The sequence below is a fragment of the Ictidomys tridecemlineatus genome, chromosome 12, assembly GCF_052094955.1.
Source record: "Ictidomys tridecemlineatus isolate mIctTri1 chromosome 12, mIctTri1.hap1, whole genome shotgun sequence".
NCBI classification, from domain to species: Eukaryota; Metazoa; Chordata; class Mammalia; order Rodentia; family Sciuridae; genus Ictidomys; species Ictidomys tridecemlineatus.
This window is the reverse complement of record NC_135488.1, coordinates 98,016,344-98,087,643: the sequence shown is the minus strand read 5'-3', so window position 1 is coordinate 98,087,643 and position 71,300 is coordinate 98,016,344. Positions and strand designations below refer to the sequence as shown.

At 46.1% G+C, this 71,300-nt stretch overlaps 1 protein-coding gene across 3 annotated transcripts; it reads left to right on the top strand.

The window, feature by feature from the left end:
- The first annotated feature begins 25,430 nt into the window (after window positions 1-25,430).
- Window positions 25,431-50,876, top strand: Lbh (LBH regulator of Wnt signaling pathway). Of its 3 annotated transcripts, none has more exons than XM_005322482.5 (3): window positions 25,431-25,681; window positions 28,263-28,365; window positions 48,237-50,876. In XM_005322482.5, the coding sequence occupies exons 1-3, from the start codon at window positions 25,656-25,658 to the stop codon at window positions 48,429-48,431; spliced, it is 324 nt and encodes a 107-aa protein (XP_005322539.1). In that variant the 5' UTR covers window positions 25,431-25,655; the 3' UTR covers window positions 48,432-50,876. The 3 variants fall into 3 exon arrangements, with proteins under 3 accessions (XP_005322539.1, XP_077885574.1, XP_077885573.1); XM_078029448.1 differs by lacking the exon at window positions 25,431-25,681 and adding an exon at window positions 26,496-26,679; XM_078029447.1 differs by lacking the exon at window positions 25,431-25,681 and adding an exon at window positions 27,882-28,123.
- Window positions 50,877-71,300: the final 20,424 nt, after the last annotated feature.

Sequence of the window (71,300 nt, the reverse complement as noted above, 5' to 3'; positions counted from 1 at the left end):
TCTACTGCTGAGCCATAACCCCAGCCCCATTGATAGTCTTTTTAAAAATTATGTTCAGCTCAATCATTATGCTATTATGCTGAATCTTCTGCCATTCCACAAATGGGCAAGTCTCTGAAAACCTTTGTGAAAATTATTTTTTCTTTCTAAAACTCCTACGTATCTCCTTTAAAAAAAATCAAATTCTACATATTTTGTGCACATGGGCTCAACTTTTAAAATGCATTATATAATAACAAAAATAACACAACGGATCCCCCAGTGTCCTAAGGACTGTCCCCACTAGCCCAACTTCCTGAAGGTTCTACCATGTCCCAACAATGCCATCCCGGGGACAAAACCTTTAACATAGAGACTTTTTGAGGTCATTCAACATCCAAACCATTGCAATGCTTTCAAATAATGAGCTCTTTGTGGGCATTTAACCATGAAAACTGACTATCAGAGAGTCTATCAGACTTAATTGACCTGAGGCAGGATTAAGACATTCATATATTTTTAAAAAGCTCCCCTAGATGCTTCTAGTGTATTTCCAGGCTTGAGAACCACTAGACTAAGTGATGTCAAGTTTCCAACTTTAAACCCTTCGAGTGATGTGCTGTTCATTTAAATTCAACACATATTTTCGAGCACCTGCCACATGCCAGACACTGAGAACTGAGAGAGATGAGTGGATCAGTCCTAGTCCCAATCTCCAAAATACACGCAGTCTAGCAGAGGAGATATTTTAAAGGGACTCATTATATCCTGAGGCTCCACGAAGAGTGAAATGTTGCCTCTTAGATCCAAATAACAAAGGAGAATGGAGTTAGGGAAGCTGCCTGTACCCCCATCATTGCTCTCCCTTCCAGAAGGAATACAACAGGGATTAAAGATGGATATAATGATCTACAGATGCAGATGCTTGGCTCTTGTATTTGAGTCCTGGAAAGATTGGGCAGGGCTGTGGGTGGCCGAGGTGTGTGGCCTTCCAGACTGGGTGATTTTTTAACACAGGAACGCACAACCTGCTCCACCAGTGGAAGGGGCTTAGCACAAGATGATTCTCAGCAGCTTCTATGCCCAGATTGCAGGTAACCAAGTTATCCTTCTTCTCCTACCCTCCTCTGAATACTTCTCCAGCCACCAGCCTTGGGCACCCTTCTTTCCAGATGCCCTCAGCTGGTCCTCTTACTCTTCCAAGTCTTTACCCACCCAGGGTTACCTGCCCCCAAGTTATCTCTCCCAGTTGCAGTTCTGACCTTGTGCTGCAGGTGTCAATCAGCTAGGCTGGACCTCATGCCCAGCAGGAATTACTGGTAGAGAGTGTCAGGGGCAGGGTGGGTGGGTGGTGCACGGGAAGATGGGAATCTCTCACTCCAGAAGAGACTCCAGTGTGAGGGAATTTGTGAATGAGATATCTTAATGAAGGCAAAACCAGATCCTAATCTAAATTAATCCACTGAGGAATAAACTAAAAGGATTTGGTTAGAGAATAGCACAAGCCTCAAGCCTGGACCACATACCTGGTCCTCAGAGGGTGCCCGTGAGTGGCATTCCTTCCTGCAAGGGGGAGTGTGAAATTGGAAGAGCTGACCAAAGAGGGAATGGACGGCTTCCTAAGAAGGCGAATTTTCCATCAGAGGCCTTTTGTGAGGATATGGGGTCAGCTGGATGGCAGGAGTATTCTAGCAATGCATAGGATGCTGGCTACCTTTAATGAGCTTTTAAGGGACCTCTTAAAGCCACCCTGTGGCTTGCCTTTAACATAAAGGCAAAATCATGATTATTAACAAGTGTTAACTGGGACTCTTTTTGGTCCCAGATCTATGATATTTCTCAACCCTCATATCCACCCCAAGAGGAAGATATTATTATACCTATTTTACAATTTTAAAAACTAAAGCTCAATGAAAAGATTTGCCCAGTATTGCACAACAGACAAGTGGTTTGGAGACCAGGTTTCATGAATTTTTAGTCTGATGCTCATATTAGGATATCATAATTTGTATTCTGTTCAGACACCGTGAGAGCTGAAAAAAGAATCCTCTGATGACTAACACTCAAGAAAGAAAATGATCTTAAGGAAGAAAGGAATTTGGTGGGATTTGATGGCTGGGTTAGCAGTCAGGGCAATGCCCATGAGTCACCAGCAGGGGGCAGAAGCCTGCCGCTCTAGACGCTTGATCCTTTGGAGCTCTTAAGAGGTCTGGGTCGCAGGGCAGAAAGACCTTTTCTCTGAGAGCAAACCGGAAGAAAGGACCGAAAGAGCCAGAGTCGCTGCTCTGGTGAGGGTCAGTCAGGCTTCATGTGAGAACAGGGGTGCCGGACGAATAGGCTTCCTCTCTGTAGCCTGCACCCAAAAGCCAGGCAGTGGGCAGGGGGTTGCTTCCAAGGCCTAGAGGAAGAAGGGGAAACTGGAATATGCACAGGATTTGAACAGGAAGAACTCAAGCCTTGAGGCCATCTGCCATCTTTGAGCTGGAGACCCCTTTCCCTCTCTGGGCCTGCTTCTGCCTCCTGGAGAGAAGATATCTCCTGGCCGTGGAAGTGTTGGAATAATCAGGGTAAAACCCCTGCAGGCTCACATGTGCATACAGGTTAGTTGAGTTGGGTGCAGCAAGCTGCTCCCTGCAGCATCTCTTATTGACATAGGAGCTGGTGACAAAGCTGGGGGAGGGGTGCAGGGCTGGTACTGAGGCCTGGGTGTGGGGAGAGGAGGAAGAGATTGTCACTGCCCCCATCTGGTTGGGGGTCATCCGGACCTCAGTATAACATCCCAGTGTGGTCCATTTCAAATGAGCTTCCTGTCCTCTGGGGTCCTGTGTCCTCAGAGGAGAGCACCAAACCCTCCTGTGTAGAAGCTGAGAGGATTGAGGCTCGGGGACATAAGTAGGCTCCCTCAGCCTCAGGTTGGTGGGCAGAATCCCCTCCCAGGCAGGCCAGCTCCGAACTGAAAAGGCCTCTGTGAGGCTGAGTATGAGACAGGTGCCTCAGAACCCCCAACCCAGGGTGACCCCAACCCTGCATTCACCACAGGGACCAGTATTTTCCAAGTCTACACATCATATTCATGATTTTATTCATCTACTTCCTGAGAAGCAGATAGGATAGAGACTGATTTAACCCCATTTTTCTAAGATAAACTCTCAGGAAGCTTAACTGATTTGCCAGTTAACCCAGTGGTTACAAAAACAAAACAAAACAAAACTCAGAACCTGGTCTTATGGTTTTAATATATCCACCAACATATATCTTCCATCTCTTCTCATCTTCTTCCCCCCCAAACTTCTGGTATAGAAATGTAATTCTTATATTCTTATATTATCATTGTAATACATGATCATTATCAAGTTGTGCACAGACCTTTTCTTGCTTAATTTCATTTCTCTTTCATACCCAATCTGAATTCCCACTCCCCTACACCTCCCCTTGACCCCTTAAATGAACACCGCCTCTAATTTTTAAAATGTTTTCATAATGTGTTTTATATCTACGCAATAGTTTTGTGCTATCTCCTGTCTCTTATTTCCTCCTTCAAGTGTTTTGTTGTTGTTGTTTTGTTAATCATGGTAACAAATACATAATGTTCGAATTACTATCTTAACTGTGAAAGGAGGGCACCAGGAGTTGTTGAGTTAGACTTTCTGTGATGAAGATCAGAGTTCTAGAGATCTGTCGTGCCATGGACATGCATATTGTTAGCACTAGTGTATTAGACACTTTAAATGTTTAGGGTAAATTTATGTTATGTGTTTTTTTTTACTGCAATAAGAAAACCCTTTTAAAGGAAGATACTGTTAAGTACATTCACATGGTTGTGCAATCCATTTCCAGAACATTCTCATCTTGCAAATGTGAAGAATTCAATACTAAATAAATAATTCCCCTTTCCCTCCCCTGGTAACCACCATTTTACTTTCTTCAATATGAAGTTGATGATTCAGCTTCCTCCTATAGGTGGAGTCATACAGTATCTGTCTCTTTGTGACTGGCTTCCTTCACTTAGCACAGTGTCCTCAAGGTTCATTCATGTGGAAACATGTGACAGGATGTGCTTTCTTTCTAAGGCTGAGTAATATTTTGTTGTATGAACACTGCATACCTCCTTTTGTTTACCCATTCATTGGTGGATGGACATTTAGGTTGCTTCCCCACCTGTCCACAGTGAATTAAACTGCTATGAATCAAGGAGTGCAAATCTCTCTTCAAAACCCTGCTTTCGATTTTTTTGGCTGTATACCCAGAAGTGGGATTGCTTGGTCAATGGTAGTTCTATTTTTTAATTATTTTGGGAAGCCTCCATACTGCTTCCGATAGCAATTACAACATTTTACAGACTCAGCCACAGTGTGCAAGGGTTCAAATTTCTTTGCACGCTTACTAATATTGATTACTTTCTGGTAATATATACATATATATCCTAATGGGTGTGAGGTGCTATCTCAATATATGTACGTGTGTGTGTGTGTGTGTGTGTGTGTGTAAACACCTTAATTGGTGTAAAGTGATCATCTCATTGTGATTTTGATTTGCATTTCTCTGATGATCAGTGATGCTGAGTGTCTTTTCCTTTACTCATTTGCCATCTGTATATCATCGTTGGAGATAAACGTTTCACCATTTTTAAGTGAGGCTATTTGATTTTTTTGTCACTGAATTATAGGAGTTCCCTATATATTCTAGATATTAACCCCTTAATCAGATATATGATTTGTGAATGTTTTCTCCTGTTCCAATGTGACTTCACTGTCAGTTATGTCCTTTGATGCACTAAATTTTTTTTTGTTTGATATAGTCCCATTTCCCACTTTACATTTTACATTTTTGCTTTTGTGGCCCATGCTTTTAGTGTAATATCCAAAAAGTCATTGTCAAGTAAGTGTCATGAAGTTGTTTTGTTTGTTTGCTTGCTTGCTTGTTTGTGGATACTGGAGTGTTTTTTGTTTTGTTTTGTTTTTGTAGTGGGAAATTGAACCCAGGGGTCCTTTACCACTGAGCTACGTTCCCAGCCCTTTTAACTTTTTATTTTGAGACAGGGTCTCATTTAGATGCCAAGGCTGACCTCAAACTTGAGATCCTCCTGCCTCATCCCCTTCAAATCACTGGAATTACAGATGTGCACCTCTGTGTCTGGCTACATGAAGTTTTTAAGAACTTCTAGAACTTTTATAGTTTGAGCTCTAATGGATATATGTCCACTTTGAGTTAATCTTTGTATGTGGAATAAGATCCAGATTTATTCTTTTGCATGTGAATATCCAGTTATTCCAGTACCATTTTTTAAAAGACTGTCCTTTCAGTCCTTATTGTGTGTCTTTATGTTAGCTCCATACTGCTTCAATGACTCTAGGTTTGCAATGTGTTTTAAAATCAGGAAAGTATGAAATTCTCCATCTTTGCTCCTCTGTATCAAGATTTTTATTGAGGGCCTGTTGAGATTTCATATTAATTTTAGTGTGAGTTTTTCTAAGTGTGCAAAAAATGCCATTGGGATTTCAACAGTTTGAATATGAAGATCATGTAAGGAAGTATGACATCTTAACCATATTAAGACTTACAATGTGAACACAGGATGTCTTTCCATTTATTTGTGTCTATTACATTTTCTTTCAGCAATGTTTTATAGTTTTCAGTGTAAAAAGTCTTGTATTTTATCTTTCCTGATGGTATTGTAAATGGAATTATTAATTTCGTTTTTAGATTGCTCATTATTACTGTATTGAAACAACTGATTTTGTGTATTGATTGTTGTGTCTTAGAACTTTGATAAATATTAGTTCTTTCTATTTTTACTGTTTCGGTGTGCCACCTCTATCATAAGTTAAGTTTTCACATACATAAATGAGTTTGGCTTTGAGTTCTTTATTTTGTTTTGTACTAGTTGCTTGTTCCCATGCCAAATACCATATATATTTTTTATTACCATGGCTTCGTGGTAAGGATAACTCTCACTTTTCTTCCTACAAACACAGTATCTCTTCCACTTTTTCCAAATCTTCCTTCAATGTACTTTGATTTTTTTCTCCTTAAAAAATATATTTTTATATAAAAATGACCACAAAATGCTTCATAGTTTGTTTTTGTTTTATATTTGCTACTCTGAAAGAAATGTATGTTTTAATGTATTTTCTGTTTTAATATACATCCCATTGCTGATATAGAAGAAATACATTCATCTTTGTATATAATCTGTATCCAGCAAACTTGCTGAATTTTTTTATTATGTTGAGTTTTTTTTTTTAAGAGAGAGTGAGACAGGGGGGAGAGAGAGAGAGAGAGAGAGAGAGAGAGAGAGAGAGAATTTTTTAATATTTATTTATTTTTTTAGTTTTCGGCAGACACAACATCTTTGTTGGTATGTGGTGCTGAGGATCGAACCCGGGCCGCACGCATACCAGGCAAGCGCGCTACCGCTTGAGCCACATCCCCAGCCCCTTATGTTGAGTTTTAAACGTGTACAATCAGTTTTTTCACTATACTTGCTGTCTTATTTATTTTTCTGTTTCTTTTGCTTTGGCTACACCTATAGTACTTTCCTGAACTGCAACACTGATAGCGAGCACCTTTGATAGCAGGAATAAATATGAAGTTTCTCCATCTATTACATTTGCTACAGATGTTTAATAAATAACCTCATCCAGTTGGGAAAATGTGTATTTATTCTAGCTTTGTGGAGACTTAAAATTCAAAGTTGCTTAGATTTATAAAATGCTTTTTAAGAAAGTTTCCTGATATAATCATGAATTCTTTCCTTCTTCAGACCATATTAAAAAGTTAAAACATTATAATTCTTAATTGAATGCTTGATGACTCAGTTTGCTATTTATTCTTTTTTCAATTTTGGAATTTTATATTTTTCCAGAATTGTGTCAACTTTAGTAAGCTTCAAAATTACAATTATTTGTAATGTTGATAGTCTAAAATATTTTGTTGTGTCTGTGGCTATGTAGTGCATGGTTTTATCTTTTCTTTTTCTCCTCTGTCAATCTCATCAGGCATTTGTATATTTTATTAACTTTTTAAAATTAGCATGTTTAATGTCTTCTTGTTATTACACTGTATTTCTCTGATTTCTAACTTTATGTTTATATTTTCCTTCTTTTTTTTTCTTTAGGTTTATTGTAGAGTATTCTCTTTCTCTTCCGCCTCCTCCTTCTTTTTCTTCTTTTTAGATTTCTAAACTGAAAAATTAACTACAACCAGAGAGGTTTTAGATAAGTCATTTGAAACCTTATAGGTTGATACTATTTTTATTTTACTTTTATTTAAATGATAGTTTGGCTGGATATAAAATTACAGGTTCAAAGTCCTTTTCTGTCAACACTTTAAAATATTACTTCATTGTTTCCTTGGATCCAATTTTTTATCAAAGAGTTTGTGTCATTCTTATTTTTTTTCTTTTTAGTTGATCTAGTTTTTCATTTTTTGAGTAATTTAATTTTTATGATCTATTTCTACTGTGCATACACTGATTAAAAAAAAAACACCCCACAATATCACAGTACATTATAGCGAACTTGCTTTAGGAATATCTTCCTTTATACCAGGTTCATAGGACGTTGGCATGTAAGTATGTGACAAAACTCTCAAAGCATTTCATTAATTATGTATTAACAAGAATGCTTCCAAGTACTATTGATTTCACAAAGGCAGGTCACCTTTTGAGTTTTAAATACATACTAGTTTTAAATTTTTTAAAAAAAATGTATTTTACAGTGGAAAGTTCTTGAGGCAATAGTTATTAGTTCATTTACATATGTACTTGCTTGGAGATGTTTTGTCATAACAATCCAAAACTTCAAATTAATATGCCTAAGGACACATTTCAACAAGTTTAGCAGTCCCCAGTTTTTCGTCATTTGTTGCTGTCTCCATTTTCTCCTTTGCTGGTTCTCCTGGTTCCTCCTTTGTGCTTTCTAGAGGTGTGCTCATCTTTCTGGCCATCTAATTCCAAGGTCCCCTCCCCTTCTGGTGGAAGCCCGGCTTTCCCAGCATTCTGTGGGGCATCCTCACCACCCTCCTCCTGGGTGTTTGACTACTTTATTGTCTTATTCAGCTCTGGCAGGGTGGGGTGGGGGTGGTGGAGGTTTCTTCTCAGTCCTGTAGGTCTCTGGGGTGGGGCATAGTTTGATTTCCATATTTTGAATTCCTTTGGAGGCTCCTCAGGCACCTGGGCAAAGTGCCTCTCCCAGTCTATCTGCTTGTTGAGTGGATTGTAGAGAAAGGCTGGGCCAACCATGCTCTGGAACCTCTCGTCAGGTTCCCTGTTCCCAGAGTGGCCCAGATGGAGGCCGAGAGACTTCTGTGACCCTCCTCACTGGGCTGCTGTTCCCCTAAGCCAAGGAATCGCTCAGAGTATCCTTCTCCTTTAGGATGGTTGCCTGGGTCTAATTTGTTTTTATAAATGTTTTGAGAATTTTCCCTTTGTCATTTCTGTTCTTAAATTTCACTGCAGAATATCTAGATGTCAGTTCCTTTCTACATCTCTCTTGCTTAACCCTAAGAATCCTTTCAATCTGAAGTTTTGTATTTTCTTGATTTTTTATAAATGTCCAGGCATTATATTTTCAAATAATTCTCCCCCCCATTTTTTGTTTCTGGTACTTGCTTGAGTGTCTCCCTCCACCACACTGAAAAGCAGGGGTAGGGTCCTGTGTCTCTCGGTATCAGTGGCCACCACTGTGTGCTGAATCAATGAACCCAGAGAATGGAGGACTGGAGGTGGCCACAGGGCTGGGGCAGGAGGTACCTTGGGTACAGGGCAAGCACCCAGCTCATGACTACTGTGTGTCCACACCCAAGTGCATGACTTCTACCAGGGTGGCAGCCCCTTTAGCAGACCTCTCCCTGTGGGAATGAGCCCCTGGGGCAGGCAGCCCAGCCCAGCCCAGCCCAGCCCAGCCCAGCCTTACCCTTGAGCGAACACCTGAGGAGTGCCTGCCTTGGCCTCCACCAGCTCTCCATCTGGCCCCATGTTCCAATCTGACAGTTATGGTAATCCTCATGTAAGGCCATCTGACTCCTTGTCTTCCTCTCGGACCCTCAGTTTTCTCTTCCAGAACTTGGGAGAAGATTGTACAGCCCTGTCTATCTCCCAGGAGATAAGGAGAAGCAAATGAGAACTCTATGTGCTCTATAAATGTGAAGTGCTACCCACAGGAGATGCTGCTCTCAGCAGGGTTATGCCACAGTGTGCACAGGAACCCCTGCCCTGGAGTCTGAAGGTCCAAGGGAAATTTCGCATGGCAATGTGGAGTCCTTGATTTAATCCTACTTCTTAGAGGGGACAAGATTCCCCTATAAATCTGTGACTATTGTTATCATTGAAAAAGACCTTCTAGGGGTTCCAAGCAATTGTAACCAGGTGGAAAAGCAACTCTATGGTGGTGATTCAATCCATTCTTTAGACCTCTCCTCCCACACCCTCACCCATATGGGTGAATTTATCACGCCATTTTACTGAATTTACCCACGCCATCCCCCATCAGTCCCTCCTCTAGTTTCACTGGGTCTCCATCTGGGCTTCCCTGCTAGTGAGAGGGTCCCATCAAGAGCCTTTCTCTTCCTCTCTGCCCTGTGCTACATTAGTACCTTTAACCCTTAGCCAAAGCCTAAGCCAAGGAATTCAACACAAGGGACTCCTGGGTGACATGGGCTTACTCCTTGGAAGATATACATATTTCTTTTCTTTTCTTTCTTTCTTTTTTTTTTTTTTTTTTTTTTGGTGGTGCTGGGGATTGAACCCAGGGCTTTATGTCTGCAAGGCAAGCACTCTACCAACTGAGCTATACCCCCAGCCCTACATATTTCTTTTCAATAGGGGCATCCAAAGTCTCAACTCAAAGTCTTACCACTGGCAGAAATATCAGGTCTCCTGCTGGCCTGGTGGTGGGGATCAGGGAGGGATATGGACCAAGCTCCAACCCTTAGGAGTAATGTAGACTCTTAGGACATTCGGCCTGGTTCCCAAGGCCCAGGCTTCACCTGGGTGAGTCTCTCCTGGACCTCGGCTGGCTGTCAGCTCTTGAAAAGCTCCCACTCTGAACAGCCACTCCCCACATCTCTGAGCCTTTGTCGATTCATGCTATTTTCATCTCTTCAGTTTTATTTTTGAAGTAGGTATGATGGTCTTTCAATATTCCTACCTCTCTGATCTTCTCATAAAAATCTTTTCTATAGAGGCTTTATGTTAAGAGGCTTCAAGCACAAAGTGGAAAATTGGATTGGATTATCTTGAGTCCCATTCAACCCTGAGCTCATTGATTCTGTTCTTATTTGCAACAAGCTTAACAAGAAACTAGAACTATCGGGGATCACTAATGATTAAACTTTCAGCGGCTCAGGTGGTGGTGCTGTTCTACCAGCCAGCGAGTAGTGAGTTTGCTGACATTATCCAGTTTGAACATTGAAAGCTGCCATCTTTTTCAGTGTGCCTTAGATATCCGATCTCAGTACTGACAAGGACACACGGCACACAGCCTACAACTCGTCGGGCATTGTCCCAAGTACTTTACACACATGAACACATCCATTTCTCGCAATATTACAAGATAGTTAATATTTTCACGCCTATGTTATAGTGGGGAAACTGAGCCACGGAGAGGTTACATAATTTGCTCAAGATCAGAGCTGGAATTCAAACCCAGCAGGCTACACACTGGGTGTGTTAACCACTCTGCAGACAATGTTCCAAAGTTCAGGAGAGGCTGTTGTGCTCCTCCATATGTAATCATACCTTCTTATTACTCACAGGAGACTACCAGACCTTCTCTCTTCCCCTCCTATCATTCCAGTGTGTGTCTGGGTTTTATTTTTTGCTCACCAAGAAAAGCTTTAAGAATGAGTAGACTTTTAAAAGAGATGGATGGTAACATAAGGAAAGACACTGAAACTACAAGAAATAGGGAGTAATTTTGAGTAAAGAGGGTTGCCAAGGGGAGAGGAGAAGGGAAGTCTAGCAGAGGACTTGGACATCCTAAGTACATGTCACATAAAAAATAAAAAGAAATCATAAAATGGAAGACTCGAATTCGTATTCGTTTCTTCCCAAATTCACCTACAGAATTTCAACTGAAGCCCAGAGTTCTTTGTTGGTTTTTTTTTCTTTTTTTTTTTTTGAACTAGACAATCTGATCATAAAATTCCCTCGGAAGACCAGAGGGCCAAAAATAACTGAGAAAGAATCTTGAAAAAGTACAAGGTGGAAGAACTTGCCCGGCCAGATGTCAAGATTTGTTATCAAAATATTTAGTAAAGAAGACAATATGGTTTGTCCTCGGGATAAATGAATGGAGGGGAATAGAGAGCCCAGCCACACCCACGTTCAGAAACAGTACAGAGCAGAGACAGTGTTACAAATCAGGGCAGAAAGAGTGGTGTTTGATAAGCAGCTTTTATCCATATGGAAAACACTAAAGTAGAATTCTATGTTAGATCAATCCCAGGTGGAAGAAATAACTAAGCGGAAAAATAGCAAAACTTCAAAACACAAGATGAAAATCAAGAAAAAAACATCATGACCCTAAGATAAAGAAAGGTCTCACTAAAACAAACAAAAACCACTCACCCCCATCCATCCACCCACCGTCTCTCACATACAGAAAATAAGAGCCATAAAAATCTGATAATTTTCGCCAGGCGCATGCCTGTAATCCCAGGGGCTCAGGAGGCTGAGGCGGGAGGATTGTGAGTTCAAAGCCAGCCTCAGCCAAAGTGAGGTGCTAAGCAACTCAGTGAGACCCTGTCTACATAAAATACAAAATGTGGGCTGGGGTTGTAGCTCAGTGGTAGAGCACTTGCTTAGCATGTGTGAAGCAGTGGGTCTGATTCTCAGCACCACATGTAAATAAATAAATAAATAAATGTCCATTCACTATATATATAAATAAATATAATATAAAATAGGGCTGGGGATGTGGCTCAGTTGCCAAGTGACCTTGAGTTCAATCCCTAGTACCAAAAAAAAAAAAAAATCTGATAATTTTGGCTATGTTAAATTCAACTTCTACACAACCAGAACCTTTCTAATGAAGTGGAAAAAAAATCATCCTGCCTGGGAGAAAATATTTGCAATGAGTATAACATGTAAATCTCAAATTAATAAGAAAAAGATAATCTTTTGTGATATGAAATAAGCAAAAGAATACAAACTATAAATTCACAGAAGAAAAGTCCCAGAAGTTAAATCAAATATAAAAAGATGTGCACTCAACTCTCACTATTAATCAAAGAAATACAAATCAAAATAACAATGAGATACCATTTACACCCACCAGATGAGCAAAAAATGTATGTCAGACGGTGGCAGTTGTTGGGAAAGAGCTATTAAACCATGGAGCCTCATTCACCACCGGGGGGATGGAGAGGCAATCCAAGTCTTCCGGAGAGTACTTGGCAGTAACTAGTGAGGTTGAAAGTGATGGTGGCCAGAAATCCCACTCCTACGCATATAGTCAAGAGGACATGTATGAAGATGCTCACTACAACTCGGGAAACAACCTAAATATCCATCAACAGGAGGATGGAGAACTAAATTGTGTTATGATTATACAGTGGATGCAACAGCATGTGTCAGCAGAGATAAAAATCTCACAACTGTAATACTAAGGAAGAAACACACATTGCAGATTATACTGCCATGTATATGATTGTATACTATGCAATATACAGTATTATAAAAGGTCCTCAAATTTATATGTAAAGTTTGAAAGCCTGCATAAAAATACTTTATGTTTGTGAATACATACAAATGTCGTAAAAAGATAAAAACATGAATGAGAATGATTAACACTGAATGCAAAACAGTGCTTAGTTCTGGGAGATGCGGGAAGACAATGGAGGAGGAGTACAGAGAAGAACTCAGTTATAACTCAAATATTTACTTTCTTTGAAGTGAAAAGACATGAGGCAAATAAGGCATGAAACAAATAAGGCAGTGTGTTAATATTTGCTAAAGCTGATGTGGCCATCATTAATGCTACCCACCAAATATTTCTGGCTGTCTGCCAGAGGATTGCATAGGCAGAAGATTGCATTTCCCCATCCACTTTGAAGTTAGAGGTGGCCTGGAGACTTCCTTTGTCCCATGAAATCTGAAGGGAAGTGACTTGCATTTCTGATCTCAGAAACAAGTGCATGAAAGCTCTGGCCAACATGGAAGCCCAGAGACAAAGCTTCTCTCCTCCCTAGTTCCTAAAGAAGCATGACATGACCAGGCATCCCACAAAGGACAGGAGGATGCATGAGTAAGGAGCCTCTGTTGCTTTCAGCCATTGAGATTTGGGGGTTGATGTTACTGCAGCACAACTAGGTCTACCCTGACAGCTACTCCCATCCACTGTGGGAGCCAGAATCCGGATTAGAAAGCCTTAGCTCTGCTTCAGAGAAATGTAAACAAGAATTACCACAAATGCAACTGTTGCCAGCTCTTTGTGTAGCTTTTGGAAAGATCATTTTACCCTTTCTTTCCAGTACTCGGTGATGTGTCTGGCCAGCACCTGCCCTCCATCCTCAGGGCTCAGCAACTGTTTGCCAGCCACTGTATACCTCCAGGAGAAATGTCAAGAAAACTTTCCCACACATCCCAACCTAGGTTTTAGGGCTGCCTGCAAGACTCCCAGGGAGCAAAAGCCCCAGCCCAGGCAGAGTGGTGGGAGAAGGAAGAGAAACCTGTGCCCGTGGCCAGTTCTGTTCTGTATGTGCTGTGCAGAGAAACACAAGCAGTGCCTGGAAGTCACCTCGAAACGCGATGCCTTTGAGAAGTTCTGTGGAAAGAATGACATCATCGGTTACCCTCCCCCCCCACCCCACCTTTTTTCCAGTGGGAGTGAGAAATAAATAGACTGACACATTTTCCAGTCAGGGAGCAATTCTGGAGAGCAAGTTTACCCTGGCATAGGAACGCAGGTGGGGCTGTGAGAAACCTTATCTGTGCCTGTCCAGTAAACAAGGAGCTGCAATCTCCCCAGAGCCCTGGCCACCAAACAGGTGACTGCCTGCAGGAGCAGGTGAACAGGGCAGGTGAGCAGAGGAAGCCTTGGGCTGTCCAGAGCCAGTTCAGCCTGGAATCACCTGTGTTAGATCAATGTTGCCTTAATTTGATTGATGGACCCATTTATAGACTGTCAGTTGGTTGCCAAGAGAAAATGCCATCAAATCCATGAGGTTCAAAGGTAAAGTTCCTGTCCCTTAAGTCTATGATTCTCAAACTGTGTTTTGCTTGTAGTTACATACCGAAGCTCATTAAAATGAATGTTTTGTTTCAGCAGGTGGGGATGGCCAGAGATTGCCTTCTTAATAGTTGCCAACAATGCATGATGCAAGATCTGTGGGACACTCTGAATTAGCAGTTTTACTGTTCAGATGACAGTCTGCAGTTTACACAAACCAGTTACCATCTGAGGAGCCCTGAATCAGGTTACAGGTGCTGCTCCAGGTGTTTTCTATCATTTATCTCTTTTAACTCTCTTCATACCGACTCTGCAAGGTGGGCGTTGTTATCCCCACCCCTACCTTGGCAGGCAAGGAAATGGAAGCAGAGGGAGGTTAATTCATGTCATTTCCAAGAGATTTCTTTGCTCCCTTTGCTCCCTTCCCGGTGATCTGAAATAACCCAAAGACAAAGGCTAATAGACATCCTGTGGTAGAGACGGGCGTGGTCTGCTTGTGTGATCAGCCTTCTCAACACCTGGGAGTGAGTAATCCCCTTTAGTACAGAATCTTCAGGGCCAAGTACAGGGATTCAGGGACCTTGATATCCTTGTTTGGCCTAGGAAGCTCTGGCTTCAAAGATAGTTGCTCAGAAAGGTGGATGTGTCTGGTTTGCAAGTCTCCTGTGCTGATGTCTTCACCCGTAGGACACACCCAGGGAGAAAATTTTTAAAACCAGGAAGAGTTGCTTTGATGTGTCAGCTAGGAAAGAATGCCTTGTGAGGGCCATTCAGGACTGGAGGACAACAGCGGCCACAAACGCCCCAGCTGTGGAAACTCTCCAGTGAAGGCAACTCTAACCAGAATGACCCACCTGGAGATATTTAAATTCCTGGAAGAAAAAACCAGGATGTGCAAGCCCAGCTTCCAAGGAGGAACTTGCATCACCTCTGGATGGCAAGGGTGGGGCAGCCTGACGGGCTGATTCTGGCCTTGCACTTCACTCAGGAAAATTGGGAACGGTGTGAGACTCCCTCCAGGCCCTTGGAAGACTTGACTCTTGGTGACCATTCAGCAAGTTGAGCTCTGGGACTCCATGAGCCTTCTAACTGCAGCCATAGAAAGGGAACATCATGGACTGTCCTCCAGCCCTCAGTACATCCAAGAGGGAGTTCCATGGCATGTTTCCTATAAAGGTCCCAAGACAGGCTGAGGGCAACACCAATGCCTGGTCCAGCGGGAATGATTATGGAAGACTCCAGAATGACTCCAGATGAAGATGACCTCATCCCAGGTCAAAAGGAAATGTTTGGGGCCTTGAAGTATTCTGTCTGGGGATGTGAATTCAGTCTTCTCCTCAAGTCTTGTGCTGGCCTCACTCAGTGCTTTGGGGGGGTAAGTCACTGGAACTCCCAGAAGAGCTACAGACCTTGAAAAGGAGGGCACACCCCATAGCCCGGAGCCACAGTCTCCTCTCTCAGGTCAAGCAGAGGCGGAGGAGCCAGGAGGACTTTGTGCTGGTCCTGGGTTCACCATCGCTGTCGGAACCCAGGAGAGGAAACTCTCCTCTGTGGGCCTCTTTCCTGTCACCTGCAAGGTGGAAGGGCTGGACTGGCATGGAACCTGTTTCCCCCTGTACATGGAAGACTGAGGAGAGGCAATGTCCTCCTCTGTGGAGGACATGAAATGTGCCACCCAGATCCCTTTCAAGGGAGGACCTGCTGGCAGTGATCGGCCTAGGGTCAGCCGGCAACCTCCAGCTGTCAGCTCCTTCCAGGTCTGTCAGCAGCAGAGAGCTGCCTCCCTTTTCAGGAGAGCCCGTGCCATGGACTGAGGGCATCAGGGCCACAAAGGCCCAGGCACTCTGCCCCAGTGCAGATCACTCTGACAGCTAATACTTGCTTCAAAGCTCCTCGCACCGTTGGCCGACACTTGCTAGGCCTGCATCTCAACAGGACCTCCTTCTCTGCGCCGCCTTTGGCTTCTTCCCCTCCATTTTGCAGGCATCAATCCGAAGCCTCATCTCATCATCTGCTTCTGCAGAAACCAGTCTGCACCACCACAGTCCCAGCATCCATGGTGCAGACACTTGCCAGGCCCATGACCTCTAACCCGAAGCTTCAGCGCCATGGACCCAAGAGCTGGACCAGTGAGCATGAGAGGTTTGGCCACACCGGGACCCATAGCTGCCTCTCTGTGGATGGTCATCATATGGAAGCTGCACCTGTCTCAAACAGACATGACCCTCTGCTGCAGAACCAGCCCCCTCTGGACTTTGCTTTTCCAGGTGGGATTGCCACTTTTCAGCCATCTAAACTCAAGATCTCCAAGCCTGTTCCAACTCCCTGTCCCTCCTGTAGCCACATCCAAACATGTCCTAAGTTCTGAAGCTCTGTCGTAGCATTGCCTCCCGCCACTGCCCACATCCCCCACTGACATTCTGTCCCTCATGGGGCATTGCTACAGTCCCCTTGGCAGCCCCCTCCTTTCTTCCTATCAGACACTCATGCCCGCATACAACCTGTGACAGCGATGCCCCCTGCTGCTGCCCATCACCGGAGGCTTCGCTCTCCAGGAGGACAGGGATGCTCTTTTGGAGCCAGGCCTCTCTCTTGCACCTGTTTCCCGAAGACACTGGTGTTGGTTGCTGCCTGCAATAGATACCCAAACACAAACAAAAGGTGGTAAAATGTGAACTGGAGAAGCTTCTGTTTCTATTTGGATTGAGATCAGAGTTCGTCCCCTAGTTTAGGCCCCGAAAAATAGAGCACTTGTTCAAGTGCTGAGATGCCCCTGGCGTGTAAGTGTTTGTGCCTGTGCAGACACCCAGAGGTCCTGAGAACAAAAGAAGAGCCGGGTGACTTCTGGCACTGGATACAGGGGTATTTCTTGATACTCCTGAGTTGTTAAGATGCCGAAGGAAATGCTCATGACCCAGTGCATGGCCCAGAGAGGCAGGCTGTGGGGGTGGGGGACCACCTACCTGCCAACATGGACTGGTATAGCCTCCCTGTACTGTCACATAGATGCAGCATGTCATGGTTCTGTGTGGTTGTAGACAGGGTGTTGGCAAGTGTGAGACCTAGGACAAAAACACCCCAAAAGGTGCTTCAGGAGAGAGAAGGGGTTTCAGCTGTTCTGCTGAGCATCCTCGTCTTCTCAAAGAAGTGGCTTGGCCTCTCCTCAGAAAGCGCTTTTCAGCCTCTGCTATGCTTTCCTGCTACAAGTAGCAAAATGAAAAAGTCACCACAGGTTTCACTTTTCCTTCTTTCTGCCGTTTGCCTTCAAGCAAGTCCAACAGAGGATAATTTAATACTGTACCTTTCTGTTAAGGAAGCCGAGAGCTTGACACATTGTACTTTTACTGCATCATAAGCTGAGGTCAGGGAATATCAGCCCTAAGTTACAGATGAGGAAACTGGGGCCTGACCAGGGAATGCCAGGTAACTAACACCATATCTGGTGTGTAACCCATTCGTTTTTATATTTTCTTCTTTTTAAATGGAGAAAGAAGTAAGCATTGAGGAAGGTTGTAGAAGGGTCTGGATATGAAGGCAAGAAAAGAGAATATAACACTAACGAGTATGTATGATGGGAGGAGCTGGAAGCAAAGTGAACCATTGCTTTCATTGGTACACCCTGTAGCCGCCAGGTTAAGGGGGGCAGGGCAGGTGGTTAGGAGTAGGGAATGTCCCCCAACCCAGGAAGACTCAAATCAGAGAATGTTCCAGCTTTTCCAGTACTAACCCCAGAGGCACTAAAGAATGAGACCAGAAACAGCTTGGGGAACATCACCTTCTATCTTTCTGCTTTTTCTCTCCTGATGAGAACCAGCAGGACAGCCAGGTGCTCACAAGTGCAAGGCAGGTCTCTCCAGGTGGCCCTGAAGGTAAAAGCCCTCTGTAAAGGTGGGTGGTGTGTGGGTGGCCAGCTCCCCCAGCATCCTCAGGAGCTGAGGGCCAAAGAGTTAGCTCAGTGCAAAGTCTGCCACTCCACCTGCTCCCTGGGCTCTGAAACATCCTCGAACTGCGACAAGGCAAGTACCTCTGTCACAGGAATGACTTGTCATTGGTATCTACTCAGACTGGCCCAGAGTTCCACAGTGAGGCCAGAGCCACCTCTGCTGGTGCGTCCCTGGGTGAGAGGCTGGGCACTTGGAGGCTCACTTGGAAGAATTCCTTTGGTCTGCTGCTTCTTCCTGAGAAGGAATAAAATGATCTGTCTGGACCTTTTATCCTCCTCCATTAATCATGAGAGCTAATGCACTAAAATGTTGTCATCACATTAGAGCTAGGGTCAAGGATTCCAATCAGATCCCTCCGGAAGGACAGGGACCAATGAGGAAAGCTGTCTCACACATGTGCCAGCTGCTGGCACCTGCCCCAACCTTCCAAGTGACTCCCTCCTTTCTCTCTGTCATCATGGCACCAACCACTTCCTGCACCAGAGAGTTCTCCCTTCTTGCACTCACCCTGCCTGAAACGCCACCTTTAGACCAAGCAAAGCCTCCAAGGTAGGTGGCCTGTGGTTCTCCCAATAGTGCAAATGTATTTGTCAGATCCAGTTCTCTCGACGGGCAGCTGCCTGAGCTTAGGAAGCTGCAGGATGGAAATTTCAGTGGAAGAGAAAAGGGTGCCTTGGAGCTTAGGAGGCTGTTTGAAAGGAACAGCAAGTTCCTGAGGTCAGGCACCTGGGATGGGCTGCAGAGAGGTGTGACACCAGAGGGGAAGTCTCAGAAGACATGTGTCACATCAACTCAATTTGACCTACTTAACACTTCTGGGGAGGCCCCTTCCAGCTGGAAGAGAAGCTGGTAGTAGCCCAGGAAACACAGCAGGCAGGGAAACTGCATTGATTTGTCCCTTCCACAGAGGACAAGGCCCTTTCCTAATGGCTATTCTTGTTAGCATGTAGACTTGGGGTCATGGGAGTCTCCTCTGCTTCCTCCCAAGGTCTAGATACTTCTCTGCTCACTCCTAGCTCCCAGCATGCTCCAGCACTTTCTTATGCATGAGCCTTTGCTTGTGCTGTTTTGGGGGGCAAGACTGCTCTCCCTTTTTTCCTGCCACCATTCAGTCAACAGGTATTTATTGAGCACCTACTGTGTGCCAAGTGGTGAGGTATAGCAGTATACCAACAGGTCTAGTTCTTACCTTTGCAGAGCTTATACTCTGATGGTCAGCACCCTTTTCCCTGATCCTGTGCTGAGTCAAAACTAATCATTGCCTCCTCACCCATGGTCACGTGTCTTTTTTGCGGCAATCATAGGGTATTAGAGGGAGCTGGCATCTCAGTTCCATCTCCCCAGTGCCTGACACCATGCTGAGCAGCAGACTCAGTCCCTCATTTCTTTGCAACAGGAATTCAGGTTGCAAATCATGTTGGAAGGGCAGAGGGGATGGACTCTCCTACTGACTGCACTTGCATGACATCTGTGCCGTTTCCCCTTAGCTTTCCAATTCTTGGGGGCATCACTAACTCAACTTAGGAATTTGTCCTCAGCCCGTGTCCACCCAGCAGGCACGCTATGCTCTTGCAGATTCTGTGTTTGAGGGTGATAAAGATGGGAGAGAAAGTAAGTTCTCCTAACTTAATTCCTTGTGAATGCAGCCACCTGCCTGCCACTTAGGAGGTGCTAATGCCGAGTGGAATTGGTGTTGAAAGGGCAGGAAGGTATAATATGGACCCAGCTATCGGATCCCCGGGCGGGTGCAGTGTGGGTGTGAAACACACCGGGGACTCCAGCAGGCTCGGGTTACTGGTTATGGCTTGGCAGGCACCTGTGAGGTGCTCAGGGGGAGCCATCTCTGGGACATCGCACACTGCTCGCTCCTCTAAGCAGGGGCGGTGGGTGTGAAATCGTCGGGGACTAGCTGCCCAGGAGGAAGCTAGCTGACACCCCGGGTACTTGAAAAGAAAACTGAAAGTGTGCTTCTCCGTGGGAAACGGCTGTGGTGTTTTCTTCTTTTATTTCATAACCCCTCAGGTACGGTGAAGGTCCACCAGTGACCTGGGGGAGGGAAGGGGGCAGCTGGGTGGTAGGAAGGAGCTTGCGTTGTCCTGTAGTCTGGTGCTCTTTGTCTCACTGGGGAGGGACCCGGCCAGCCCAGGGATCACTTTGCCATGCGATCCGTCGCTTGGTGATAGGAACCTCTCTTTTCTGGCTGTGGAACTGCATTCCTGTGTGGATGTGGAAAGAGAGAAAGCAAGACAGAGCCAGAGCTAGCACAGGAATGTGAGTCTTTCCTTAATTGGACATGAGAGCCTTGAACTGGTTCCAGTTGAAGTGTTTTCTTTTAGGGCCTGGACCCTAAAGATTCCATACAGTTTTTTTTTCCCCCCATCAGAAAATCCCTTTGTTTCAAAGGCTCCTTGACAGAAATAAAGAAAAAACCAAGGCTGAATCTCTTTCATATTTGGGAAGGCAAGTTCATAGGCAGCCAGATCCCAGGCTTCTTTGGGGGGTGAGAGGAGTCTGGATGGAAAGAAAGCTGCACCTTAGGAGAGGGGATATGGCAGGAGGATCCTCAGGCTTTGTATTGGGCTGCAGAGTCCTGATGCTAAGATGCAAAGAACTCTTTCTCTTGAGCATTTTTTTTTCCTTCTTTTGATACTGGGGATTGAACTTCGGGGTGCTTAACCACTGAGCCACATCCTCAGCCCTTTTTATCTTTTATTTTAAGACAGGGTCTCACTAAGTTGTTTAGGGCCTCGATAAGTTGCTGAGACTGGCCTTGAACTCAAGATCTTCCTGCTTCAGCCTCTGGAGTTGCTGAGATTCCAGGTATGCACCACCATGCCTGGCCTTGCTTGAACATTTATAGAAGCAGCTTTTTTTCAGCCTGATCAGCACCCTGATACCTAAAAAATAGATTTCTTCTGTCTGCGTGGATTGCTTTAGGGGTGTGAGACACAGAGAGTTCCAGCATCTTTCCTGAAGACGATCAGCAAAGTAAGTTGAAGGGTGGAGGAGTGTAGTCTGGTGGAATTGGGTTGCTTTGTGTTGTTGACTGCTAATTGACCAATGGCTGAGGTGGGAAGGCACACATATTCTCAGACCTGTGTGTTCATTGCATGCCTTGTATCCAGATGGACACAGTATCTGCAAGATACTGGAGGATGTTTGAAGAAGATGCTGGGAAACTGGGACCACAGTAGTGGCCACCAGGCAGAACATCGCTGCTTGCCTCTGATGTCTGCTTCCTAAAACTTGGAAACATCCATAAGGGACTTCAGAGGGAAATGGGGTGGCCTGTGACTGACATGACTAAAAAAATCCAAAGCGGATACAATTACCTCTGCTGGGCTCCCTGTTACCCTCAAACAGCCTAAAAACAAGCCCTCATCTGCTCAGTGCTTTCCAGTTTACCAAGTGTTTTCACAACACTGTCTCATTTTATCCCCACATCAACCCACACAACATTCTTGCCTTTCAGATTTCTTATGTACTCAAATGAGTTTCACCAAAAATTGGCTAGAAACTCCCCTCTCCTACTCACTTTTATTTTTTAAACCTCAAACCTTTGACTGAAGGTTTAAGAAGCTCCCAGATTCCCAGAGTGGGAAACTAATTTATTCTGCCTTCCCTGCCCTACTGGATGGATACCAGGAGTCCTGATCTTTGCTCTTGGAACCAACAGTTTTGTGTAAAATTCTTAGTTTAGCTATTAAAACAAACAAAACCACAGAGGCCACAATAAGTGTTGTTTTGTGAAAAACAAAAAACAAAAAACATAGCCTTTGTAACCAGGAAGCTCCAGAGTCAAAATTTGGTTCGGCCATTTGAGTGCCAGGTGCCATAACCAAATACTCATTTTCTAGAGACTTGACTTCTTCATCCGTGAAGTGGAGCAGTAGTGACGGTGTCCAAGTTGTAGGGAAGCATAAATGTAACAGATCTGGGTGCACTGCCGCAAATGTCACCCCTTCCTTTCCTATTTTCCTAAGGTCAAAAGCTACTTCGTGATGTCCTTTATAACCCACCCAAAGTACTAACCAAAGTACCAGGTTCACTGCTACTAGAAAAATTTAATACAATACTGTCTTTGCAAGTCAGAGAGAGATACCATGTGAGAATATGTTGCTAAATGAATTTAGAGAGTGATCTCTCTTTTTTTAACTAGATGAAAAATAGCTACATGCCTTGCATACCGGCACAGTTATAACTAAGATAACTCTAATAAGATCTTAAGATTAGCTTTCGTCTTCTTTTAAAAAGTATTCATTTCGGCAAGGTAGAGAAGGAGCTCAACAACTGGACTTGTGTAATATTGGAAAGCAAGGTGCTTCTGATTATGCCTGGATTATTATTGAAAGTGAATTGCAAATCAACCCTTCCATCCCTTAGGACAAATGTGGGAGAAGGGAGGGAGTCAGAGGACTCTGACTGGGTGTTGAGTTCACTGATATGCATATAGTAGATGATGTTCAATAAATGTGGGTGACGGATGGAGGTGGTGTTTGACCTTTGCTGCTGACTCCTTGGCAAACACAGTGCACAGCGAAGTGTTAGAGTGGAAACAACATTTGACCAGCGGTTCGAAGGCCCAGGTTCCACCTATACCACTTAATAGCCTGGTGACCTTGGACATGCCATTTAATCTCTTAAGTGTCTTCTCACCTGTAAAATGAGGAGACTGGACGAGGTGATTTGGAAGGTCTCTTTCAGCTCTAAGGTTCTGGAACTCTAAGCAACTTCATTTGATTGAGTTTCTATTCCTTCATTTATTCAAAGGCAGCAGGGATAGAAACCTATCTCCTAGGGCACTGGAAAGAAAGGTTATTGTGCCTGTTAAAATGCTCTGTATCTTCAGAGAAATGAAGGAAATTCAATGATGGAGAGCATGTAACAGAGTGGAAACCTGGGTGTGTCTGCAACTCCTGAGGGCCAGAGCCAGACCAACCCTTTCTAACTGGTTGATCTTTGGCAAGTGTCCTAATTTATTTCAGCCTCAGTTTGCACATATGTAAACTGGGGACTCTGAAGTTGTGCAGTCGTAATCTTGTCACATTCTTACATTCTTTGAAAGCCAAAGTGTTGAAAATGCTTTGCAAAACTGAAAAGCACTATACAAAGTATGGTTGAGAAATGGCTGCTTGTTAGTTGTATCAAGTTCAGCACCGTGTCTCCATATTTTCATTTAGGGGACATAACCAAAGGCTTATTTTCCACTCTTAATTTACTGATCGGTGAAATTGAGGTAAAGTGAGCAAAATTTTCTAAAGTGTAGGCATCAGATAATTGCCTCAATGACCTCCAATGTAAGGAATTCTCCCAAAGGCCAGATCACTGCTGGTGAAGGCCTTCCTTCCTACCCTCTTCTCCAAAAGGAGCCCATTTCAACTTAAGATACGTGTGGGGGTGTGGGGGGAGTAAATGAGGAGGGTTTTTCTAAGTTTTGAAAATTTTATGATATTATTCATAAATATGAAAGTGTGTCTATTATATGTAAAATTGATGTGACAACCTTTCATCCCAGGCCTTGCCAGGAAATGCTCCTGGGGAGATATGGCAGAAGGCTTCCATCCTGCTCACCCCAGGGCCTTGGAAAGTCCCAGTAGGAAACCAGATCTTCAAGCACTGGCTTCCCTTTTGACACCCCAGATGACAACATGTCATACCCAGTCAGTGACATTGAGGAGCTTCCCCACCCTTTACAAAAGGCATAAAGCCCTTCTCTTCCAAGTAACCCCAAACCTGGAACATCTCCATTAGCGTCTGACCATAAACAGTGGCCCTCCATCAAGACACCAACCCCAACCCTGCTGCACACAGGTGGTGCCTTGCAGGACAAACCAGCTCTTGCTCTCGTTTGGGGGATAGGGACAGGATCCTAAATTTTCTGGTTGAAGCCATATTTTATCAAGAAGCACACTTTTTATTCCAGGTGAATATATGAATGACTGATAATAGCACCGTTATTTAAAAATTACTCTTAATGATTATTTTTATTGAAATTGAGTTTGGGGAAAACTGATGAAAATTATGAGGGCCCCCTCTTTCAGATTCCTCAAGCCCAGACACTGTTAAACCCTTACCATTAATCCCATCATCCCTTTACCTGATGACTCCCTCGTCCCACTTTTAAGAACATGTGTGTATGGATTCAATACATTCACTGCCTTTTCTTCAAAGAGCTGACTTATACTTCCAAGATAATTTAATTTTGCTCAGTTTTTTGAGAGCCACCCCCCCACCCTTTCCCAGCCCTGTGTACACATAGCTCAAGTTATTTTATAGGTAAAATACGTAAAGCTATTTTGTAGGAGTAATTGAAGTAGAGGTGGCAGAATGGCAGTCAGACTCGCGTGCAGTGGCTGTGGGGGCTAAGCAGCGCGAAGGCCTGGACAATTCCTGGGCAGTGTGGGAAGCTTTGCTCTGAAGCTCTTTGTTTACGCTGTTATACAGCGACTCCTTGGAGCAGATACGGGATCCAAGACTAGTGGTGCGTGCTTGAGCACCGCCCACTCGCACCTCCTACCCGCACCGTGGACCGTGTGTGTGTGTGTGTGTGTGTGTGTGTGTGTGTGTGTGTGTGTGCCTGCGCGCTCATGTCCAGTGAAATAACCCAAGAATGACACCACATCCTTTCTCCCACAAACAAAACCCTCCATGGATCCCAAGGCTGCGGACCAGTTCCTCTTAAATCTTGCGACCCCGCAGGCAGTGGGTCCCCGACTCCCTGTCTCATCTGCCTACCCACAGCGTTTTTTAGTGATGCTCTCCTTTCCACGCTGTTAGTCCAGGATGGAAGGGACGCAACTCTGGCGCCGCGATCGCGGTGCGGCAGGGGACGATTCCAAAGGGAGGCCTACTTTGGGAGAGGACCGCTGAAGAGGGGTCCTGAGTGTGGGCTGGGGACGGTGAGTGGGTGCCAGGGAGGGCGCGGGGCCAAGCGGCCGGCCGGGGTGGAGGAATGGCGCCCTCCTTCGGCGCAACCTGGGCAGTCATGTCCCGAACCTTCCGCACGCTCCACCGCGCTGCCTTGGAGTCCCCGGGTGTGCGCAGGAAGGGGGCTGCGGATGCCTACGGGTTTGTGAGCAGGAAGCGGCGTTGACATTGAACACCCGCCGGGTGCGTGCGTGTGTGCGTGTGTGTGAGTCGTGGGCAGGGGGCAGTGCTTCGGGCTGCAGCAAACCACGGCCCTCGGGGAACAGAGCTCAGCGCGCCCCCGAGTCGCCGCCCGCGGGAGCTGCGAGCGCTGAAGCCATTCATGATTTTGGTGACGTTATTCCAGGAGTGGGCGAGGAAGGGCGGGGCCTCTCGGGGCCAAACCCCGCCCCCTCCCCTATAAATATAGCTTCCCCGGCTCTTTGTGGGAGCCGGAGCTCGGTGAAGAGCAGGGCGCTCGGTGTGCACCGCCGACGCCGCTGGCAGCCGGGCTGTCTGGGAAAGGCGGACCGGCGAATGCCCAGTGCTCGCGCTCGGCCTCTGCCGCGCCCGTTTGCGCCCGTGTCATCCTCACTCGGGACGCAGTGACCGTTTTTAAATCACAAGGGCGTGGGTCAGCCTTCCCTAGGACTTCATGTCTGTATATTTCCCCATTCACTGGTGAGTATCCTGCGCCTGCTGCGGGCGCCGGTCTAATGACCGAGGCTTCGGGGCCCGGGCACCCGCTCGTGCGGGCTCCGGTGACACTAGCGCCTAGCGCTAACCCGCCGCCGGGAGCCCCTGAAGGAGTCAGCGTCAAGGTTGCAAAGGTGGGGGTGGGGGGAGGTGGTGCTGAGAGCATCCAGACAAAGGAAGTGAACTCGGAACCTTCACGGCTGGAGGGTGTGTGGTGGTGGTGGTGGGTGGGGAGAGCCTGGGGTCCCAACGAAACCCGGGTAATGAAACCCCTTATGCGGAGTCTGCAGGAGCGCGCGCCCAGCCTGGAGCAGGGGGCTCTTCTCTCCCAGAGCCCCTCCCCTTTTTCTTTTTGTTTGCATGCAAGTCTCGGCGTCGAGGCCGGCTGCAGCGGGGCTGAGCTGGTGCAGCCGTGGCGTTTGCAGAGCTCCGGGGAAGGGAGGGGGAAGGGAGGGGGACGCGCTCCCCACACGTAAGCCACAAGCAGCAGGGCACACGCTGCACCCTCCTCGACCCCTGCCCTCTGCATAGTCCCTAAGATCCCACTCGCCTTTAAGTGAGCAGACTCTCTCGCGGTGCAGAAATGGAAGGAGCCGGGACGGGGCTGGGGGCGGCAGAGATTTGCCCCTGGCCGGGGATGGGAGATAGGAAGGATGCAGAGAGGCCCCTGGTTGCTGGGACGTGCGCGCCGGCTGCTTCTTCCTTCCTGAGCTAAGCAAAGTGGAGGAGTGGCCGAGGTGGAGGAGGGGGGACGAGTGCGGGTGGCCCCGGAACACGCTTTCAGGTGCGTGCGGGCGTGCGAAGCCCGGCCGGGGTTAGGGACAGGCTCCCTCCCAGCCAGGGGAAAGCGGGCTCCAGCCTCGGCGCAGCCCTATCCCAAGCGCAGCCTAGCCCAGGATCCGGAAAGTTCATACTTCTCACTTCAACTTTTTGGGCCCGCGCCACAGCGCCTCATATCAGGTGAAGAACCGAGCGTTAGCCCTGTGAGTGCTTCCCTGGTACTTTTTTTTTTTTTTTTTTTTTTTGAGGGTCAGCGGCAGCCTTTCCAAGACCCGGGAGGGACTTGCCTCTTGGAGGTTCCAGCCTTTCAATCTAAACCCAGCATCTTCCCTTAGTCTCCCCTCCCCCATCACAACCCGCCTCTGTTTAGAGAGGGGACTGAACTCTTAGAACAAAGTAAAAATCCCCCCACCCCTGAGGCTTGTACACCCCTCTCTTCCGGAAGCCCGACCCCTCTATCCCCTAATAATGTGCAGGTATCCAGGTGCCTTATAGGTGAGACTTTGAAGGTTGGTGGAGGCTTTGTGCCTCTGGTCAAAATTTTGCAAGGTGAGTGTTAAGGCCCCTCAGGGATATTAGCTCTTGAAAAATTAAAGTTCAGGGTTATTTTATTGATCAGGTCTTCACAGTCTGCAACAGTTTTACCCAGACCTTAGCCCTTAACATAACATCTTAGTAACAAACAGGGCACCTGTGGCTCAGAGGTTATACACTTGTTCAGGATCATGCACACTTCAGCAGCAGAGCCTAGACAAGAACCTATTGCTTCTGCTTCCAAAACCAATGTCATTTCTACTCTGTGTAGTAACTAAAAAATGAAGAGGAGTCTGGTATCACTGCTTCCTTAGATATAGTCTCTAAAGCATGCTTCACTTTTTTTTTTTTAAACCATGTGCACAGACATAATGGTGAAAATGCTGGGTATTGTGTAGCGGGTACCTGGATTTGGTATGTGGGTTTGGCATTATGCATACAGGACCCTGTGTGTGCCCATGGCTTGTGCAAGGATAATGGAACATTTGTATCCTGCTTTAGAGAGTACAAAGCACTTTCACATGTCTGCCATTGGTGGGCCAGCTTGGCCCCTCTGGAAATTTCCTTTGCAATCAGAGTCCCAGTATCCTTAAGGCTTTTTAATCCAGGGGATGTTTTTCAAGCTGCGAGCTTGCAGCTGCTGCTGCTGGGGCTAAAGAAGGGGGTTGGATGGCAGATGTGAAGCTTGCAGAAAAGCTGACCCCTTGGGGGCTTTAAGTGGGACATTTTGCCAAAAGGAGCACTAGACAGACAGAGACATTTAGGAAGGCAGCAGGATTGGACTTTGTCTCCCTGAGGCTGGCCTATTATTGTTATTATGTAATAATAACATGCAGTTCCCCTTTGGAAATTCACACAAGGATTACTTTTGTTTTTAAGTGGAGGGGTGGAGGGAAGACCTGGCTGAGTTGGTTTTAATATGGATACATGGACTCAGCCACCTACTGTTGTGGTTTATTCTAGTTCTGTCTTTAAAGAAAAATTCAGGGTTGCCCTGTCTTAGATGGAACTATAATATTCAGGAGAGTCAGAAGAAGAAGGTTTGCAGATGGAGCTTTGTCAGTGGACTGGACAAGGGCCCTGGTGCTATGGGTTTGGAAGGTTTGGAAGCGTGTGAGCTTGCTTTGGTGCAAGCATTGTTCTGAGCACCTCTTATCCTGCCTCCAGAGATTCCCCTGGTCTCACAGCAAGTGAAGGCTCAGAGGAGGAAAATGCATGCATTTGTTGACTGTTGGTCTGGATTTCTTGGCAGCCCTGACTATCTGAGATCGGCCGAGATGACTGAGGTAATGATGAACACCCCATCCATGGAGGAGATTGGCCTCAACCCCCGGAAGGATGGCCTTTCCTATCAGGTGAGTTAAGTACTCTTGCTTAGAGTATGGTGGCTTTTGCTGGGGCTGAAAGTGTTACAGAGCTGGGGACTTTAGAAAAACTAAGACAGCGTGAAGACCCTCTCTTCAAACCCTGACTCATGTGATCAAATCAGAAAGATTTCAGACATGTTGCTCAGAGTAATAGGAATGAGTTTACTGAAGAAATAGGAAAGGGGTTAGGGACATTCTCAAGGGAGAGAGTGGGTCCTCTCGGAGAGGAGAAAGGCAGTGTGCCTGTCCTGCACTCCAGTTTTATTGGGGATCCCAGAGAAGTTTCCAGAGAGTCCCACCCAGGTTCACCTCTTGACTTTTGACTGACAGCAGGATGACATCAGACTTTCAAGATCCCACCGTCATGGCAACTCTAGGTCACCTTGGCCCATGCTGGCAGGTTCTAATTGGATTCTTAACCATGCATTCTTACAGATTTTATGGTTAGGAGGATTGACCCTTATCTCCCAGAGTTTCAGGATCTGGTCACAAAAATATCCTGAGTTCCTCTTGTCAACATTATCTTGGGCCTGCATTTCTCTTGCAGTTAACAGGTAGTTTGCTGAGGAATGTAACATATCCTGTCCACTAAGGCCAGGCAGGGCTGCAGTAAATTGCCTTTTGGAAAGGAAAGCATGTGGGGTTCAGTACAGTGGGCCCGTTTGAAGGGGCCCTTAACCTTGGGTTCCCACCATCCTCATATGTCTGTTTCCTAACAGAAGCACACTTGGTTTTGTGTCCCAAAGCCACCTGTAAGAGCTGTGTGACCTTAAGGCCAGTCCCCAAATGCCAGGAAACCTTAATTTCTTCATTAGTAAAGTGGGGTATCAATAGACTTCACCTCATAAGATTGTGATGATAAGTCAGCAGGGTGAGAGGATGGATTTAAGGCATTCATAGTGCCTGGGACACAAAGAGTCCAGCAGACATTAGCTGCTGTGGCTGCCAACTAGCTTAGAGATCACCTGTCTGGTGGATCCAAAATGCATAAAGACCATGAAAAGGAACAAAGTGACACTTTCAGTCTCTTACCCCCAGGGATCTTACCAGGCTGGTGACAGAGCACTTATTACCCCTGGGGCAAATTGCTTTTGGATAGTCTAGGAGAGTTCCTAGGTTGCTAAATTTGGGAGAAGGAGGAGTTCTGTTTGTAAGGGAAGACTGTGAGGCTAGGGGAGTTTATAGAGCTGCTGGTCCAGGGAAGACAGATGGGGTGAGAGGGGCCATGCTGCAGGAATGAACCACATGCCTGCTATGGACCAGGCATTGTACACACATTGCTTGCTGTGCCACAGCTCAGGTGGGAGTTCTCACCCTGCTCCACAGAGGAGGACACAGCCCCCAGCTGAGTTGGAGACAGGGCTCTCTCCAGCCCCAAGCCTCGCTCTTCTGATTCATGGCATACCTCCACCTTGGGCTGGTTCTGGCTAGAGTCTAGACTCACTCTGGCTGGTCAACCTTAGAGCTGTTCCAGGGGCATTTATTTTGTAAAGAAAGAAACAAATAGAAAACCAGAGTAGGTGCTGACTGATGAGGGGAGAGTGATCAAAGGGCCAGGATGAAAGCTGAGGTTGGGAACACAGCTTGGACTCCCTTAGGAAGCTCAAGGAGGCCCCTTTGTTTTGTATCAATAGAGTCAGGCCCCTCCTGCCGGCTCTTAATGAGGATTCCATTAGCCTGAAGGGTTTAAAAGGCTCTTTCCCCCAGTGGGTCTGAGGAAGGCAGTTGAGAGCCCCAGGGTCTGGTGGGAGGTGGAGAAGTTCCTGGCCTACCAACTAGGCTGTTTTTGGATATCAATTTCCAAGCCTGTGAGTCAGACTGAATCTTTTTGTGGCTACAGGTGAGATTTTCTTTCATTTCAGGGTTTTAGATTTCCATCACAGAACCTTTCCAAACACAGTCATTGACTTCTTGCATGTGTTTTTTTACACTCTCCTTTAAACAAGTCCCAGGATAAAGGGCCAGGCACTGCAGGACAATTTTCTCAGCCCTTCAAGTGCTTCAGGCCCTTCTGCAGCATCTGAGGGTTGGTGCAGGTGATGATGGAGGATGGGGCTGCCATGCTGGGTGAGGAAGTCTTACTTGGGGCTGCAATGCTGAAGGAAAATAAAGTCACCTCTGGGCTCCTGTGATATCACACCAATAAGAAAAAAATTTACTCTAGTCTTCCCTTAAGGTGCTGGACCAAGCGCCCAGTTCTCACAGCCCCCAGGAAATCTGTCCCTGCCCCTTGGGTGAGGACTATTGCCCAGTGCCAAAAGATCCTGCCTGGAACTTCAAAGCACTTTGTCAACAAAATGATTTCAGAAAGGGCTCTTGGTTGTGTAATGAAGAGAAAGGAGAGAAATTATACTATTTGACCAAGTACACAGGCAATCTGGTCATTCTAGATTTGGGCCATACAGAAGCTATGGTCAATCCAGATATGGGCAGCAATGATCAAATCTGAGTTATAGAATCTAAGAAGGTCTGGAAGAGGGAAGCCAGAATAGGGCTGGGATATGAAATAAAATGAAGGCTTTCAGGAGGCCACACCATGTGTCATGTAATTGTTACAGCAGCAGACACCCTTTGGCTCACCCTGGTATATGCCAAGTGAGAGACTCTGTAGTGAGCTGGTCTAACGATTCTCACGTGACAGGTTTCTCTGGGCCCACTCAAATTAGTGCTATCCAATTAAAAGCTTTCCCACCAGAGCTCTGGGGATTGGCTGTGCTGGTTCTTGGCCGGAGCTGGTCTCTCTGCATGCTTGGGCTTGGCTCAGATCTCGGGGTGGGAATCTCAGAACTCTGCTCTTGGCTTTCCTCCTGAGGATAATAATAGTATGTGGCTTTTATTAAGACCTGCTTTTCCAAGGAACTGAGAGTGGGAAAGAGACATCAATCCCAACTTGGCAGATGAAATAGAATCTCAGGCTTGTGGTTTGACCTTGAAACAAGGTCATCAAATAATGGCCCATTGGACTTTGTCAGTCATTCCCCTACCTTTCAGACCTATTGAGAATGAACCTTTCCTGATTTCTCTGTACTGGATGTGACCTTTCTTTTAGTGCTTGTGGCATTTTGTACTTTGCCAGGATGTTGTGCTGGCCTTTGAGGATATGCGTCCTGCCTTACCTTCTCCTTGCCTGGGTCCTCCAGGGCAGGAGATGACTTACTATCACCTTTGTACCCTGCCCCCACACCTATTGGCTCAGTGCCTTCACAGAGCAGGTGCTAAGTGGATGGTGGGCAAGTCTCTTGATTCAGAAACTGGCCACTATCATCTCTTTCCTAGATCTGCTCAGGCCCATGCCTATAAGGGTTCCAAGTGAATGCCCTTTTTATCCTAAAAGATCCAGTTTAGCCCCATCTGTTGTCTTTTGATAGTACTATATTGTGAGCCAGTACCATTTGGATATCACATCAGATAAGTGAAATCCATGTCTGCACATTTATTTGGCATGAATTATGTCATCCCACAGGTTGGGTGAGTAAATAGTTACTAGAAAGTCTGAGTACCTTTTGAGCAGGCTGTTGGTGACAGCTGACTCTCAGAGCTGAGTGGGAGGTCTCCATGAGGACATTTATGACCCTGTAGGCTTTAGCTTCCCGCCCACACTGTAGGCCATGAGTCAACAACCTGTGGGACAGGAATGTCTGCTGTCCATCAAAACAAGTCAGCGGCTGCCTGGGAAGCCTGCTCCTTCCATGGCTCCAGGACTCTAGGCATGTGGTGCTTGGGGATCTCTGACTGGGTCTCCTTTTATGCTAGGCTTGCATTGGTCTGGGCTCTGGACAGGGAAGCATCCTAGAGGAGCTTCTGGGCTCTTTTGGTGCTGAAACCCAAGAGGCACTGGTCTTGCTGCCTGACTCCCCCCAGCCCAGTGCATGTAGGCCTCCACAGTTTTACCCACGTCAAGGTCAAGACATAACTATGGCTTCTTATTTTTAAACTGTCCTTTGTAAAGCATCCCCAATAAGATCTGATATCAGTATCCTTCCTGGGGACTCTTTCTGGGGATCCCTTTCTAAGCAGAGCACACTCCTGACTGGTTGCCTTGGTATTCCACCTGCCATTGCTCTTGGTCATGTACTTCTGCTACTTGATATCATCTACTAGGCAGGCAGGCAGCAGACTTTACTTCTCAGGGAGACAAGGGATGCCACTCTCAAACCAGAAGGAGCAATTTCTTCACAGAATGCACTGCTCCGGTTCCCTGTGTGTTCCTTTTGATCTACTGAGCAGAGAGCTTCTCCATCTTCCCCTTCATCTCCCAGGGCAGGAGGGAGTAATCCAAGGGAGGAGGAGGGATAGAAGTGGCCCAGACGGTTTTGCCTCTGCCTGTTATTTGCTTCTTGAGGTCTCGGAGCCTCAGTCTCACTCTGTCCTGGGGAGGACTCATGGGAGCTGGGAATCGGCTCCCAGGGAATTGGGCCCTGGACAGGGTCTTGTGGCCCCTTCTGTCTCAGAGGGTCATCCACAGCCAGCTGCTCTCTCTTCAGAGCCACTTGTTCTTTACCAGGAACAGTGATTCCTCTCTGGTCCAGGAGAGCACTGAACAGCAGCATTTCAGAACTGTCCTCATGCACCCTACACGGAGCCACCTTCATGAATGTCCTGAGCCTGGCTCACTGTGCTGCTCCCATCAGGGTGGGATGCATGTGTCTACACAAGGGCTGGGCTTAGCTTCCCTGTTCCTGGGTTAGGGCCTCAGGAAGGTTGCTGCTCAGCAACATACTGCTATCCCCCTCAAGCCCCTGCATGTAGGTCACTCTGGGAATAACTTATCAGTCTGTTTGTGTCCTCCTCCCGAGTCCTCTTGTCTCATTGGTTACCCCTGCATGTCCCCCAGAGCTCGAGAGGCCCCACTGAGCAACTGCACACAAGTCCCATGGTCACCAGGAAACCATCTTTCACAACATCAGACTTTAAAAAGGCACAGGAGTCCCTGGAGAGACATAAAGCTAAAATTCCAAAACACTTGGCAGGAGACAGCCAGCCACAGACACGACATGTTACTGGAATCATGGCAAGTTTTCTTTCTCCATCCCAACTCCCTCCACCGCTCTCCTGGGTAAAAATCACACCAGTGTGATGTATGAGAGGCAGCTCTGGCTGCTGGGTTTGGAATCACAAGGAGCCCATTTCTCTGAGTGGCATTGAGCGGCCTCTGCACACACTGCATCCTTATTCACCTCAAGTCCACTTTGCATGAGGATCCAGCACTTTCCTCCTGTACTCAGAGCCTGCTGCGGAAGGCCCCTGGATCAGGCCGCAGAAGGCTGGAATTGTTCCCATGGGAGAAGTCTCCCTCTCCCCCTTCCCCTGTGGGCACAACAGTGGGTCTGTGCCCAGCTAGGGAGAGAACAAGCTTCCTTCACTGCCCAGCCAGCCGGCTGCACACTACAGACATACAGCCTCCTCTCAAAGGGCCCGTGTTGGCCCTGCCGCCTCCGGCTCACAGTGGTTGGGTGTTCGTCACACCACAGAGCCAGGGGCCATGTCTTAGACTGTCTTTGTTCCTACAGTACCGGCCAAGTACCGGCCACGGTGTCCTATAAACAGTCACTTAATGAGCGCTGAATGATGGACCGGGCCTTTCTCTCCTTTCCCTGCACTGAGAACCGGGCCTGTGCCTTGGCAGTCCCCTAGTGTAGATTTTTATAGGGTCAGCATTTTCTGAGTCGACCCAGTCCCCCACGTAGGATAGAATGGAGGGTTGTACCATGAAGAAAGGGATGAGTTTGGGTGGCGAATCTTGTGACTGAAGTCAAGAGCTATTCCTGGGTGTCTGGCGAATGTCCTGAAGTGATCTTTCAGGCCTGATCCTGAAATAATCCTCAGAGAACATGAAGATAGGCCCTCCGTGCACACAGGGCCCCGACTCGCTGAGGTTCCCTTCTTTCCAGTCTAGTAGCCACAGCGTCACCTCTGTCTGCCTCTCACCTCCCCACCTGCCCTTCCCACTTTAGGAAGGTTCTGTGTCAGCAAATCAAACCTTGTGCCAACTGCCTCCCCTTGACTTGGCAATGGTTTCTTAATGCACAGATCCATCTTGAAAACAGTTTGCCTGAAATTTCTCCAAATTGTTGTCAAGCCAGCCGTGGGGAGCGGGGGAGCTCCCTTGGCCCTCTCCCCTTTGGGCTTAGTTGTCTTGCTCCGTGGGCAGCTCATCTTAGGTGAACTGGAGAACAGGCCCCCAAACCTGTAGCTGAATCAGCATCGACTACTTGCTTCTTGAACAGCAAGTTTACTGGCGTCAATAGGAAGGAGGGTTTTAGGTTTCAGATCTCTCACATAAAGCAGGGTAGATCCGAGCAAAGAAGGTGTCACATGTCTTTCCCGAGATGGTTGGTCTCTAGGCCTGCCTGACTTTCTCCTGGCTTGACTTGGGGTGGTTTCCAGACAGAATTGTAAATATACCCTGGAATCATCTTCTAATTTTACTTTGTAGAGCTTAAAGCAATTGTCGAGCCCCTTGGACGGAACCCGCTGCCTGCGGACACTCTACACTACACACATACACACACGTTTAAGAGCCATTTAACACACACAGTTGGAAGGCAGAATGTTAACACAGTTGTTAAAGATTAGAGTGTCGTAGTTATAGGAAATGTTTTCCTTCTCTTTCTCTCTTTGTTAGTAATTTCATATCATTCTGGATATAGTGCATGTTGTATGATTTTTGTGCTTTTCAAATTTTTATGCCCATTATAAAATTTTTATTTTCTTCATTCAACTTTTTGTTTTCCAGTTACCATGTGTAAATCACAGCTGTTAACACTTGAGCATCTTTTGCCTTCTTTTTCCAATGTACTTAGAACTCTATGTAGCAATAATTATACGTTGTTCTGTTCTGCAGTCTTAACAGCATCTATCACCAGCACCATGTCATTACAACTTAACCTTAAAAATACTCCAGAATTGAACTGGAGATATAGCTCAATGATGGAGCCCTTTTCTTGCATGTTTGAGGCCCTGGATTCAATCCCCAGCATTGCACAAACAAAACGAAACAAAAAACCCAAAGCTATGATTTTTAATATATGCATAAAGTTATAAGATTGTTTCACTATTTTCCATTGTTGAAATTTTTAGGTCATATTATTTCCTTATAAATGATATGATAATTTACATATAATTCTATCAACCAACCTGTGCATAATTTATACTGTTTCTTTAGAATAATCTTAGTCCAAAGGTAAAAATGTGAGTTTGTGAGTGCACATTATCATTAAAAGGTAATATTTAGCTGGGTATGGTGGCACATGTCTATAATCCCAATGACTCAGGAAACTGAGGCAGAAGGATTGGGATTTCAAGGCCAGCCTCAGCAACTTAGCAAGACCCTATCTCAAAAAATAAAAAGGGCTGGGAATGTGGCTCAGCGGTAAAGTACCCCAGGTTCAATAATCCTTCGTACCAAAAAAAGAAAAATGAAAAAGAAAAATAACCCATATTCCTATCACTGAGACATTCTGGTATGTTTTCTTTCAACAGGTTTCTTATATTTAAAAAAATAAAATTGAAATAATAGCGTGTGTGCTGTAGTGAATGCTTTTGTCATTTAACATATTGTGACTATGTTCTTGTCATTTGGTTTTCTTTGTAATATAGCATTTTGTTATGTACCATTTCTTACTGCTGAATATTTAGGTTGTGGCATATTTTGTTCTTACAAAGAACACTGCTCCGAAACATCATTTTACATAAACCTCTGAACGGGTCTAATTAATTTCCTTGGAATAAATTCCTGGAAGTAGAATTACTTGACTTAAAGAGATTCAACATCATTTAGGCTTTTGATTTTATATTCCCTGAAAAACAGAAAATATAAATAAAAGAGTTTATTATGCTCCCAGCATTGAAAGTTCTAGCAAATAGCATCACAGGGGTGTAACATCTATAGAGATGGAGTAGTGGAGAAGCTAGAGTTAGAAAAGTGCTTGGGTATTTTAGCATTTTAGAAGGTGTTATACATCTTCCCATGGTTAATTATTTCAAGCATGATGGTAATAATTGATGATGTTTAAATGCCATTTAACCAGCATTGCAAAATAGCTAGTGATGATATTCTTTTTTTTTTTTTTTTTTTTAAGTATCAGGATTGAACCCAGGGGTGCTTAACCACTGAGCCACATCCCCAGTCCTTTTTGTATTTTTAAAATTTTGAGACAGGTTTTAACTTAAGTTGGTTAAGGCCTCACTAACTTGCTGAGACTGTCTTTGAACTCAAGATCCTCCTGCCTCAGCCTCCCAAGTTGCTGAGATTACAGGTGAGCACCATCACACCTGTCTGCTAATGATGATAGTCTTGACCCATGGTAGGTACGTTGATGCACTCTGGATTCCAAATGTGTATGGGTCTCTATTTTTCTTTGACATTGGAGTACCATGTAATGATGAAAAAAAACAGAGAAATCGCTTTGTTCTGAAGAACCCCAAAATTTGACCAGAGGCATACTTAGCCCATGCCCCTCTTGGCATCCCTGGGGCCCTGTATCTGGTTCATGAAATGCTCATTGTTAAAAAATAGTGCTTCCCTGGAATTAAGACTGGGTTGGACTCTTAGAAGTAGAACGAAACATAAAGGACATCTTGTCCCCCATCCAAGGACCTTCCACCTGATAAGCCTGTGAAGCTGCAGGTGTTTGAAGCATGTGAACTGACCCAGCCAGTATTCCAGTAGGGTCCACATGTTCCTCGTGGTTTACAAAGTTAATTTGGATGTTACATAGACAACTTTTTAAAATGTTAGTACATTTTATGACAACCACTTATGATCTATAATATTAGTTTCCCATCTGTGTAGTGATAGAGTTTTATTTTTAAGCAAATATGATTTAAATAAGTGAGTAAAGAAAAAACCTAACAGGCATGTGCATTGGATAGGGATGACCACGGTGGTCCCTTGAGGCTGGCAAACCCAGGCAAGAGCTTGTGTGTGAAATTCCTCAGACATCACTGTGGTTATCATGAAGGAATTTGTTTTCTTCAAAAGTCCCCTTAGGAACATCCATAAAGACAGCTAATATTCAATCACGATTTCTGTCTTTCTTTGGTCATTTGCCCCCTCAGATGTGGCAGTAGGAGTACCAGGATCCTTCCTGGCTGTTTTCCTTGGCACTGTCGTATTGGAGATTTTCTTGCCAAATTACTTCTTGATAATGTGTCTGTGTATACACTACTTCACATTTGAACAAAGTGTTAAAACAGGAAGCAGCTGCCCCAGGGGTTCACAGACACTTTCCAGGGGACATGACAGCAGGAAGCATTTTCAGGAAATCCATGTCTACACCTTTAGCTTCCTCTGGTGGCTTTTCTCAAATTGCAGTTCCTGCAGACTGGCCTCACCAGGGTCCCTTTCCTACCTCTCTGTCGAGATTGTCCCTTGCCGCCCACCCTCCTGAGTTCTTTCAAGTGGCCTTCCCCAGGATGGAAACTTCAGGGGCTTCAAACACATGGACCACTCAGAATGTACTGTCCAGGTAGCCCCATAAGTCCCACCCCTCCTTCACAGTAGGAAAGCAGTATAGTAAAAATGTACCCTTATGGCCAGACGTGGTGGTACGTGTCTGTCATCCCAGTGACTTGGGAAGCTGAGGCAGGAGGTTTGGAATTTCAAGGCTGGCCTTAGCAATTTAGCAAGACTCTGTCTCAATAAAAAAATAAAAAGGGTTGGGGAGGTAGCTCAGTGGTAAATCATCCCTGATTTCAATCCCCAGTACCAAAAAAAAAATTCTTGTATTTAGTAATTGTTTGTGATATGTTCATCAATCAGTTAGATACTAATAGCTGCAATAAGCCAATCCAGATTTTAATTAACCAAAACCTAAGGTCACAGAATATTTTTAATAATGTCCATTTAAATATAAAAATTTACTTTTTGATTGCAAAGAAGTATGAAAAGCTAATGGCTAAACATTTGGCAAAAATAAAAATACATTAAGAAAAAGTTTTATGGAGAAGTGGGATGGAAATATAGATTCAAGGAGAGGAAGGAGTACTATGAAATATAGGAGCTTGGTCAAGGGTTTTCCAGTGGAAGATGGTTGATATCAAACTGCTGTAGTTTTTATAACCCAGCAAGTACATTGAAAAAAAAAAGTGGTATATGTGTTTTATTTTCAGGTGCTATTATTTATATTAGGAGTTTTAGGACATGTGAAAGGAGATGCAGTTATTCAAAAATTTTTAGGGGGTTTGCAAACAAAATGTTTGGATCCCTGGGTGTGTCGAGGTCCCCCTTGGAGTCAGGACTGCTGATTTTCAGAGCAGGAGGGCAGCCTGGAGACTGGACAGTAGTGTTGACAAGAAACATCTTCTATGGTAGCATGACTTTGGGTCACCCGGGGGTTCTCTGGATACTGCCAGGGACTCAGAGCTCAGAATCCCTCAGCTCAGAGGGATTATGGACTAACAATCTGGGACTGGACTCTGATCTTGGCTTCTCTGCTGTCTGTGCCATCTCAGGCCACTTGCGTCACTTCTTTGGACCTTATTTTCCCTCTAATCTCGATTGTTTTTGTTAGAAGGTTGAATAATGAGGTGAAATCCTCCGTCCCGCTGCTGGAGGTTCACATGGGATTGATGTGCGCTCTCTCTTGTATCTGCTTTTAGATGCTTTGAGGGCATATTTTCTGTTCCCCTCAAGTCTTTTTCACTTTTAAAATACATGTTGTCTTTCCATGTCTTGGCGTGCATGGTTGTCTCCGTATGTTGTTGTTGTTTTTCCTCCAGGCCAACAGTTCTTAAATTTTTGGTCTTAGTCCCTTTTATACTCTTAAAAATTATTTATGATCTCCCAGGGATCTTTTGTGTATGTGGAGTATGTCTGGATATTTACTGTTTTAGAAATCAAAACAGAATTTTTCATTTTTTTATATATCAATTCACTCGGAATAACAATGAAACCATTATGTTAATATAAATAACAATTTTTCATAAAAATAACTATATTTTTCCAAAAAAGAAAAAGTTCAGTGAGAAGAGAGGCTCCGTTTACATTTTTTTGTGAGTCTCTTTTGTGTTTGGTTTAATGGAAGTTGGCTAGATTCTCATGTGCGCCTTCCATGAGTCAATCCATTGTAATAGATGTTGGTTGAAGTAAATGAAAATCTGGACCATGCAGTTCTGTAGTTAGAAAATGAAGAAATATCTTAACAATCTTTTAAAAACATTTTAAATATTTTTCCAAAACTTAACAAGTGGTACTTTCTTACCCATTATGTGATAGCAGAAATCTTATCAGTGAAGCTTTTTCTACTCTTACATTAAAATTCATTCCTCTATCTGGCATTTGGAGTGATTTGTATACCCATGCTTGGTTTTGTGGTGTATTGTATTCATCATTTGGAAAATATAGATTCACTGAGTTATGCAGATCTTCCAAATGTTGACATGTTTCATTACACAGTAGCAAAATGTCAAATTTGTTAACATCTCTACCAATGTCATCAGAAAGCCTCAAGTACTAGGAAGTTATCAAGCTCATGGGCACTGATACAAGTTTTCCAGAATTATAATTTTCACTTAAAGCTCTATTTTTATCATTGGTGACAAATACTAACAGTCATTTTCCTCAAAGTGACAGACTTATTTTGTTCATTTTTTTTAAAAAAAAATATCTATCCAGAGCTCAAAATAAATGAGATTTTTGAAAAGAAGATAGATAGCTGCTCTAAAAAATAAATATATATATATATATATATATATATATATATATATATACACACACACACACACACATATATGTTTGTGTGTGTGTGTGTGTGTGTGTGTGTGTGTATAAAATATACCTTCAGGACCCAAGTTGAAGTAGTTTGTTGGTTGGTCAGTGTGGCTAGTTAAGCTGGCAACTCAATCAGGCTTTCTCTGGAGATGACATTGTATATTGGTAAGCAGCAGAAGTACTTTTCATTTCATCCCTCCAAATGTTAAAACAACATTTATTTTAGAGTCCGTATTAAACAAAAATTTGTTCTTTACTGCTTCACCAAGATCATTAAGGTTTTTGTTTTGTTTTGTGTTTTTGGTTGTTTGGCTCTTGTCTTAATTGTCAGAAAGAGGTAAACAATACAATGACAACAAGTACAATTTGAAGGCACTGCATTCATCCTTGGGAAGGTGCCAGAGGTTTTAGTCCCTATTGCTTTTTAGACCATCAGAACAAGTGTCAACGTGGTGAAAGAGGAAATGGCCTCTTCGTATTATTCGGAAAATATTTTAATACCATGTGCATCCCTCCCTGAAAGGACCTTGGGAGATTTGAGCTTTGAGAACCACTTCTTTAGCCTACATAAAACCCATCTGATGAGAGCATAGTAGGACTCTTGGCTAAAGAGATGGGTGTCCCTCTAGGATGTGGCCCTGTTTGCTTCAGTTGTCAGCATCAGTGCTGTGTTAGGGTTAACTAAATCTCCAGGTGTCTTTGACAGGAACTATACCATCAGGCAGTTTTTGTTTGAGGGGGAGAAACATTATTTTAAACTGGACAAAAGATGGGTAATTAGCTGATGACCTCACTTTGGGGACAAGGTGAATTGGCCTGGCAGGGTGCTGCTGAAGTGACCGAAAGCTGAGCAAAGGCCATGGGACAGGGCTGCAAGGAAGTCCTCAGAGACTTGAGAAAGAGTCGTTTCTATTCTGGGGTGGGTTTGGAAGCCATGCAGGGGTGAGGAAGGGAACAGACGGGGATGAGAAAGCTGTGGGACCAGCTAAATATTCAAGCTTTTTTTGTCCCCAAAACAAACAATAAGGGGCTGGTTGAAATGGCAGCTAGGCCAGTCCAAGCTTTCTAAAAGAGAGAGGAGGTGTGGCCTTGGGACATTTGAGTGATACCAATGGAAGACAGAGAGAAGGATCCAGAAGACTGGGGATTCTGTTGTCAAGAGGGGGGATGATGTGGTCAATAAGATACAAGCATTTGAAATCATCTGTGCCACAAGACTGCAGTCTTTCCTCACTACCCCAGAGAACTTGGAGAAAAATTTCTAACATTCTAAAAATTTCATCCGTTCCCTGGGCCCAGCATTATCAGTAGCAATTAGTGCTAATTAATTGGAATTTGGAACTCCCGGACTTGCAGGATGGGTGTGTGTTTGAGAGATGTTTGTGAAAGATGGTGTTTATCCCAAGGATTTCCTTTTCTTTCAAGTTTCAAGGCCAGAGGCTTAAGCATCTTTGATCCAAAGGAAGGAGGTCCAGAGTTGCTCTAAAGCCCAAATCTCGGCCCAAGTGCCCTGTAGGATTAGAGACACCAGGATATGGCAGGATAGGGTGAGGAGGGTGTTCCACGGCTCCAGGCCAGAGAAGAGTGAAAACAAGATGAGAGTCTCAGAGATGGACAGTGAGCTGAGTGGCCTCTGAGCAGAGCTGGAGATGGCCCGTCCCTCCCTGAACCCCTTCAGTTGCTCCTCTGCTCCTGGGCCACCATTATTTCTGTTCTTACCCGCCACATGCCACTTTGAAAAGTCAGCAAGATGCCCAAAACATAATAACAACGTAGTGCTAATAAGAGAATAGGAGGTGAGCATTTCAAAGACAGTACTTCTTGCCTTCACATATTATTAGGGGGCAAACTGCACGGTGGGTTATTCATTCGTCTTAGCTGCTGCTCATTCTTTCCACCTTTGGAAGAGCAGGAATTGGGAGAGATCTGCCCATTGTTACAAACCAGCCCCCACTAGGAAGGAATAAACACCCAAGGCCAACCCATTGTCCAGGAAAAATAAGAAATCTAGACTTTGGGAACCTGGGGGTCAGGAGGGATCTGACTTACCCAGGTGCAGGTCCCTGGAGTGGGCTAAGGGAGGTCCGTAGCGGGAAGGCCTCTGGCTACCAACCATCCGCTGAGCGGCCAGGGTCTGGAGAAGGCAGTGGTTTCCATTCCAGCTGGCCCCATCCCTGCCCTGGGGAAACAGGGGCTCTGGGAGGAAAGCAGTGAAGTCAGTCATTTCTCCAAAGAACCTGGCCTGGGCTATGTGAGTACAGGCCCAGAGTGCTGCTCTTGTGCTCCTGTCCCAGGCTACAGCTGTCAGTTTTCCAGGCTCTCGCTCTAAAGGGTCCTTGGGGACCCCAGCTTTACGTTAATAAGAACCAGCATTAGGAATTCAGAGTTTACAGAGCTTGTTCACACATACCTGTATGTGATTCTCTCCAAAGCCCTGTAAGATCAGCATTAGCATTAATTCCAATTTATAGAGGACACGAGGAGGGCAAGGGGCTGGTTCTCCACACCCGGCACAGTATAACACCACAATACTGCTGTGGAAATGACTCCCTCGTTTCACTCAGGAGGCAACTGAGGCTCAGAGAAGTTACCATGACTCCACGAAGGTCACAGAGACAGACAGACAGAGGGGCAAGGCAAATGCCTGATCTTCCAGACTCCTGCTCACCTGTGGGAATGGTGATTTTCCACAGCAGTTTTGGGGTTGAGTCTTTGTTCCTCTCTGCAACTGGAGAGGGTGGAGATTTACTGTGTGGTTTTGTGCACAGTGCCTTGGGGAGCTGGCTTGGCTATTTGTCTCAGGCCCTCTACCCCCACCCCCACCCTCCACCCCCACCAACCCCCAGCACTTCTTTCCTCTGTTCGTCCCTGCAAAGAGGAGCAGGGTGCCCACATTGCCAGGGGCTCAGCTTGCAGAGCTGGTAATTAGCCCTTTGTGTCCAGTTAAGCACCTTTCATCTCCTGCACCTGCTGGTGTCTGCTTTCCCTATTAGCATCTCTCCTGTCTTTGCAGAGTCCTCCGCCCTCTTTGTGGCCAGCTCGGGTTGTTTGTCAGAGACGATGGCTGAGCGATGCACACACAGGGGAGGGCGGCTCCGACCCGTACCACTCACATTTTCCACATGAGATGCCAGACATCTCTCTCCTCTCCCCACCCCAGAGGCGGCCAGGTTTAGGTCACCTGGCTTAAAGGCAGACAGTTGATAGCTAGGTCTCCAAATTTGGGGCCTTTGGAGCCTGGGTATTGCCTTTCAGTTTCCCTCAGTGCACGAAATGGGAGCTGGCTCACCAGTGACTTCCATGCCCACGCAAAAAGCGCCTGCTGATGAATCCTTCATCTTCAGAAGGAGCTTGCCCCCGACCCTATAGTTCTCTGCTCCGAGGCCACCTATCTTGGTCAGCTAACCAAACTTTCTCAGTCTTCCAGGACAGTCCTGGTTTCATAATGCTCATGACCAATCATCTGTCCAATGTGGTAGCCGCTAGTCTTCCCAGGTAGCGGTGGAAATTTTTATTAAAGTGTGTTTATATTATATTTACCTAAGTGATAGACAAATTTACATTCATGAATTTTAACCACATTTCAAGTGCTCTGTAGTCACAGTGACCAGTGGCTGCTGAATGGGACAGCATAGGGATGCTCTCGTGACTGAGAACATCCGGTCACGGTACAGCCCTCTACAGCCAGAAATGCCAGTACGTTGGCATCCAAACTCTGTCTCATAGGTGGTCTCTTCATCCTAAATTGTCCCGAAGCTCCCTTGACCTTTTAAGAGAATCTGTTTTTGTCCTCAACATTCAGGACCTATTGGGATTGAAGGCCAGCTGGCAAAGGATGCTTCTGCAGTGGGGTCCCCTGTGAAATTTCCAGTCACCAGAGTTGAATGCCTATTTGTCCCACACATGGGGGATGCAGGCATGCAGGACCTGGATGCTCTTGGTGTGTGTGGTTGATAAACTTTATCTATTTGGAAAGGAGGGAACTTGGTGCCATTAGTTAGATGTAAGCCACGGGCTGGGGAAACCTAATGCAATAGAGAGGGAAGTGCAGGCAGGAGGAGGAGGTATAGGGCTGGGAGAATCACAGGGCCGATGCTTCTAGACCTGCCCTGCCCAGGGATGAGGTGGGAAATGCCTCTTAGAGCCTCTCCATCTTTCCTTCTGACCCTTTTAGAGATGAGCGTTTGCTACAGAGGGAAGGAAGGATTTTTTTTTTTCATCCCAGAAAAAAAAAAGTGTGTGGGGGGGGTGCACTTGGAGCTAGCAGGTCTAACCAGAAGCCGTTTCTTTTTGGAACAGGGGCAGCTCTTCATTCCCAGCCAGTTCCTGCAGGCAGGCAGCATGCCGTGCTGGCCGGCTGCCTCGCCCTACCTGTCATGTGCTTGGCAAGTCCAGCTCAGGAGTTCTTTTTTCCACTGCCTTCCCCACCCCATCAAATTGCAGTTGCAACCTCTCATTTTTCTGCTGCCTAGATGATTAAAAAGCATGACTTAGTGGAAAAATGTTGACCTCCTTGGGGTCAGCCTCTTAAGCAGCTGTCGGAGATAAGATTGTGCTGGAAAAAGACTCAGCAACCCTTTGCCCGGCTTTCTGTCTGTTTGCAAGGAAACCATAGCACTGTTTGGTTCTGAGTGCTTTCTGTTTATTTTTGGAGAGAGCTACAACTTTGAGGGGCACAATTTGTTATAATCTGATAATAAAATAAAATCTGATGGATTAGAGTAATTGTTACAGTGATTTAAAGTATATAATTAGCAAACTTTGTCCCCCCCCCCACTCCCAATTTTTTTTAATGGCTGCTGCTTTGAGCAATGCAGGGAGCAAAGGTCTTTGGCAATGAAGCAGTATCAGAAGTTCAATGCTCAGACTTCCCCCAAGACTTAATTGTGGAGCTCTTGGTATGAAAAGCATTGTTTGGAGTTATTTTAATTACTGTGTTAGTATTACTGCCTCTTGCTTGGAGATTGGACACTTACTGTAGTCTGTTGGGACTGCTCCAAAGAAGGTATTACGATTTGAATTTTGCTGATGTCTTCAAAGTATTTTATAGTCTCTATATGTGTCAAAAACTTGTACTCACTTAGTGAGAGGAGAAGGTCACTTTGCTTCTCAAAAGGAGAAACTGAGGTGAGGGGTTGAGAGGACTTGAAATGCAATGGATGTTAAGACATAGTGAGGATCTCGGTTCTGTGGCTTGACCCAGTGTCCTCAAGTGAACACATCTTTGAAGTCCTATAGCCATTTGGGTCCCAGGACAGCCACCTTCTGGGGACTTAGCCTTGTGCAAGTCATATGCCCTCTATGTTCTTCAGTTTCCTTGTCTATAAAATGGAGATCGTAGCACTTCATACTTCATAGAATTATTGTGAAGATGGAGATTCTGCTTAGCACAAATCTCATCCATCATCAACAACGTTCTTTTAGTCTTCCTCCCCCTATTTTAGCTAAAAACCTATTCCCAGCTTGTAATGAAATCACATGCTTTCCACACTTCAAAGTCCTCTGGCTCCTGCTGGCCTGGCCCTGACTCTTGTCCTTTTGCTCTTCCTTGGCTGGGGTGATCATAATTAGAATCGAGTTTTCGTGTCTCCCAGCCTGGTCACAAGAGGCCCGCCCCAGAGGGTGGAGACAGGGCAAAGGGGCTGTGTGGGGCCGGGTAACCATCTCCTCTTGGTACCTCACAGCTCTGCCTCGGGTTCTAGGAGATGAGGACAAGTGTGCAGACTGAGTAGCTCATCTTTTGGGCTGGCCAGACAGTCATCCTGGAGACCAGGCTGGGGCATCCAGAAGCTGCCTGGGCAGTGGAGACCCAGAGCCCTGCTCACCTTTCCCAATCAGTTTCCTGTCTGGGAAATGGGGTGTTGACCTAGTGGCATCTAGGTTTTGTGGTTCTGTTCATTTTCCAAAAGGCACAGGCACAGGAAACAAGCAGACCAAGTTTGGAATCCTGGCTCTGCCATGCAACCCTCGGAATCCCAGGGTCTTGCTGCCCCAGGGGTGGCCATGAGTCCTCAGCAAGGTGATCTCTGAAAGCACTTTGTGTGCCTTCCACTCATTTGAGGTGCCCTGGCTCATGCCCAGAGCCCCAGGTGGGGCTCGACTCCCCAGGAGAAGGCCCAAATAGCCCACCTGATCCACTCCCTGCTCTGTACCTGCCTTCCTCTGTGCACAGTGCAGTCCAAGGGTGGAGCGTTAGGGTTGGCCAGGCAGAAGGAAAAGCCCAGAATGGGGTCAGCTTCCCTGGGCCTCCTTTGACCATCCTCCCACCCCACCCCCACCCAGGCCAGCCCCTCCTCTACTTGTTTTCTTTCTGGCTGCTATTAGGATCCTTTTTTATGAGGCTTGTTAAGTCTTTAATGATGCCTGGCTGTGCAGCTGGCTTAAGTCTTAATCCCCAGCAATAGGCCTTTATTGGATAAATGGTTAATAATCACTGGTCTGCAGGGATTGGAGAGGCTTCTTGGGGCCTGTGATTCCCAGAAGCCCCACATGGCCTGTGACATGGGCAGAGTGTGACTTGGCTGGGAAAGCACTGCTTGGAGTTGGGGTGCAGTAAGTCTGTAGGTCCTTGGAGCAGCACAGGAGTTGCGGGGGGCCTGAATATTTCCACCTCAGGCTGCCATGGGCCTGTCTCCATCTAGCAGGAGCGAGTAGCCTGCCAGAATCTCTTCTAATGTGTTCCCCCCCACCCCACTCCACTTGTTCTCTTACTGTGAACAAGCTGTGTGACCTTGAGTGAATCTGCTGACCCCTCTGGGCCTGGGTTTCCTCAGTTATGAACTGGAGAGGTGAGAGGAGATGGCCCTGAAGGTGCAGAGTGTCTGAGATTTGGTGAGCCCCAGTTTCCCAGACCAGGACTCCTCTCTCCTGCTCTCAGGTGTGTCACCAAGGGCTGTGAATGGCTAGGGACCAGCAGCCCCGTGGATTAAGTACTTAAGCTGCTGGACAAAGAAATTGGGTCAGCTGCAGTCACAGGGCAGTGCGCGCAAAGGGATCCACAGAGCCAGACTGGCCCTTGATTTTATAGCGTGGCTGGGGGTTCCTGTAGTTCTGGCAGGACACACAGTAGGTGTTAACAAATGCAGCCTTCCTGATGGGACTCTGGGAGGAGAAGTGGACTCGCCCAGGTGTAGGGCTGGCGAGAAGCCAAGGGTTGTTCACAGGTGCAGAAGGCGGGGGCCTTGGATTTTGTTTCCAGCAGGCTTGTGACTGGGGGCCCTGCCTTCATCCGGATTTGGCTTTGACTTGATAGTAGCAATGGGGTCAGGACTCCTCTACTTGAGGGACGGGGCAGTACTGTGGCTTGGGTGTCAGGCACACCTGGTTTGAGTACCATTCATTTCCAGGCTGTATGGTCTTAGTCAACTTACTTGCCCAAGCCTGGGATTCTTTAAGACAGCATGGGTAACACCTGTTTTCAACTGTGTTGGTTTGAAATTATCCAAGTAAAGAACCTAGTAGTTTGTCTGCTTCTACTGGGTGCCCCTAACGATTCTGGCAAGAACTTTATGTTTGGGTACTTGCATGCTTTGCTCTGCAGGTATAAAATACTTGCTACAAAGAAAGACATGACTTGCTGTGGTGACGTGATTTCTAATTCTTTTATCTGGAAAAAAAGAATCCAGTTAGAGATTCAGCACTGAATCTCAGGCTGCCATGGGCCTGTCTCCATGCTTGCAGAAAGCGAGAAACCTGCCAGAATCTCTTCTAATGTGTTCTCCCTCCCACTCCACTTGTTCTCTTACTATGAACAAGCTGTGTGACCTTGAGTGAATCTCCTGACCCCTCTGGGCCTGGGTTTCCTCAGTTATGAAATGGAGAGGTGAGAGGAGATGGCCTTGAAGGTGCGGAGTGTCTGAGATTTGGTGAGCCCCAGTTCCCCAGACCAGGACTCCTCTCTCCAGCTCTCTCTTACTGCCCCGCAAACTTTTAGCTTCAGGACTAAAACAAGGTCTGCCTGAGGGACGGTCTCCCTCAAAACTTATTCCCCTGGCTCCAGCCTTACCTCCCAGGGTCCCAGAGGCTTAGCACGGTCACTGGCAGAGGGCCAGCACTCAGCTTGCCATGCGTGTGTGTGAAAGGAAGGAACTGAATTTCTCTTTTCAGATGTGTGTGTGACCAGGTGCCTGCTCTGCTTTGATTTCAGATTTTCCCCGACCCGTCAGACTTTGACCGCTGCTGCAAACTGAAGGACCGCCTGCCCTCCATAGTGGTGGAACCCACCGAGGGGGAGGTGGAGAGCGGGGAGCTCCGGTGGCCCCCTGAGGAGTTCTTGGTTCAGGAGGATGAGCCCGACAACTGCAACTGCGAAGAGACAGCGAAAGAAAATAAGGAGCAGTAGGGTCCTGGTGGGTGCCCTGGGTCGATCTTGCCAGCCAGCATCTGTTCCTGAACTGTGTTTTTTCCCATCTGGATGGAAGAAGAGAGTGAGCCACAATCGTTCTGAAAATGTCAAACGAGGCTTCCGTTTTGCACCTGCAAATCACCAAATTGGTTTTCTTTTCTTTTCTTGTGTTTTTTTTTTTTTTTAATCCGCTGAGCAGTGGAGCCCTCTGACAAAAACTTGCAAGGCCTTCTGAGAAATGAAGCTGCAGAGAGCAGGGGGCGGGGGTGTGGAGAAGGGGTGCTGCTTCTGAGATCAGTATCTGAACTCCAACAGCCAGAGGCAGTGGGGGGTCCAGGAAGGTGAGGGGGATGGGCAAGCCGGCCAGGAACCTTTGGTGTAAGAAAGCCAACACCAGGCAAGAGAGAAAGATACAAGTCTTTGAGAAAGCATTGAGAAGAGATCTGCACCCAGGAAGTGCTTGGCGGATTTGCACTGGCTGCTGGGGCATCAGAAAAACCAAGTCTTCATCTCACTCTGCTCTGCTGTCTCACCCACTGCCAGCCTTCCCCTTTAGTTCAGGAGTGTTGGTCAGTGACAGAGAGGAGAGGACAGGGAGAAAGAGAAAGGGGCTGCTTGCAGGGCCAGCTGGAGGGATGTGCAGGAAAGGAACCCTGTCCTTCCCTGGATCCTGCCCCCAGCTGCAGCTTGCTCTCTGAGCCCAGGAGACTGGAGGTTTGTGAGAGGCAGCGCTTTTGAGCTTTACTCCCCAGAAGGACCCTTTTTGCCTGCCGGCACTTTGCAGAGTGGCAAGAGCACTTCCTGCCCTTGCTGGAGGCCCCAAGGCTGATTCTTGGGCAAGAAGGCCCTTCCTTCCACTGCCCCCTCCCAAGACTTGCTCTCAGAATCCCATGGAGCCAGGGGGACAGAGGCAGCAGAGCAGGGGGGCTCCCAGCCTGCCCTTCCTTCTCCTCCAGCACCTTCCCCAGCTGTGGATTGCAGCCTGCCCGCTAGCAGCTACTCCCATGTAGGTTCTTAGCCTGTTTCTCTTGTGGGAGGAGAAGGAGAGCGTGTTCCTTGGTGGAGGGGGAGCTCTGTGCAGATCCCAGGGACTGACATAGCCTGGGATTACTCCACAGGGGTACCAAGGCTCCCCAGGAATAACAGTGGGATCCAGGCTGAGATCAGAGTTATCATGAGATCCTTGCTTCTCCCCATGGAGTTCCTGGAAGCAGGTGGGAGGAAGGTGTGGGGGTGGAGAACTCTGTGTCCTTGTGGAAGATGGCTTTTCATCCCTGTCCTCCTCCCACCTGTTTCCGGCAAGGGCAGCAGCTGCCTGAAGAAATCAGCCTCTGGACTTAGAGCTTCTCATCATAGCTCAAAACCTTCTGCAGCAGCAGGTTGCAGGACAGACTCTCCCACATCTCTATATCCGAGCAGAACTGTGCAGCCGAGAGGTGGACCCAGAACCTTTCTTGGGTTGCGCTCGACCAACCAAGGCATCTACAATGTCCCCTCAGGTCTCTGGACAGTCCAGGTTGACCCCCAGTTTTGGACTTGTGTGTCTAGCTGTATTTAATACCTCAAGGGCAGTGTGGCTCTGAGGCACATGGGGGCAGGAGCATGGGGGCTGACCAGGCAGTGGGCAGGATTTGGTTCTGGGAAGCCCATGGTCCCCCCCACCCCTTGCCCCTCCCCCTTCCTTCTGTCGTCCGCCTGTGATACAAATACCGATGGCAATAACTTCTTCCAGCTCCTGGCAGAAGCGGGAGAGGCCTGCAGTCTGCGCTATGAGGGGCTTCTCTCTCCTGTTGCCCCTGTCCTTCTGTTTGGGCTACAGAGACTTGTTCCCCCTTACCCTCGTCCCCTCGCGGTGTTCCTCATCTCTTGCCTCCCTTTGTGGATGAGGGTTTTGCCTTTTCAATTCCTGTGTATCGGTGTCTCTCCCTCTCTCATCCACCACCCTGGATCCTCTGTCCCGGTCTTGCTGTGTGATGGGAACGTGCTTGTAAACTGCGTATCAAATCGACTTTGTGTATATGTATGTTTATGGGGGTGGTTTGTTCCTTTTGCTGGTCACTAGACCACTCTGTAGGACCCTGCGTGGTCTGAGCAGGCCAGGGGCTGACACCTAAAGTCAGGCCTCTCAGCAGTGGAGCCTGCTGGGGGGCGCCCAGCTGCTCATGGACAAGTGGCTGAGCTCCTGTCTGGCCTCCTTTTTCTTTTTCTTTTCTTTTCTTTTTTTCTTTTTTTTTTTTTTTTTTAGTAATTTGTGTGTATTTCTAACTGATCGTATTGAAAAAAAAATCCTAGTATTTCAGTAAAATGCCTGTTGTGAGATGAACCTCCTGTAACTTCTATCTGTTCTTTTTTGAGGCTCAGGGAGAAACTAGCATATTTTTTTTTTCCAAACTACTTTTTGTCACTGTGACAGTTGTAAATAAAGTTTGAAAATGCTTTCCACTCTGGTCTGGTTCCCTTCTTTCTTCCTGCTGCATCGGAATGGAGTCGGCTCAGGAGGAAGATGAACATGCGCAGGAGGCTGGGGTGGGGAAGTCCCCAGTGCGGTGCCTCGTGTGTTTCACGTGAGCCCATCCAAGGCTTTTCATCCCTGGCTGAATGAAAGCAGCCTTTCTTTTCTTAAGTATCACTGGTTCTCAATTCTGGATGCACATCAGAATCAGGGGAGTTTTAAAAACAAATGCTGAGGCTTTACAGCTGAGACTTGGGTTTCAATAGTCTGGGGTGGGGTCTAAGCATTACTACTTTCTGGAATCACCTGGAGAGGTTTTAGCCTGCAGCTATGGTTTGAACTACCCTTCCTAAGGGAGAGAAACCCCCGATGTATCACCCTAAGATTGCTCTCAAAGGCAGGTGGAGTGGGGGCAGGTAGTTGTGCACAGATATAGATAAATGAAGCAGTCAAGCAGTCGTCCAAACCATTCATAAAGGCCCATTGCTTTTCAAATGAGAGAGGGGTGGGGGGAGCACAAGAGCTGGTCCTGGCTCTTGTGGCACTCTTTGAGTGTAAAATCGAGTAATAAGCATGGTAAGTGGTGGAAGGAAGGAAAAGGCCAGGTGCTCTGAGTTGAGAAGGTTAGGAAGGGCTTCAGGAGAATTGACAAGGAGGAGTTGGCAAGGGGAGCAGGTAGTGAGTAGCAGCGAGGAGAGGGGTTTGGAGTGCATGGAGAGGATGCTTCTGGCAGGGAGCACAGCTTGGAGTGAACTTGACCTACGTGGATGGGAAAGTCACAGGAAGCCTTCAACTGGGTGAGGAGTTTGGATTCTATCTGAAGTGCAAGGCCCAGCATGAGATGATTAGCACTTTACACAACCTGGTTCAATGGAGATGGGATGGGAGAGGACAAAATGAGAAGCCAAAGTCCAGGAAGGGGGCTTCGTGAAGGTCAGAATGAGAGAAGGTGCTACTGTAGGAGGAATTGTGGTCATTTTTCTAACCCCACCTGGATATTTTTGCCTTCACTCATCTGGGCTCCTAATCATGGTGAGCATAGATCATCAAGTGATTTGTGTTGAGAGTGTCTCCCGATATTAGTAGAATAACAATCCATATTAACATTAGCCTTCATGAGGCCACTAGATCTATGGATCTGCTGCCCTGAGAATAACTTAGAGGATTTGTCCATCCTCATATTGGATTGTTCCTTTATTTCTCTCCAACAACTTAAGAATGGAGTTTATCGGTGTAGACTTCTTGAACACAGTCCCCCAGAAATCTGTCCTTATTTGTAGATAACATCATCTGTGTTAAAATTCTATGAAACTACCAAAAAACAAACGTTATAAGAACTGATATGGGGAGGGTAGCCTGGTCATAGGATGTGAGTTCAATACATAAAATTATATATCTACATGTCAGTAATGAACAATTTGAAATTTAAAATAGTGTTACATTAGCATCAAAAATAATAAACTACTTAGGGATAAATCTAATAAATGATATATAAAACCTGAGTAGGCCAGGGTCTGACAGCTAAAGTCAGGTTAACAAAAACTCTAAAACACTGCTAAGAGAAATTAAAGAAGAGACTCATAAAAGAGATATACCATGTTCATTGATGTTGTTGTGATCTCTAGACTCAACAACAAAAAAACTCAGCTGGATGTTTTGGTAGAAACGGACAATTTGATTCTGAAATTCATATGGAAATGCAAAAGATCTAGAATAGTCAAAATGGCTTTAAAAGAGAAAAATGAAGTTGGAGGACTTGCAGTTCATGATTTCAAAACTTATTAGTCAAAGCAGTGTACTGTTGGCATCAAAACAGACAAATAAATCAATGAAACAGAGGCCAGAGATAAACCCACACATATGTGGTCAGTTGGGTTTTTTGTTTGTTTGTTTTGCAGAACTACAGATTGAGCCTAGGGATACACTACCACTGAGCTGCATCCCGAGCCTTTTTACTTTTAATTTTGAGATGGGATCTCACGAAGTTGCCCAGGCTGGCCCCAAACTTGCCTTCCTGTCTGTCTCAGCCTCCTGAGATGCTAGGATTCCAGGTGTGCACCACCACACTCGGCTCAATCTGTTCTTGGCAAAGGTGCCAAGGCAACTCCATGGAGAAATGATAAACTTTTCAACAACTGTTCTGGAAAAATTGGACATCCATAGGCAAAGAGGCCCTGGGGATGGAAACATGAGTCTCCATTTCAGTCTCCCGCTCTCTCCATGTAACCTTTTAAAGAGAAGAACGATTCATTTGAGAAAAGTTCTTTCATCATTTCTATGTTTGGCCAATCTCTTCAGCACTGTCCCAGTGACACTTATTTTAGACTTCTGACCTCTGGAACTATAAGATAATACGTTTGTTTTATTACAATCCACAAATTTTGAGACAACGTGTTACAGCCACAATAGGAAACCAGCTTCAACTGTGGTCATCGTAACTATGGTGATAAAAGTGCAGTAGACTTTTCCTGTATGGCTCAGAAAGCAGTGTGGTGAAAAGTGACACAGGGCTGAGACCACTCTCCAGCTGTCAGAGTCCCTGCCTTCTTAGGTTCAGGGAACTGCGGTTGTCAGCAGGCAGAGGCATCTGTCAGATGAATGGGCAACACTTCCCAAGACTGGATAACTTTTTGTTATTGTCCTCATTAGCTATATCTGACAGTAGAATGCATTTTGCTGCATCATACATAAATGGAGTATAATTTCTCATTCTTCTGGTTGTACATGATGTAGAGTTAAACAGGTTGTGTAATCCTATATGCATACAGGGTAATAATGTCCGATTCATTCTACTATCATTCCTACCCCTATATCCCCTCCCCTCCCTTCACTCCCCTCTGTCTAGTCCAAAGTACTTCTATTCTCTCCACCTTATTGTGAATTAGAATATCAGAGAAAACATTTGGCGATTGGTTTTGGGGGATTGGCTTATTTCACTTAGCATAATATTCTCCAGTTCCATCAATTTACTGGCAAATGCCATAATTTCATTTTTCTTTAAGACTGAGTGATATTTCATTGTGTATATGTACCACAGTTTCTTTATCCATTCATCTGTTGAAGGACACTAGGTTGGTTTCATAGTTTAGCTATTGTGAATTCAGCTGCTATAAACATTCATGTGGCTGTATCACTGTAGTATTCTGATTTTAAGTCCTTTTGGTATAAACCTAGGAGTGGGATGATGGGGTCAAATGATGGTTCCATTCCAAGTTTTCTGAGAAATATCCGTACTGCTTTCCAGAGTGGTTGCACCAATTTGCAGTCCCACCAACAATTTATGAGTGTGCCTTCTTCCCCACAGCCTTGCCAACATTTAGTGTTGGTTGTATTCTTGATAGTTGCCATTCTGACTGGAGTGAGATGGAATCTCAGTGTAGTTTTGATTTGCATTTCTCTAATCATTCAAGATAATGAACACTTTTTCATATATTTATTGATCAATTGTATTTCTCTTTTGTGAAGTGTCTGTTAAGTTCCTCAGCCCATTTATTGATTGGGTTATTTGTTTTTTGTTTTTGTTTTGGTATGAACTTTTTTCGAGTTCTTTATATTTCCTGGAGATAAATGCTCCATCTGAGGTGCATGTGTTGAAGATTTTCTCCCATTCTGTAGACTCTCTCTTCACATTATTGATGGTGTCCTTTTCTGAGAAGAAGATTTTTAGTTTGATTCCATCTCATTTATTTTACTTCCTGCACTTTGAGAGTCTTGTTAAGGAAGTCAGTTCCCAAGGTGACCTGGTGGGGATTTGGGCCTACTTTTTCTTCTATTAGGGCCACATATGGATTTTGCTACATATGGATTTCTAGTTTTCCCTGCACCGTTTGTTGAAGAGGCTATCTTTTCTCCAATGTATGATTTTGGTGCCTTTGTCTAGTACTGGATAACTCTGAGACTGTAAAATCCTTTCTCTAGAGTTTTGAGAATTAGACGTGTTCATCGGTATAGTCGTTGAACCAGAATATTCATCAGACTTCTCCCTTCTCTCTGTCTACCTGAAGAGAAGTCCTACTTTGAAATGCAATTCATTTCTAGGTTTCCTTTGCCATTTTCAGACAGAAAAACACAAATTCACTCTTTTCCACTAGTGGCTGCCATTTTCTGAGTGATCTTTTCCTTCCATGTCTTCTCATTCTTGCCACACTTCTGCAAATTGTGAGTTTTCATGTATATAAAAATCCCTTTATGATAATAAATCAATTATTTGCATTTTGGTTTCCTTCCAGTCACTCTGCCTCCTACTTACCAGAAAGTACTCAACGAATAATTTTTTTTCCCCCCATGAAGTGGGCATTTTTTTTTTAATGTTATTTTACAGACTAGGAAGTTGAGATCAGAGGGCTTCATAATATGCTGCATTTGGAACCAGAAAGAACAGGATTGGAATGGATGATGTGCTCGTCAATGTGCAACAGCCAACTCTCTGAGAGCATTCTTTGCCCATTTCCATGGTGTAAATGCTCCCACTGTGAATGATTTAATGGAACTGAGGTCAGATGGGAGTTGAAATAAGCCTGCTCAATGTGTCTATCAAACTCTGATCCTCCCCTTCCCAAACTATAAGAACATGGGCTCCGACTCCTTTTCTATCAAAAGGAGCAAACCTCAAAAGCCAGGGCAGTGCCTAGGACGGTGGGCCTCTATCAACTCCAGTGCCTTTCCTTTATTCAAACAGAGAAACAGCTCCCGAAAGTTAATCTGGCCCAGTATTTTTCAAACTGAATCATGACTCATTATTAGATTGTGAAATCAATTTATTTGCAGGTTGCTACCAGAATTTTTTTTTTTTAAAAAGAGAACAAATAGAAAAGACTAGAATAGAAGATGAAAGGTCAGAGTGCAGCAGATAGAGGAAGAATACATGCTATTCCCTCTCTTTTTGTTCTGTTTTGTTTTATTCCTACGTGTGGATGAATATGTGTACTGGGTCACACACACACACACACAAAAAAAAAAAAAAAAACATTTATTTTCCTGTGGTTCATGGTCAAAAGCCAGCCTGGCAAAGAGCCAGCCTGGCAAATCTGGCTTTCCAGGAAGCTGTACTTTTACTTAGTAGAGTTGTGGGTGGGAGAGAAGCAACGATGAAAAGTACTTTGATAGCTTTTTCTGCAGCAGAAATTAAGCTGGGGCAACCAAGGGTGGAGCCTGGGTGGCCCCTGTGTAGGGAACAAGTCTAGGAAGGCCACTATGCCCCTGGTCTCCTGCCAGGCCAAGATTAGGCCCCAGGGAGCAACTGATCTGAGCCGTGGAGAAGAGAGGGAGCCTCACATGAGGAAGGAGAAAGGCTGCACAGGCCCCCTCGCTGCACATCTGCTAGGCTGAGCCCACCGCAGCAGCTCCCAGGCAGCCAGCAGTAGCACCATCAGAATAAAAATAACCTGGAGTCTCAGCCCTGCTGTGTAGAAGTGAGAAAGGGTGTACTGTCCAAAGGGCTGAAATGTCACAAAGTTAGGGCTGTGGTCGTGTCACTTGTTGTGCTGGGCCTTCATTTCCCGATTGCTAATTAGAGGGCAGTTTTCCTGTCCAAGGTTATTTGGGCTGGGGCCAGGAATAAAGCTATTTGCTCACAGGGTCTCTGTTCCCTTGTTCTCTTGCTCAGGGTGATATTAAAAAAAAAAAAAATCTCTTATGCCAAGACCTTGAGGTCTTGATGTATCCCTCTCCAGGATGGACGAGCCTCACAAAAAGCCCAATAGTTTCTTCCCAAAGGATTTTCTCACAAGCAGGTGTTCAGGGCATCATGAAGAAACAAGGCTTTCCCAGAAGCCCTGCTTGTCCTTTGGCCAAGGTGGGCTCTGACTCTGACCCTGCTGACCCAAGCATTCTCTCTAGTCCCCAAAGATCTGTCTTCAGACCAAGAAGACAAACTCCTGTCCTCCCAGTGCCCGAGCTCTGCACACTAGTGAACCATGTGGGGAGGAGGTTACGACAAATGTCCCATTTCTACAAGACCTATTGAGAATCAGCAGGTGACTGAGAAACAGAGACCAAGTCTGCTACTTTCTTCTGGTCTCAGAAAGCTCTAATAATTTAATTTAAGCCTGACTCTTAGCCTAGCTTTCCTATCCCAGGATAGGAAAGACCACACCCACATCCAGCAAGGACCAACCATGTTCACCAGGACACCGTACTGTACAGCTTTTGAAGCATGCTTCTTATCTTTTACTCCCTTCTAGGCATTTCTTAAACTAGAGTGCACAGAACTCAGAGGTGCACGTGAAATTGGAAGAAACAAAAAATGACATCTGTATTGTCACACACTACCAAGTAAAGTGTAACATTTCCTGTTATTAGGAGTGTAGGGAACAAAAAACAGTAGTAGTGTCAGCAGAACTTGCCACCGTCGCCAATAGAAATCACGAGTATTTTCGTTTTCACAGTGCACTTGCTGCAGGTATCATGAAAAATCATTTGTAGTCATGGCTACCTCAGTATACACCCGCTGCTGGAACTCACTAGGCAAAGCTTCAATAAAGAGGGATGTTTATGACTTTTTCACAAATACTTTCATTTTTAAAAAAGTTTTTTGACAGCCATGTCTTAGCATAATTGATTTCCTTTGCCACCTCTGTATCTTATTTAAAGCATTATTCTGAGAAGGGGATTACAACTTCTTCAAGCTGACAAAAAGAGCCATGGCACAAAGAAGATTTAAGAATCCCCCAAGGAGTTGGCGTGGGCCTAAGCAGAACTACTGTAATGTGCAAAGATGAAAAGGACCGGCTCATACCCCAAGGGCTTCAAAGCTCAACAGAAATACCCATAAGCAAATAAAGAGTTGCACACTGACCTGATGGTGGTGTGCAGGTGAAGAGGGAAGGATGGAGGACTGGCTGGGGAAACTCTATGGGGGCTGGTGGCATCTGGAGTGTCAAGAAGTGAGTGTCCATTGCCTCAGTTCAGACTGTGGGTGCATGGACCACTTCCAGCTGGGGAGGAGTAGACCCGTTAGCTTACCAGTCTCCTCCTGCACTGCTCACTCCATGGCCTGGGTGGGAGCAGCTGCTCTCTGGGCCTGTTTCATTTCCTCCCCAACATTACAGATGCCACCCAGAGCCCCAGCCTGGGAACAGGATGATGAACTGTCCCCATTAATCTTGGCCTCAGAGATTTCCTGGGACATAGAACTTGCTAAAACCAGGACAAGCTGGACCAGTAGAGCTGGTCACCCTACTCAGAAGCCAAACCTCACCCTTCCACTTAGGATTAATTCGACTGCCTGGAATTTGGGTCAAGTTATTCCTTACTGTCTGTCTCTCTGTCTCTCCCTCTTCCTCCCTCTACCCAATTTTTGCTCTAGCTCCCAGGCTTGCCAATGTCTTCCAAGTGCTTTGACTCCTTGTCTTTCCCCTAGGGGCCTGTGGAGCGCTACTCAGGCTTTGTTTATAATTGAGGTATAATTTACATAAAGTGCTCAATTCCCAGGTGACTAACTCAGCCAATATTTATACACCCATGAAACCACTACCTGGTTTCAAGATGTACAATGTTCTCCCACCCCGGAAACCTCCCTGGCACCTTCAACTAGACCTCTGAGGGTTAACCATTCTTCCGACCCTATCACCATTAGCTGAGGCTGACCTTCACATCAATGGACCGAGGCCATTTGTGACCTTCGGGAACACATCCATTGTAGGCTGTGAACGATCCCACTTGAGTGAGACCAGGGAGCAGGAACAGGATGAAGAGAATGGGGAAACAAAGGATGTCTTGGTGGGGGAAATTAATGGCCTCATTTTCAAGTGAGGACACTGAGGGTTAAGACGGAGACAGTTCACTTAATCACTCTTTAACTTGATGGGATGCAGAGATGCACTACCAGCTGGGCAGGCAGAATTGAGATTAGAACCCAGAATCCCAGGGCAACCTCCTTTCTAATAGTCCCCAGGTGCCCTCTGAGTGAAAGCAAGGGCCGACTTTGGCCAGGTAGGAAGTTTTGCCTGGGCTGAGAGGGTGCCCTCTGTTTCCTCTGCCTCATCCCTGCCAAATGCCCCTGGCACCTTGAGAGGATGCAGGGGGGTGGTTCTCAACCTTGACTGCATGTCAAAATTGCTGGGAAGCTTTAAGACTGTATCAGTGGCCAGGCTGAGTCCCAGACCACTCCACCTCTGGGAGTGAGACCCAGGCCTTGGTACTTTTAAAACTCTTCAAGTAATAACAGTATTCCCAGCCAAGTTTGGAAAGAGAAGCCCTTCTCAAACTTTACAGTGCCTGTGAATCTTTAGGACCTCTTGTTAAAATGCAGACTTTTGTTTCAGCAGGTCTGGGTGAGGTCTGAAATTCTGCATTTCTATCAAACTACAAAGTGATGAAGAGGGTACTGATTCACACACCACACCCTGAGCAGCAAAAGTCTAGAAAACCCCTCTGTATTTTTCCTTCCCAATTCTCCACATAAATATATTTTACAATGATTTATCTTTCAGTGTCTCTTAAACATACGGCTCCCCACCCACTTAAATAATTACCTATTTACCTGCCTTTGCCAGAAACGATACCAGGATTTATCACGTGCTTTCTATGTGCCAAATATTGTCCTCAACAACTCTGAGGGGGTAGAGCCCCTATTTTAATAACATTAAACAGTAGCTCAGAGTTTCATGATGTTCATGGCATTTCTAACCCCAAGGTTCCCCAGGCTCTTTTTAAAAAATATTTATTTTTTCGTTGTAGTTGGACATAATACTTTTATTTTATTTTATTTTATTTTATGTGGTGCTGAGGCTCAAACCCAGGGCCTCGTATTTGCTAGGCAAGTGCTCTATCGCTGAGCCACAACCCCAGCCCAACCCCAAGCTCTTTTGATTAAATCATTTACCTGCCCTTACTCAATCTATTTTGTACAATTGTGAGTAGGAAGATTTTGGAGCTAATTAAAATTTTAGTTTGGAGGTCAAGCCCCATCTAATGTTTAGTATAAACTTAAGGCCCTTTCATTTTCCTAATCTCTGCTTCAGATTACTTGTTCCCATCTGATTTCCCTAATCGTTTGCCCTATCCAGCCCAAACTTCACCAACTCTTCCTTTCCCAGTGTCCCTTCTCTCCTGATTCTGTCCACTCACTTTGTACCACCACTGCACATCAAGACTATAGGAGGGGTACTCAAGAAGCATGTTGGAGAGAGGAGTCCAGGTAGAACATAAAAGCCCCCGAAAGGACCAACCCAGGCCCAGCTTGCTTCTTCATCCTTTATCAGCACCAGGAGTGAGATTTGGGCTGGCATTCTAGCCTGGATGTCCCCAGAAGTCTTGTGCATTGCTATTCCCACATGCCACCAAAAAGAATTTCCCCCACAGAGATGAAGGCTATATCTCAGCATAGCTGTGATGGTTAGCTTTATGTGTCAACCTAACTGGACTAGAGGATGCCCAGATAGCTGGCAGAACATTATTTCCAGGAGTATCTCTCTGGAAGGGTGTTTCTCGAAGAGACCAGCATTTGGATTGGTGAAATGAGTACAGGCTTCCCCAGTGGGGGTGGCATCAACCAATTCATTAAGGGCTAGATCAAATGAGGAGGTGGGGGAAGGGTAAATTATTTCTCTCTGCTTGAGCTGGAATATCCACTCTTGCCCTTAGACATTGACATCCTAGTTTGGGGCTTTTGGACTAAACTCAGACATTCACTTTCAGCCCCATGGCTCTCAGGCTTGAGCTGAATTTTATCACTGAATTATACCTAGTTCTGTAGCTTTTGATGGTAGATTGTGGGACCTTGACTTCCATAACTGCGTGAGTTAATTTCTCTGATAATGTTCTTTGGACATATTGATTCCGTTTCTCTAAAGACCTCTAACTAATACAATTGTGATGCTACCCTAAGGAGCTGCCCTCCTCTCCACTTGCTTTGGGAAGGTAAAAAGACAGCAGACAGCAGTGACACCCAGCCTGGTTCCAGAGCCAGTTTTGACCATTGCCATTCCCAGTAGGTCTGTCCACAAGCAACCAGCTGATGGATTAGGTAGGTTCTCCTTGGCAGCCTGTGACTGCAGCTGCTGAGAAGGACCTCCCTGGGGGCTCTGCTACATTGCCGCAGCTGAGAGTAAAAGACTGCCTTCTTTACAGGGCCACTAGAGCCGGTGAGGCCAGCCTGTGACAGGAAGCAGTTTTGTGTGATGGTGACAAAATAGATTTTGACAATCCTGAGTCCAAATCCTGATTCCTTCCCTGCTCACTAAGTGGCCATGTGACTTAATTCTCTTTGCTTTAGTTTTCTCATCTGTAAGATAAGAAAAGGCAATAATTTATTAGAGGAATTATTGTAAAATAATTTTATTTTGTACTGTATTCTGTATTGCAATAGCCATTCCCCGGTATCTGCAGGGGATTGGTTCTAAGATCTCTAATACCCCGGGGAGATCAAAATCTGAGGACACTCAAGTCCCTTATATAAAATGGAGTACTAGTTGCATATAATGCACACAATCCTCCCACATGTTTTAACCAGACCTAGATAATTTATAATACCAAATACAAGGTAAATACTATATAAATAATGGTTATACTATATTGTTTGGAGAATAATATCAGGAAAAAACCTGTACATGTTTAGCACAGGTGCAATTTTATATAGAATATTTTTGATCCAGAGTTGGTTGAATCCAAGGATGTAGGACCCACAGATGCAAAGGGTCAACCATTCATAGGAAAACAGGCGTGGATGCCCATTCTGGTAGCCACTTCTGTATGATTGTGGGGATGACATGAAATGAGCTGATGGCAAGGGTTGATTAGCCCAGCACCTGGCCTACAGAATGACAGAGGTGCTCCTTGAACATTGCCTTCTGTCTCTTTCCTGATGACCAGCTTGGCAAACAAACCATTTCTCTTTATCCCAGATAACAAAGGAGTGTCTAGTAGGGCTGGGGCCAGAGCTCACAAGCTTCCATCTCCCCATTTGTTTTCAAATTTTCCGGATCCAGAAACCTCTGAGGCCAGGCTTGGGGGGCTGTTATCTTATGTGCTGGGGGGTGGGGGAGAGAAATGTTGGCACAATGGCCCCTGCTCACAAGCTGCCATGGATAATCACTGTTTATCAACTCATTGGAAAAAATGACTACAATTACATTTCACACATCAACACAAAGGAAAAATCAAGGCTCCACTGGAATGTCTGAGTCACTCTTCAGAGTCTGAATTACCGGTTCACTGTGACCCTTCTCCTTACCAAGTGCCCTCCCTGCAGGGGAAGGGGTGGAACCATCCAGGCTGCCATTTGCCAGATGCTTCACAACCTGGCCAGACGCTGCAGACCACCTACCACTCTGTGGGCTTAACAGAGACCACAACAAGCTATTAAAGAGACCAGTGGGGATTAGAGGGTCATTCTTTTGTGGACAATTGCTCCATACTCAGGGCTGAACTGGTGAGTAGGGCGTGTCATTCACACACATACCAAAGCCAGGTAGCTTTGGAGGAATCACAGTCAACCAGAACACATGGCTACCATTTGGCATTTTCACGCAGAAGTGAAATAACAGCTCTATCGTCGCAGTTTTCCTGTTTAAAAATGAATCTCTACATTTATTGAGAAGAGATTTAGCAGTGGCCCCTACTGAAGCACTGCATGGCCTGCCCCCAGGTGTGTACAGCCCAAAACAGCATGTGAAGCAATTCACATGCTCCCAAAACCTGGGCATAAGTTCAATGTGCATCTCCAAGGTCACATTTTAAATTCACAGAAACAATTGTTTCAGAGCATTTGGAGCTGGCATCCCTCGGAGAATCTGATGGAAGATATAGACATTCTCCCTGCAGAAACCAACATATCGCTTAGAAAGCCCAAGGAGTTCACAAGCCCCCCTGGGAGGTGGGGCATTCCTGGAACCCCAATTGTACTTGACAGTCTTGGATCTGAGCGAACCATATGGTGAATATGTTTGTGAAGTGCCTTTGGTACCCTGGAATCCCTTATCCCACTTCACCCCGGCCATGTGTGCTTTTTAACACTTCATCTTTGAAAGTAGGGTTTGCTGGACGGAATGAGAAGCAGCTCAGGTACTGAGACCAATAGGTCCCTGTCCCAAGTTGTGACCACCCCACCCCTCCCCTGGAGCTGCCCTTTGCAACTGTTTCAAAGATCAAGACATTCTTTTCAAACTAGAAAATCAGATCAGATCAACCTCAGAACAAAGTGCCCATGGTTGGGGCCTGGTGGCTCACTTGGCCTCTCCCAGGTCATTCTTATTCTTCCAACATCAGGGCTATCTTAGATATCTCAGCCAAAACCATAATCCCTAGTCCCAAAGGGAAGGCTATTAGAGAATAGGGAATAATATATTTCCAGGGGAAAGTATGCCCTGTGATGCTCAGTACTTCCAGAATCTTGGCCACCATCCATTCATTCTTCAAGTTGGTCATCAGCTCTGTGGGCTGTAGTGGGTGGTGAGCAGCATGTACGGACTGGAGAAGTCTGTGTTTACACAGCAGTTTCATGCCTGCCAGTCTGTCTGTGAACTTTGGAACACTTCTTCACCATAGCAATACAGTAAATATCAATGATGATTTGTCTGCCTATTTACCCCGTAGAAAGTATTTTTATGTAGATGTCATCTTTTTATTATGGAAAATATACATATAATTTACCAGCTAAACTATTTTTAAGTATACAATTCAGTGCATTAAGCCCATTTACAATATTGTACACCATCGCCTTTATTTCCAGAACTTTCACATCTCTCCAACAGAAACACAACTACTTTCTGTTTTTGTGAATTTGCCTACTGCAGGTATGTCGTCATACAAGTGAAATCATACAGCATTTGTCTTTTGTGTATGGTTTATGTTCACTTAGCAGAATGTGTTTGGATTTTTCCATGTTTTAGCTGTGTCAGCATTTCATTCATTTTGTGACTGATACTATTCCATTGTGTGTATGAGTCACTTTTTGTTTATCTACTCATCTGTCAATGGACATGGACATTGATATACAAGTATCTGTTTGAGTCTCACTTTTAATTCCTCTGTGTATATGCTAATCCAGAATTGCTGGGTTATATGGCAATTCTATTTATTTCTGTATTTATATTGTGATCCAATTATTTATTTTTTTCTGATGTTGGAGATTGAACCCAGGTCCTCGCACATGCTAAGCACATGTTCTACCACTAAGCGACCCATCCCCAGACCAACTGTTCCTTTATTCCAGCCATTTTAAGCATGGGAACACTGAAGCTCAAAAAAACAGAGGGAATTAGTTCACTCAAGGAAGGCTGTTAACTTTGGGATTATAAATCTCTCTGTGCCCAGGACTAGGACAAGGGAGAAGTGAGACACCTAGGGTGTGGAATATGGAGAACTCCCTCCCATATGCCACATCACACCCCTTGCAAAGGACAACTTATCCACTGGGTGCAATGACAACACCAGAGCCCAGGATAATTCTGGCCTTTGAACATGTTTTAATTTATTTTAATAGTCAGAAAAAAAGTAATTATAATCCATCTCGGATTGTATTTGTCTTTGTATCAACACAGTTCTGAAATGAAATTACACATACACACATATTTTTTTTTTTTCAACAGAGGAAGCGGTCCACAAAGGCAAAAGTGCTTAGAGCCCCCAGAAGCCATAGTGGTCCTTGCTCTGAGAGTGAGCTTCCTGTTCATTTTTTGTTTCATTTTGTTTTGTTTGCCATGCTGGGGTAAGCACTCTACCACTGAGCTGCATCCCTGGCCCCCTATTAATCTTGCAGAGCCCTGGGCACAAGATTTAAGGAAGTTCTCATTTCCAGCTTCCTGCAGGTACTGAGGCGTGCCATCAGGAACTCCAGAATGAGTGCCTCCTTGACTTTTGTGCCCTGAGCCCCTGGCTGCTCACTCAAGGCCTGCCCTGCCCGAGTCCTGACCTGGCTGGATTGTTCCCCCTGGCACACTGGGCAAGAACGTTTTGGGGCATGAGTTCCACACTTGGCAGCATGCTTTGTGTCACTGAGGGAAAGAGTCAGGTGGAAGAAGACCAGCGGTAGTCACAAAGAGGCTGGGTGTCTGCCCCTGTGAACTCCACCCCACAACAGCCATTAGTCCTAATTCCACACCATAGAGTTTGCTGCAGCTGTGATTTTTCTTATTTTATGAGAAGGGCTCTATTTGTATTCATTCCTGAATCATTTGCTAATTCTCCCAGCCTGAAAGAACCAGAGGAGCGAGGAAAGGGTTCCTTTCTACGGGTCTCCCTCTGATGCAGAATCTTCCTTATTTTGTATCCAATTCAGGGAAACCCACTTGCCCCTCCCCGTGTCCTACTCTGCCCCTGCCAAATCCATGGGGCACAGTTCGTACACATTCACTTGTGCAGGGAGAAGCATATGGGAAGAGAAGATGGATTTTATTTATGAATTCATTCAGAAAATCGCCACTGAGCCCCTACCCTGTGTGTAGGCATTGGGGATACCAAAGTGAACGAAACAACCAAAGTCCCAGCCTGCCTTCATGGAGCTTATATTCTAACAGGAAGCTAGACAATAGAACAGAAAGAAATGGCAAAACACCGTGGGCCTAACTGCTGTATGTGGTGGAAAAAAAAAAAGAAAGCAGGGAACATGGATTAAGGATTGGAGCAATTCAGGTGCAATTCTGATTGGGCCGTCAGAGGTCTCGTGGAGAAGGTTACATTTTAGTAAAGATCTGAAAAGTATGAGGGGATAAACTGTGAATGTGTGATACTCCAAAGAGGAGCGTCTGGATGTACAAAAGGCTCTGAGACTGCCCACGCCTGGCTGAGGTCTCTGATGTGTCCCTGTGGGCTGACTCCTCTTAACATCAAGAACAAGCTCATACTGCCTGATGAGGATGCAGTTCTTGGGTCCCAGTTCACAGTGACCTCGTTTTCTATGAGCCACCAGGGGTGGCAGTTGCATTTGTTGTCCCTTGGTCTCTCAGAGTCTCTTCCAGAAGAGTCCAGGGATTCTCTGGTCAGTTGCTACTAGAGCTGTGATGTGTCCTCTGGAGCCATGAGATGGCTGCTTTTGCACCCCCCTCCAACCCCCCCCCCCCACCAAATACACACAGAGAAGCAGAGAAAACAGTTGGTGAAGAGATGATGAAAGACCAGAGATAGAGATGGGGGTGGGGTGGGAGGGTGGACTGGGAAGAAGACCACCTCTGGGTTCCTAACCACTTCAGACTCCAGGGTCCCTGCCTCCAGGAGAGGCCCTGTGCTTCCACCCCTGGATTCCAGGAGGTAGAGCTGCGTCGGCTTCTCCTGAGTTGTAAAGCGTCACTCCTGGGAATCTTCCACAGTGGCCCTTCCTCAGACCTGGAAGAAGCCCTCCCTTTTGGCCATCAGGGTTCCCCAAGGAGTGACTTTGGGCAGTGTGGCCGAGTGGAGAGGAACCACAAGTTTGCCCTCCAGCTCTGCCATGTCCCAGTTGCGTAACCAAGTACTGGAGTCCCTTGTTCTCCTCCTTCACCTCTACCATGGAGGTTATATGGCGCCCTGCCTGCTCTCCTGGCCAACGTGAGGTTTTAACAATGGAGCCTCTGTGGAAATGATCTGCCAGGTGTCACATGCCACAGAAACGCAGGTGGTCATCGGCTGCCTGTCACCAGCCCCCTCAGCCTGAGCCCAGTCTTAGCTGGCTTTCCTGGGCTGAGTCGCCCTGCCACTCAGCTCTGTGGCTGAGCCCCACCTCCGCCTGCCCAGCGGAGGTCCCACCCAACAGCCCCTCCTTCCTGCTTCCTCCTTCTCTTAGCCTTCAAGTTTTCTTGTTGAATTGGTTACTGTGAATCAGCCCACTCATCCCTGGCCTCTCAACAACCTGCATTTCCCCGGCTAAGGCTCCTGTGCTCTAAGCCCCCACCCTTGGCTGGATGACTCAGCCCATTTGCAAACTCCCCACTCCCACCCCAGCGCGTGCTCCTGCCACGGAGATGAGAGCCTGGTGTGTTGTGCAGCCTCAGCCAGGTCCTTCCTCCCAAGGATTGCAATAACCCAAGAGCCCAGTGCGATTCTTCATCAGGGCTGCTGCTCGCAACCGGGCTAAGATCTCATTCCGTGATCTCCTGCATCCATGTTTTCCTCCTCACTATCCTCCAGTTTCAGTCACCATCTTCTCTCAAACGTATTGCCCCAGCCTCCTAGCTCCCTACTCACGCTTCTTCTCTCTTCCTAACCACACCATCTCCCACCCTGTCCTCAGAGTGAGACTTTGGACAAACTGATCTATCACCAGCCTGCCTAAAAATCACCTCAACTTAAAATAGTCCATAGGATGAAATTCAAATCCTTACTTTGGTACAAATGGCCTCTCAAGATCTCCCCAACATACACACTCCCCTCAGACCCGGGATGTGACCCTCTTGGATGTGACTCCCACCTGACAGCATTCAAAGCTGTCCCTTAGCTCCACACTTTAACACTAACCACTTGGCAATCCTCCCTTCCTGGTGCAATAGAAGATGAGTCCTGATAGCTGATCCCAGTGCCCCTAAGTTTTTAATAATCTTTCTTCTGCATCTTCAACCCCCTCTCCTTTCTAATAACATTTCAAGGCACTTGGCTCTCCTCCCATCTTAACAAACATTTCTTTGGTGCCACAATCCCCTCTAACAACTGCTACCCCCTCTCTCAACCAAACTCTTGAGGGAGCCTCTGTATTCCCTCCCTTCCCGTGGACTCCAGTCCTGGCTTTAGCCCTGCCCATTCCGCCAAAGCCTCTCTCAAGTCCTCAATGGCATACAAGATACTGAATCAAATCAACCTTGTTCAGACCTCCCCTCCTTCATGTTCAGGAACATGTCATGTGTGGGCTGCTCTGGGCTTCAGGACTCTCCCCAGCCTCTCATTTATAGACTCAGTTGCTGGCTCCTTGCCTCTCCTCAGCCTCCGAGGCAGGGACCCGGGCCCTCTTCTGTCCTCCCAGCCCTGTGCTTTGCCATTTCCCTAGGCAATCCCCTGCTTCCTGCAGACACCATCTCTAACTCTGTAACTCTCAAATGCATAACTGTGACCCGGAATTCTCTGAGCTCCAGGTCTGTAAGTCCAACTGCCCACTGTCCACTTAGGTGACTCACAGGGACCTTAGACCCAACATGACCAAACTTGAATTTGTGTCTGCAACCCACCCAGACCAAAAATGTGGCAGTTCTTGGTTGCCAACTATTTATTCTTGCTATCTATCACCATTACTCTAGGCCAAGCTAGAGTAGGACCATAGGTATATCTTTTATCACTTAGAGTAATACCATCATTGTCCTCCTCATCCTCCTCTCCTTTTCCTCCTCCTTCTTCTTCTTCCTTAAAGGAATGATGTCCTTCTCACCCAACAGCTTTGAACCCTGGATATACGTAAGTCTCAAAATAATTGCTAGTATGGGAGCCTCATCCCAAACCAAGGAAAGCTGAATCTCTGGGAGTGGGCTCCAGACATCCTTATTAAATCTCCCCAGGTAATTCTAACTTGCACCTGGAGCTGAGAATCACTCATCTAACGGGTCTCCCCACAGTCATTACAGCTGCGCTCCATTTCCCACACCACAGTCTGGGAGTCTGCTTTGTAATGCTCATTCATTGCGTCATTCCCCTGCCCTTTAAAATCAAGATTCCAGCCTTTCGGACTCCTCTGCTACCTCACTCCTCTGGCCTCCAGCGAGCCTGGGCCTCCCTCCATGCTGGATCACTTCAGATGGTCTGGACTCAGGCTCCTTGGACCTGGAATGCCTGGCCTGGCCACTCCCACACAGCCCTCAGGAGTCAGCTCAGCTGTCACCTCCTTTGGCTGGCCTTTCTTGATCCCCAGAGCTAATGAGCCCTCCCTACCCCTTCATGTTCCCATAGCTCTTCCTCCCCTTCACAGACCTGGCACAATTGTCAGTGCATAGTTATCTGTGTAATTCCTGTTGTTGTTGTTGTTTGTTTTTAATTTTAGTTTTTCCACTAGAAAAAGGGAAAGATAATATCTGCCTTGTTCTTTTCTGCACTCTTGGCACTTAACCAATGACCTGGCACCTAGTAGGCAATTAATAAAACTTTAGGGGTTATTAATGAAAACACACATGTGCCCTGTAGCTTGGCATATTTTTCTTTCTATTCAGAATGCACCAACCTTGTTCATAGCCTCTCTACTCCCCACCCCACCCCTACAAACTCTTACTGATCCTTCATGACCCAGTTTAAAAAGCCCTTCTCCACAATTCCTTTCTGGTTCCCTTAGGCAGAGTTAGTTTCTTCTCCATAAGCTGAAAATATGTGTCCTCTTTGATATTTTGGTGGCTTGCTTATGACCTTCTTCTTCCCGAAGCTGGACTTCATGATCATCTCTGTTTCTTCTAGAGTTGAAACATATTTGATGGATAAATGAATAAATATATGAGCTAACAGGGATCACATTACTTAATAGTAATTCTAAAGTGAAGAACAGACACACAGATTGCTTCACAGCGTCTGTGCTCAGCTCTTATGCCGCACTCCCTCTGCTCAGAGCTTTGTGGATTTCCCTCTTGGGTCTCTGCAGACAGTTCTGGAGCAGTTCCTGGGGGCAGGCTCTGGAGGTGGGCTTCTAGAGTGGGGAAGACCATGGGACTCTTATAGTTACATAGAGTTACAGCCTCTCCCGGGGAAGCCTGGCTCTGCTTTTAGGCCCCAAGTTGGAACCAGTGAATTGTTAAAGCCAGCAGGTCTCTAGTCACAGATGGGGGGTGGAGGGCAGAGCCTAAGGCTCCGAGGGAGTAAGGAGGTGGCATGAGGCACTAAGGAAGAGATGCTTGGTGGCAGACGATAGCTGCTGCCCTAGCATGGGAGCTCCTGGAATTTTCCACACCTGATTGAGGCTGATCACTAACCTGGCCAGCCACACTCAGTCGGAGGAAGAGCCCGTAGCCCCAGAACCACTTCTGTGAAACAGTAGGGCCTGGCCTGGGCAGCTGGGCAGAAGGAACGCTGGGTTGGTTCCCGTCTGCTGACCAAGTGGAGAGAAGCCGGCAGGCAAGGGCAGAGGAAGCCATCTGGGGGACACAGCTGAAGTCTCCCCCCTGGGTACAGCCCCACCCTGCCTGCCCTCCGGCCCACTTTCTCTTCCCCTGACCAACTCTACTGCCTGGGTGACAAGGGAGAGCTGGGGGATGGGTGGGGAGATGTCTGGAAAAGAATGACCTGCTCTGTGTTAGGAGCAGGGCCCGGGGGTGGGCCAGAAAGACCTTCCCCAGGTCAGAGAGATGGAGCACGGTTGACCTCATGGGTGGTAACAGTTAATAACGAAAGCGAGTTTTCATTGAGCATTTATTTCCCAGCAGTTGGTTAAGCACCCTACAGACATTTTATAGAAGATCCTAGCTCATTACCCAAAGGAACCGAATTCTTTCAATTATGCCTCCACCACCTCAAGTGTTTGCTGAGGTCACCACAAGTGGAGAGTGAGGGACTTATGAGCCACCTAGACCCTCTCAGCCTCATGGTTTTGGGGTCCCTTATCTACTGGCTATGCCCCAGATGCTTCTGAGTGACTGACCAGTGGCCATGCGAACTCCCAGTATGCACAAAACAACAAGCCCCTCACCTCATACCCGCTCTGCACACTTCTGCTCCCAGCCTTGGGCTCCCCTGCTGTCTCTAAGGCCAGGTGCGACTAACAGGCTTCCTGTGCCCAACCCTGAAGGATGAAGCCCACAGACCTCTGAGCAATGGACACAGGAGACAATTTGCCCCTTTCTGATCCCTGGACAGTTCGGAGACTCAGATTCATTCAGCCTCTTGGAGGATGGCCCCATGGTATCAAGCCAGCAGTCTGCTTAGCATAAGTGTGGGCCTGCTCCGTAGCACACCCTGGCACTGGCCCGCCTGGCTTCCCATCTTTCTTTGCTCTTGCTTCTTGCACACCCTGATAAAGCAGTGGTGTGTCTGTGTGTGCTCAGGGTATCCCGGCTAGGTATGAAAGCACATCGTTTATGTTAAGGGAGGTGGGACACAGATTCGTGGACAATTCCAGGCTGAAGGATATGAACTTGTTCTGTGATATTCTGTGATTTGTAGGAAGACTGTAAATGCTCAGAGCCGGGTGGAAAATAGAGGCTCGAGGCAGAGGATCTGGTGAGTGGCTACGGCACTAGTCTGGGTAGAGCTGGGGCTGCTCAAGCAAATTTGAGGTACTTGTCTGGTGACCTGTGGGAGAATGCTCTTTTCTGGAATAATCAGTGAGCCAGGGAAAGCCATGAAACTTCCATCTGTGAAGCTTCCTCTGTCTCTGCCTATGTGTCCCTGTGAACTGGTTAACTCTAGGGAAGTGTCCCTGATCCTTGGGCCCCCCGTGGTTCATCTGCATGGAGATTCCCGAGCTGTGTCAGGTGTGGGGGGAATTCTAGGGAAGCTTCTCTGAAATCCAGTTCTGAAGAAGCATTTCCTAAAATGACTAAACATTTCACAAGTGCTGCTTGGAGTCTTGAGCTCTCTGCTCTCCGGGACGAACAGAAAATATT

Excerpts from the sequence above, each read along its gene's own strand:
- Lbh (XM_078029447.1), top strand. The coding sequence starts at position 28,059 with ATGGAGCTTTGTCAGTGGACTGGACAAGGGCCCTGGTGCTATGGGTTT. Across the intron at positions 28,124-28,262 it reads TTTGGAAGGTTTGGAAGCGT|CCCTGACTATCTGAGATCGG; the intron begins GTGAGCTTGCTT and ends ATTTCTTGGCAG. Across the intron at positions 28,366-48,236 it reads AGGATGGCCTTTCCTATCAG|ATTTTCCCCGACCCGTCAGA; the intron begins GTGAGTTAAGTA and ends CTTTGATTTCAG.